The sequence below is a fragment of the Loxodonta africana genome, chromosome 8 (assembly GCF_030014295.1).
Source record: "Loxodonta africana isolate mLoxAfr1 chromosome 8, mLoxAfr1.hap2, whole genome shotgun sequence".
Taxonomy (NCBI): Eukaryota; Metazoa; Chordata; class Mammalia; order Proboscidea; family Elephantidae; genus Loxodonta; species Loxodonta africana.
The window spans coordinates 121,145,878-121,206,753 of record NC_087349.1 but is presented as its reverse complement, the minus strand read 5'-3'; the positions used below and the strand labels follow the sequence as shown (position 1 = coordinate 121,206,753).

Sequence of the window (60,876 nt, the reverse complement as noted above, 5' to 3'; positions counted from 1 at the left end):
TGAAGAACACCAAAGGCACAAGATAACTATGAGCCTAAGAGACAGAAAGGACCACGTAAACCAGAGACTACATCAGCCTGAGACCAGAAGAACTAGATGGTGCCCGGCCACAACCAATGACTGCCCTGACAGGCAACACAACAGAGAACCTCTGAGGGAGCAGGAGAGCAATGGGATGCAGACCCCAAATTCTCGTAAAAAGACCAGACTTAATGGTCAGACTGGGACTAGAAGGATCCCGGAGCTCATGGTCCCAGACCTTCTGTTAGTCCAAGACAGAAACCATTCCAAGGGCCAACTCTTCAGACAGGGATTGGACTGGAATATGGGATGGAAAATGTCACTGGTGAAGAACGGGCTTCTTGGATCAAGTAGACGCATGAGACTGTGTTGGCATCTCCTGTCTGGAGGGGAGATGAGAGGGCAGAGGGGGCCAGAAGCTGCCCGAATGGATACGAGGACAGAGAGTGGAGGGAATGAGCGTGCAGTCTCATTACAGGGAGAGCAATGAGGAGTGTCTAGCAAGGTGTATATAAATTTTTGTATGAGAGACTGACTTGATTTGTAAACTTTAACTTAAAGCACAATAAAAATTAATTAAAAAAAAAAAAAGTCCCCATTATAGCCATCCTCAGGTTGGGTGTCTGGAGCTGGTGCTGTGCTGAGTCATAAAGGAAGAGCAGGGTCCACCAGGGCCGGGAAAGCTGAAGGAAGCTCCTGGCAAGGAGCAGCATGGATGAAGTCATGGAGTGTAGGGAGTGGTTGCCGTGGGTGACAAGTGGAGAGTCAGGAGAACCAGAATCCAGATCATTTTGGGCTCTCTTCTGGCAGTCCTGACTCACAATGTTCATAAAGCCTCATCCTGATGTAATTTTGTTGGAACCTTAGAGGAACTTAGGATAGGTTTATGGCCAAAATCATTTTTTATTACTGACTCGGAAAAAGAGAAGTGATTTTTTCTAATTCACTCTCCTGAGGAACTGGGGATAGCTACCATGTCAAGTACAATTTTACATTGGTAAATATTTCTCTTACCGGCCCTGCTAGGTGCTGTATTTGAATAAATCTAAGATAACATTGATTAGAAGATGGGCCACTGTTTTATAGACCATTAAGAAAGAAAAATGGTTGCAAATTAATTTCAAGGTAAGGTGAATCCTGATTCGACATGTTAAAAAAAATATGCATCTTAGAATTGCTCAAATACAGTAGGTTAGAGACTGATGTAGAGGTGGCAGTTTCCTTGGTGTGAAGATGGTGGCAGACACCACTCGTCTGTGACCAGCTAGCTGGGGCCAGTCCTACGCACCAGCAGGCTTCTCCAGAGCCAACCTTTGTGGGGCACTCACTGTGTCACAAGCACTGGGCAAGCACTTTCCATCCCTAAGCAGATATGAGTAGGGGGAACTAAGGCTTAGAGAAGTTGAGTAACTTCGCTCAAGGGTCATGTAATTCCTTGAAAGAAGTTCAAGATTTAGAACCAAGCAGGGTACCCCACATACTTAAGTGAGCACCATCCTGCCTCCATTTCACTAAGGGCACTTGGGAGAGAGATCTTGCTCCTTGACTCAAATACTCCAGGCTGTGATGGCTAAGGTTGTGTGTCTACTTGGCTGGGCCATGATTTTCAGTGGTTTGACAGTTATATAATGTAGTTTGGCAGTTATGTAATGATGTAGTCATCCTCCATGATGTGATCTGATGTGATCAGCCCATCAGTTGTAAGGGGAGTTTCTTCCGAGGTGTGGCCTGCATCCAATATACATGTATGTGTACATTCTGGGAAAGCTCACTTGCTTGCTGTGGATCCTACATTTGTCTCATCATCATCTGACCTTGAATTCTTGGATTCATCAGCCTCCATAGCCCATGAGCCAGTGGCCTGCCAGCTGACCTGCCAATCTTGGTTTTGTCAGCCCCCCTGCAGCTACGTGAGTCAGGAGATGCCTCTAGCCTGATGCCTGACCCATGGACTCAGGACTTGCCAGCTCTAAAACTGCATGAGCCATTCCCTTGAGATAAGTCTCTCTCTCTCCGTGTGTGTGTGTATACATGTTAGTATACACACACACACACACATAGTGATGGTTAAGGTTGTGTGTCAACTTGGCTGGGCCTTGATTCTCAGTGGTTTGGCAGTCTTAAGATGTTGTGATCACTTCCATGTTCAGATTTGATTATTATGTGATCACCTCCATGATGGGATCTGCTGTGAGTAGCCAATCAGTTGAAAGGGAGTTTTTTTGGGCATGTAGCCTGTATTGAATATAAGTGGATAGTCTGGCAAGACTTGGGGGCTTTTTGCTTGTGCTGGATCCTGCAGCTGGCTCCTGTTTGTCTGACCTCCAGTTCTTGGGATTTGAGCTAGCAGCAGTCTTGCCTCCCAATCTTGGGATTTGTTGATCTTTGCAACCTGTGAGCAAAAGCCCTGCTCTCTGACTTGCTGATCTTGGGTTCACCAGAGCCCCTGCAGCTATGTGACTCAGGAGAAGCCTCTATTCTGGACTCATTGACTTGGGACATTACAGCCTCTATAACTGCATGAGCCATTTCCTTGATATAAATCTCTCTATGCTTTACTGGTTCTGCTTCTTTAGAGAATCCAGCTGAAGGCATACACACACATATATGCTTCACTGGTTCTGCTTCTCTAGAGAACCCAGCTTAGCACATAGGTCCATTTACTCCAAGACTGTATTTACTTGGTTCACGCTTTCATCAAAGCACCTATGGCCTTCTCTTGTGAGCAACCTGCTGCATCTCAGGTTCCCTGCTCCACTCAGGGTGACTCACCCTCAAGCTCAGCTCCAGAGCTTTAGTGCCCAATTGCCCCATGGAAAGTTCTGGGGCCTCTAATGCCCTGAAGACATCTCCAAGTCTAATGTAGGAGGGCCTCTGGCTATGGAATATGGCAAACTGACTTTCAGGATCTTGAGCTTCAGGCTGCACTGCAAGACCTGGGTATTGTGGAAATTTGAATCATAAGAGCAGCAGACTTCAGAGTCTGAATTTCAGCATCAATTCCTGAAAAAAGGCAAAGGAAGCACCCTGGGAGACTCTATGGAAAATTTGCTCAGCCTCTCTCTGGCTTCTACATCCATTAGAGGTGACGGTCTTGCAGGACCACCCAGGCCTTCCCAGGACTCTTCGTAGCTCTTCCAAGCATCCTCCATAGTGCTTTGGCAGTCCTGCTGGAGGCTGTCCAGGTCAAGCTCTCTTTCTCCAAGTCTGTTAAATCTATGGTCTTTAGATTGGTCTGTTTTAAAAAGTTTAAATAGTTTGGGCAAGTATTTGATGCAATTTCATAGTATCTTGGGTCCTGAGAGTATATGGAATAATTTGCCTAATTTCTCAGGAGTTATTAACCTCTTTAAGGTCTGCACTCCTTTGGGAATGTGATGAAAGCTATGAACTCTCCCCATAATGGAATGCATTCACCTAATTTTCAGGGATTCAATGACAGAACTGTATCTTAGACAATGGATAAAAAAAATTCATTGCCATGGAATTTATTCAGGCTCATGGCGATGCCATGTGTGTCAAAGTAGACTGCTCCACAGAGTTTTCAATGGGTGATTTTTTGGAAGTACATTGCCAGGCCTTTCTTCTGGATGGACTCAAACCTCCTATCTTTGGGCTAGCAGCCAGGCACATTAACCATTTGCCTGGCAAGAATCTGAGGTGAGAAGGCCTGGCCCACTGTCCTGAGGCCTCACAAAGGTATCGTTTATACTGGTGAATTTGTCAAGGGACAAGATTTGGTCCCCAGCTTTAGATGAAAAGCTTTTTTTTTTTTTTTTTTTCCTGTACAACAAACACAAAACTCTCTCAGGAAAGGGACTTCACATTAACAAATCTTAACAAAAATGGATACTTCAACATAAACCAGAGTGATAATTTATAAATTTACAAGAAATGTAACTTGGCCAACCAATCATGCCATTGTGGCCATCTCACTTGTAGGGAATGCTCCATAGGCAGCCCCATTATCACCTGAGCCAGAGAGTTTTAGATAGTGCATCCTCTTGGTGGCACCCATCTCTCCCCAAGAGCTAGGCAGGTCAGGCACCAGGAGGCATCGTGACGCTGCAGACATGAGACATTCGCTGGGTTCAGTTCCAAAGTCAGAGGGGGGCAAAAGACCAAGAGTCTGGACTGCCAAGCAATAGACAGATCTGGACAAAGGGCAGAAGTCCAAGAAATTGGGCACAGGGACCAACCACAGCAATGTCAGGGTGTCCTGGGTCTGGGCCTCATTCAGCCTACATTGTGATGGATTGCTTTTGTTGCTGATGGTCTTATAACTGCCACCCAAGCGATTGGGTGGGACTGTGCAAATAAGGTAATTATGGCCCACCAAGGGGATTAGTCAGTTTTGCCACTAGGCTTAAAATGAGCCATCCCAGAGGTGGGGAAGAGAAGATCTCAGCACCAGCAAGGAAGAAGAGCCAGAAGTGGAGTGCGTCTTTTGGGCCTAGGATTCCTGCACTGAGACCCTCTTAGACCCAGGAGACAGAGAGGGAGCTGTGATACCGAAGACAGTAAGACAGCAAGACAGCAAGAAGCAGTGGTAGAGGCAGCAGCACCAGGAGACTGGCAGGAGACCAGCAGGAGACGGCGCAGTGGGCTTCCAGGCCCACAGAGCAAGAAAGCTGAGTGCCCGTGGGCAGGAGACTTGCCGGTGGAGCAGGGTGCCTTTGGGCACTTTGCTGACCCACAGAGCTACAGCTGAGCACCTCTGGGCAGAGGCTCACTGGCAAAGTGGGTAGTTATCAGCAGAGCTGAAAGAGCTTTGTAACATTTGCCCAAGATGCCCCCTTGTCCCACATTGACAAGGGAATGTCCCCAGCCATGCACCTGCCTTTTCCTGGGTGGTTTTATCCTGATGACGCCGGTTGTCATGCATCAACTCAAACAGCACCCAGTTGAAACAAAGTCAAGAGAACAGGCAAGAAGATTTTAGGCTTCAATAACAAGAAAATAATTTGAAGCCAAGCCAGAAGCTGTCTGAGTCAGCCAGTCCCAAGTATTTCCTGCCAAGGACCTTAACTAATTTGAGTGTGGGTCTGGCTGACACAAAGAGTCAAGAAAGCACACCAGACAAGGCAAACCTCACAAAGTAGACAAAGAGAAAGTACTGAAACTTCAGACACTTGAGAAATACAAACATGAATCAGACACGGATCATACCCATAAGAACCCCACAGCTTATAGGGGACAGAAGACAAAGACAGGGGCCCCGTGTTGGACCTGATTAGAGGAAGCTGAGAAACAAGCCTTTGGTGGGGAGGAAGGGGGGGTGGGGGGGCGGGGGCTTGAGTTGGGGGTTGGGAGCTTTGGCTTCCAAATCCAAAAAAATGGAGATGAGGAATGGATTCTATGAAAAGAGTGGGGTAGAGTGCTTATGAATTTGTGGAAGTGGTTTGCTTCCCGCTGAGAGGACAAGAGGTCTCAGGGAGGAGGCAGCATGTTTGCTGGACTTTAAAAATGGTGTCTAGGATGGGGACGTAGGGCATTTTAGCCAAAGGAACAATACAAGCAGAGGCAGGGAGGTGAGAAGTGTGGGACTTCTATGGAGAATACAAGGAGTTCTTTTGACCAGATCAAGGGTCAGCAAACCATGGCCCATGGGCCACATCTGGCCCATACCAGCTTTTTGTGGTCTGCAAGCTTCGAGTGGTTTTAACATTTTTAAATAGTTGACCCCTGGGCTAGATGATGATTATAGAAAGAAATATTGATGCAGGAGCAGCAAGCAGCTCTTGGCTGATGACACCAAGTCACCCTAACATGACAGAGAATTTGTACCAAAGCATGATAACCATGTCCTTTAGCTGGGAGCCAGCCTTGGTATGGTTGTTAGAAGGCTGGAGGCCGAGTGTCTGAGACCTGAGACACGTGGAGGGGCACGGCATGTCTGCCTATGCATGGTTCTGAACACGTGTTTGCATTCTCAGGTACAGAACCTATATCGCTAGCGTCCTATTTACCATCAGATACCCAGACCACATTTTAACTGAATCCTATTAAATCCGTTTCCTGGCACCATGCCTCGTCTGTTACTCCCAGCCTGCCTTTGCTATCTGTGAGAGCGCTGGTTTCCAGAAAGTCCTACTTAAGAGAGAGGAACAGCAGGCATTTTTTAAATGACTTTTAAATGAGGTAGCCACCATGTCAGACACTCTCTACACCTCCTCCCCCCGCCCCCCAACTGTTACCCTGAGTTCAGGCTGAGAGAGGCAGGAGCTGCCCATCATTGCCATTGATGTGCTCATTCACGTCTTTCATTCAACAAACATTTATTATGTGCCTACAATGTGCCAGGCACTGTGCTGGGCGCTGGGGATACAAACTTGGGTAATACACAGCCCCTGCCCTCAAGGAGCTCACAGTCTAGGGGGAGGGGCAGACATGTAAACAGATAAATTACAATATGCTGTGTTGATGTCATCATAGAGGTATAAACATAGTGCTGTGGGGCACACGAGGGAGCAAGCAACTCTTCCTGGGGGAGGAGGTGTCAGGGAAGGCTTCACCGTCAGTCAACACACAGTGCCCAGCCGTGCCTTGCATGCTGCGATGGCACACACCCAACGGGGCAGGTCATGTCACCCAAACTTCTCTGGTGCTAGCAGAGCCACAGCCCGATCCACGTGGAGCCCCTGGGGCTGGTGGAGGAGGGGCCTACTCCTGCGTGCTCAGGATGATGTCCCCCACCTCTCTCCTGGGTGTCCCTGACTGCCAGGCATGGAGGGACTGAAGGCAGCTACTCACCACCCAGGGCTACAGGAAAGAGGTCAGCTGGACAAGAGACCAGCCTCAGAGGAGCCTTCAGGGGGCTCAGAGCCAGAAAACAAATTCCTGCTCTGTGTCTCTCCGCTGCCCCCTCCCCCCAGGTACTTGTTTGTGAGGTTACTTCCTTTTGAAACATTTTTCAGGAGACACCAGGCTCCCAATCTGTTGCTTATCTTCCTTCTCATGCTGGATCAGGCACCAGACACTATCTCAACAGGCCTCGGTCCAGGGCTGGGGTGTCACCGCCTGGGGTGCACCCCCATGTGGAAGCCCACTCCTGTTCACACAGGCCCCACGTAGCAGGTGTTCTGCTGCTCAGCTTCCTTTCTCTCTGAACTCACAGCCTCCTCACCAGCTCAATGAGCTGCTGGATATTTTTGTTTTGGTTGGATAGGCCATTCCTGATGTTTTCTAGCAGGCATCTCTTCAATTCAAAAATGGCTTCGCTGTATCCCAAGCTCACAGGAGCCATGGGGGGCACCCCATGCCACAGGCCAGGAATGTGCCAGACGTGCTGTTTCTCAGGGTCACCAAAGGCCACGTCAGCCAGTGTCCGGATACCATCCCCTCGCACCTCCCCACAGCCCACAGCCAGGCCCCTCTCACTCAGCAGCTCTGGGCACTGCCTCCCATCTTTCAGCTGGGGGCTGGGGGCAGATGTGCCATGAAGGTTCTGGTACACAAACTGATAGCTGGGAGTGTGTCCTGTGGTTTCCAGCCTCAGAAACGCGTGCAGAAGAGCCAGTGGGACGTCCCTCGTTTCTGCTAAGCTGACCACGGTGACGTTGCTCAGTCCCATAATCAGAGTGGCCAAGGAGGCTTCCAGCTCAAACCTCTCCCCTGCTGTGGTCAGGGCCCCACCGATCCAACCCCCCGAGTCTATCACTAGGATGTGGTCACAGCCCAGGTCCTGGCTGAAACCCTCAGCCACTTCCACAAGCTGCATGAAGGCCCCCCGAGGGCTGCTGCTCTTCCCAGTGGCAAATCGCAGCCCAAACATGGTGTTGAGCAGCGTGGACTTGCCCGTGCCTGGTACCCCCAGCACAGACAGAACCACCAGGCGTGACCTTCTCTCCAACCGGGTGTGCAGCTCCTTCAGCAGCCCAGTGACCCAGCGCAGGGGGACGCTCAGGCTGCCCCCGTCGACCAGCTCCAGTGGGAGCCCCCTCAGCAGCAGCTCCAAAGCCAGGCCTGGGAAGTGGGCGAACCGCCGCTGGCCCACCGGCAGCTTCCCCGCCTCCACCAGGCAGCTTTCAGCTTCGTAGAACTGTCCCATTTCCCGCAGAAAGTGTTCCACCCCCAGGGGATCAGGCCAGAGTGGCTCTGTGGCGTCCACGGCCCCACAATGCTTGGACCTCAGGCTGAGAAGAGTCTCTGGAGGAGGCCTCAGCCTCTGCTGGGCCAGGCGAGCCAGGCCCAGCTCCATCCACCTCAGGAAGTACTGCTTCTCACCCGGCGAGGGGCTGCTGATGCCCCTGACAAACTCCTGCACCCCCCAGGTGGGGTCGAGGCTGTTCTGCTGCGCCCGGAGCTCCAGCAACCTACCCCTTAGCTCAGACCTGCACTTCTCGGGAGGGTCTCCAGCCCACTGAAGCTGGCAGAGCTCCTTCTCCACCTGCGCCACCTTCCTCCAAGGCTCTCCTTGCAGCCGCAGCTCCTCCTTTTTGTAGGCCTCGGGATCTCTGATTTTCCTGGTAATTTTCTCCATCTGCTCTTTGGCCTTCTGGCACTCCTCACAGTCCTCGTCCACCCTGAGGCCCAGCTTGCGGGCCGCATTGGCCATGTCCTCCACGGACAACCTCCTGCAGGGGGACCTCATCACGCAGCGCACAATGGACTGCAGCCTCCTCACGAAGCTCTCGCTGTCCGTGCTGCTGACCTTCACCAGAACATGTGAGTAGTCGATTTTCAGCACAGGGATCAACTTGTTCAGGAATCTGAGGTTTGTGTTCCGCTTCCCGCGGTAGGGACTCAGGATGAAATAGTATTTCGTGTTCGACTCCTTCATAGATAACAGCAGTTTGTACTCCTTCTTACTGATGTTGTCAGTCAGTATAAACACGGCGGAGGAGATGTCTGTCAACAGCTTAAACTGCAGCCAGTGAGACCCGATGTCACCTCTCAGGTTTACAAAGGCCACAGGCTCAGGGAAGATGTCCAAGTCCTCCTTGCCACTTGGGAAAAACCAGGAGATTTCAACAAGCCCATCTGCGATCTCCCGCGGACTGGCGCCCAAGTTCAGGTCCCGATGCCAGAAGCAGTCACGCGGCCGGCGGCCTGGGCTGAGAACGGCATTGACAAGCTGAGACTTGGAGTTGCTGCTCACGTCCATGCGCACAAAGGCAAAGGTGGGCATCCTGGGGAGGACCACGTTGTCGTCTTTGAAACTCCCTGGCCCTCTCGGGGGCTGCGACCACCACGTCCTCACTAGGCCCCTTAGGGCCCACAGCAGGAACGTGTGGTGGTGGTTTTCTGAGTCGGGCAACACCAGAGGGAGAGCGAACTGGCAGAGGAACATCTTTAAGACGATGTCCTGCTGCAGGAAGCTGTCTGCGGAGAGCAGAAGGGCACAGAGCAGGTCCAGGGGGTTCACCGGCGTGTCTGGGGTGGGCAGCTCGGAGAAGGAGTAGATGTCAGCCGCGACGTCATCGGCCGTGTCCCAGTAGAGGACCTCCTCCTCCATCTGGCCCTCCTTCTCCCCGGGCCGGGCGTCCGGGGGGGCATCCAGCACCATGGTGGTGTTTCTGGCCTCAGCATTGAGGGCCTGCAGCTTTCTTAGGAAATTCCAAGGCAAGTCTTTGGGTACCTGGGGGGCCCAGTTCTTCATGCTGTCAAAACTGATCTGCAGAGAATCCTGGAGGCTGAGTTTCTGGATCTGGTACGTCTCAAGTCCCAGAAGTGACAGCATTTCTTGAAGGCGGCTTCTCTCCACTGTCAAAAGAAGTGAATACGTAAGTGCCCACACTGTGTCCCCACATCAGGAGCCCAGGATGGAGCTGAGGAAGGAGAGCCCAACACAAGGGAAGGGCTCCCAAGGCCTCAATTCGGGGGAAGGGGGCAGTGGACGAAGGCTGTGCCAGGTCACAGAGCAGGTCACAGCAGGCTGGCCTGAGACCAGGGCAGGTGCTCTGGACCCTGACGCTGGAGGTAAAACAGGTTCAGCCCATGTGCTGAGTCCAACCACAGACACTGTGGCATCAAAAACTGGCAAGAAAAAGGAAATTGTCGGCCACGTTTAAGAACTGGGAGATTTCATGTAAAAAATCTGGACTTCTGGTTCCTCTTGAAAAACTGAACGATCTAACAACACTGAGTGCAAATTTAATTGGCTAGAGTGAGCAGCAGTTTCCCCTTAGACGGGTGTGCAGTCCCATCTCCCAGTCCCCCACCCCCACTCCCTCGTGGATCTTCCTGGGTCCAGCACTGGCTCCCCAGTCCCAGCCCCACACTCTGGGGCCCAGCAGTGGGCTCCCTCAATCTGTCACCAGGAATTTCTGATTCATTCTGTGATTTCCTAGTTAATGTTATGTCTTCTTTGCAAATAAGTTGGAGGATTTTAAAAAGAAAAATGAAAAGGGAGATATTACTAGGCATGCTGTGTGCTGTCAAGTCGATTCCAACCCACAGTGACCCTGTAGGGGAGAGGGGAACTGCCCCATAGGGTTTCCTAGGCTGAAACCTTATGGGAACTGATCATCAAGTCTTTTCTCTCACAGAGCTGCTGATGGATTCAAACCACCGACCTTTTGGTTAGTAGCCAAGCGCCACCAGGGCTCTTTATTACTAGGCACAGATTATCACAAATCAGAGCTAAACAACCATTTTATAAAATCTGAGACCAATAACACAGTTTTGAGTTTTTACTATATTAAAATTTTTGGTGCAGACTGTTAATAAGTCCGCATTTACTTGTGCAGATCTTCAAACAGCACCCAACACAACATGAACTCTTACAGCTGCTAAGTGCCCAGGTGAGTAACGCTTCTTCCAAAGGGCTAGGGCCGCCATTCTCATTTCCTGCCTGTTCCCAGTCCCTCACCAATTTTCACATTGCCTGTAATTAGTAACTTTAAGTGTACGTAAACAAAATAATAAATCCAAGTGCCTCTGAGCCCCAGGCTTTTCTCCAGGTCCTTTCTCAAATAAGGAAGCCGTACTGTACCCTGCTGCCTTAGGTGCTCATAGTAGACCACCAGCATGAGCACAGGTCAATCTAGCCATCTTCTGATATCTACCAAGGAGGTCAGGTGACTGACCCAAGACACACCCTCGGTGACAAACAGGACTCACAGCATGGTAACATGGGTATTGTGTTCCCTGGCAGGGCCTCCGTCTACTACCTAATGTCTCTTTTCTTAGACTCAGCACTCCTCAAGGGGCTCAGCACCCAGGGCAGTGTGGCTACAGTGCCACCCCCAGAGAGGACACGGCACTGATGAACATGGTGCAAAAACCACAGGGCACCGTGTGGCAAACTCACACTGTAGCAGAAATCCTGTACAGATGCTACCCAGGGTTCTGAGTTTTGCCTGAATGAAACCAGGGACATTGTTTTCTTATCCAGGCATGGGACAACTGTCTTTACTTTTCAGTGGCATGGTAGTCAGGGGCAATGGGGAAAAGCCAGAGCAAGCAAAACCTATTTATATAGGCACTCACACCCCATGTGTGACCCTGGCCAAGGTGCTTGGCAGCTCTGGGCCTGGGGCTTCTGATCTGCAAATGTAGCCAGTAGGCCAGATGGCTACAAACTTCACTATGCATTAGAATCACTTTGGGAACTTGTGAACAATAAAAGCCTCCTTGCCTTCACCTGTGAAGATGCTAACCTACAATGTCGTGGTGGAGTCCGGTATTTCTATATTGTTAATGAGCTCCCAGGAATATTATTTGGGCAATACATTATTGTAAATGATGCAGAAAGGGGTAACGCACAAGGGCATCCTCAATCTGAGTGGCCCGCCTTACCTGCCTCCCCAGGTGATTTTGATGCATCCCACCAGTCTAGATAACATTCCCTTCTCAACAGAACAGGAAACTAAAACACAGATGGAAAAATTAGAGAGAGAATGGCATACCTGTCGGAAAGTCATTGTCCTGAGCCTCGTTTGTACCATCTATGGCAAAAGCAGAGAAAAAACAAAATATCAAATAATATGCCTTTGTTTGACAAAAAGAAAGTTGAGCTAAACGCAGAACCCGCCTTCTTTCTTACTAACAAGCAACTTCTCCCAATTGTTCAAAATGGGAAATTTCTTATTTTTTCCACTTTACTCATTCCCTATCTTCCCCCAATCCAATCTGTAGTTAAATCCTGCAGTTTCTACCTCCATAATGAAACTCGCAATCATCTCCCTCCATTTCTCTCCATTCCAAATCTGGAAGAAAACAAAAAACACATATTTAGTTTCATGAGCGAGTTAGAATTTTTCCATCAAAAAAAGGCTATAGTGGTTGATTTTTAAAAAAATTAGTGCTATTATTAGCTTCAATTTTTGTTACATAATTTTTTTCCAACTGAAAATAGGATAAAAAGTAACAACAGCTACACACAAGATAATGATTTGTTCTGGGATATACTCCTTGTAGAATTTACTAAATTTTGTGAAAATAAAATATAGCTATTAATCTTTATAATGTATATAAACCTTATATAATCTTTGATTTTAGAAATATTTAAAATGTATGCTGATGATAAATTCCTCAGCTCAATTTCAACCACTTCTTATCAACATTATTTTTATTCCATCATAGTTTTTGTAATTGCTTAAAGTGGTGCTTATACCAGAGTGTAATACAGTATGCATGGGGTGAGGCAGCAGACTAGGGGAAAGGCTGTGACTTACAAGTAAACTTATTTGTCCAAAATCTCTAATATCATGATATGTCCATCAACATTAATATTTTAAATACAGACTGTCTACAAAAAACCAAACCCATTGCCGTCGAGTCAATTCCAACTCATAGTGACCCTACAGGACAGAGGAGAACAGCCCCATAGGGTTTTGAAGGAGCACTTGGTAGATTCAAACTGCTGACCTTTTGGTTAGCAGCCAAACTCTCAACCACTACGCCATTAGGGTTTCCACAGACTGTATAAAAAGACCTGTTGCTATCGAGCAACCCTATAGGACAGAGTAGAACTGCCACATAGAGTTTCTAAGAAGTGCCTGGTGGATTCGAACTGCTGACTTTTTGGTTAGCAGCTGCAGCGCTTAACCACTACACCACCAGGGTTTCCACAGACTATATAAAACCACCAAAAAACCAAACCCATTGCCATTGAGTTAATTCCAACCCATAGTGACTCTACAGGACAGAGTAGAACTGCCCCATAGAATTTCCAAGGAGTGCCTGGTGGATTTGAACTGGTGACCTTTTAGTGCTATACAAATACTTATACTGGGAGGAGGGAGGAAGACCTTAGAAATTCTATATATTTGCTTGCAAATCCATAATAAAAATGACAGAACAGGTTGGCTGGGGACAGTGGGAGCAAGACTTCTCTGTGTATCTATTTTTACTGTGACTTTTGACTCAAATAAAAAGCATTACCTATTCAAAAATATAAGTTAGATCCTTAGAAGTTTGTAAATCAAGAAAACATTCCAAAAATTTACAGCAATAATGCCTACATTATAAAAAAGAAAGATCTCAAATCATTGGTCTAACTCTACAGCTTGAGGAACTAGAAAGAGAAGAGCAAACTAAACCTAAAGCTACTTGAATAAAAGAAATAATAAAGATCTGAGCAGATATAAATGAAATAGTGAACAGGAAAACAGTACAGAAAATCAACAAAGACAGAAGTTGATTCTTTGTAAAAATCAATAAGATTGACAAACCACTTGCTAGGCTGACAAACACAGTGAAGACACAAATAACCAAAATTAGAGATGAAAGTGGAGACATTACAACTGACCCAATTGAAGTAAAAAGGATCATAACAGAATATTATGTATGAATACCTATACTCCAAAAAAATCAGTAACTTTGATGAAATGGACAAATTCCTAAAGACACATACCAAACAAAAAACCAAAACCAATGCCCAAAAGTAAAGAAGGAATACTCCCTTAACTTTTTCTATAAAGCCAGCATTACTCTGATAACAAAACCAAAGACACCACAAGAAAGCTACAGACCAATATCTCTTATGAATATAGATGCCAAAATTCTCAACAAAATACTAGCAAATAGACTCCAACAGCATATTAAAAGAATCAGACATCATGATCAAGTGGGATTTATTCCAGCATTGCAAGGTTGGTTCAACGTCAGGAAGTCAATCAATGTAATATACCACACTAGCAGAACAAAGGAAAAGAATCATATTTTCATCTCAACCAATAGAGAAAGGACACTCAATAAAATCCAGTACCCTTTCTTGATAAAAACTCTTAACAAGATAGGAATAAAAGGAAAGTTCCTCAACATGACTAAGGGCATTTATGAAAAACTAACAGCCAACATTACGCTCAACAGAGAAAAATTGAGAACTTTCTTCTTGAAAACAGGAAGAACGATGTCTACTCTTACCACTCCTATTCAATATTGTACTGGAAGTCCTAACCAGAGCAGTAAGGCAAGAAAAAGAAATAAAACGTATCCGAATTGGAAAGGAGGAGGTAAAACTATCCTTATTTGCAAACAACATGATCGTATACACAGAAAATTCCAAAGACTCTACAAAAAAGCTTCAAGAACTAACAGGAAAACTTAACAAAGTTGCAGGATATAAGGTCAGCACACAAAAATCAGTTGGGTTTCAATACGCCAGCAATGAGAAATCTGAAAAGCAGATTAAGAAAACAACTTCATTTACTATAGCATCTAAGAGAACGAAATATCTAGGAATAAATTTACCCAGGAATTTGAAAGACTATATAATGAAAATTATAAAACACTGCTGACAAAGATTAAAGAACACCTGAAAACAGGGAAAGGCATTCCATGCTCACAGATTGGAAGACAATATAGTCAAGATGTCAATACTACTGAAAGCAGTTTACAGATACAACAGAATCCCAACCAAAATTTCAACAGCATTCTTTTCAGAAATGGAAAAACTAGCCCTCAATTTTATATAGGAAAACAAGAGATCCTGAATAGCCAAAACAATTTTGAAGAAGAACAAAGTAGGAGGCCTCAAACTTCCTGACTTTAAAACATACTAAACAGCTACAGTAATCAAAACAGCCTGGTACTGGTTTAATAACAGACCCACAGACCAATGGAATAGAAGTGAAAATCCAAAAATAAATCCAATGGAATAGAAGTGAAAATCCAAAAATAAATCCAAACACCTACGGTCAATTGATTTTTGACAAGGGTGTCAAATACATTCAATGGGGAAAGAACAATCCTGTTATCAAATGGTGCTGGCAAAACTGGATTTCCTCATGCAGAAACATGAAACAAGATCCATACCTCATGCCATACACAAAAACAAATTCAAAATGGATCAAGAACCTAAATGTTAAATCTAAAACCATAAAGTTCTTGGAAGAAAATCTAGGAGCAAAGCTTTGGGACCTAATTTCTTTCAGTGATAGATTATCAAATACAACAACGAATACAAGAGCAACAGAAAATAAAATATATAACAGGACTTCATAAAAGTTAAATACTTATGTTCAACAAAAGACTATCAAACAAGTAAAGAGACAGCCAACAGAACAACAAAAAGTCTTTGGGAAGGATATAACCGATAAGGGTCTAATATCTAAAATACATAGAAAACTTCTACAACTTAACAACAAAAAGGAAAATAACTCAGTCAAAAATGGGGCAAAGGACATGAACAGACGCTCCACCAAAGATGATATTCAAATGGCCAACAGACACATGAAAGATGCTCAACGTCATTAGCCGTAAGAGAAATACAAATTAAAACCATGAGATAACATTTCACAACAACTAGGAGGGCCAAGATAAAAACAACAACAAAAATGGAAAATAACAAATGTTGGAGGAGATACGGAGAAACTGGAACCCTTATCCATTGTTGGTGGGTATACAAAATGGTACAGCTGTTGTGGAAAACAGTCTGGTAGTTCCTCAAAAAACTGGAGGGAAAGCTACGATAAACAAAGTAAAAAACCAAATCCATTTCCATCAAGTAAATGATGACTTACAGCGACCCTACAGGACAGGAAAGAACTGCTTCATAGGGTTTCCAGGACTGTAATCTCTACAGAAGCAGACTGCCACATCTTTCTGTCATGGAGTGGCTGGTGGGCTCAAACCATCAACCTCTCAATTAGCAGCCAAGTGCTCAACCAGGACTCCTTAGAGCTGCCACATGACCTAGCAAATTTCATTCCTACATAAAAGAAGTTCTCATCTAATAGACGTGACACAAACAGACATATTCACACCACAAACACATATTCACACCTATGTTCATCGCAGCACTATTCACAATAGCAAAAAGATGGAAACAACCTAAGTGGTGATCAATGGACGAACGTGTAGTAAAATGTTGTACATACATACAATGGAATACTACTCAGCAATAAAGAAAACTGAATTCCTGAAACATCTTGGAACATGGGTGAACCTGGAGAACATTTTGTTGAGCAAAATAAATCAATCACAAAAAGATAAGTATTGTATGATCTCACTTTTATGAAACAACATGAACAGGCAAATGTATAGAAACTAATATTCATTAGTGGTTACCAAGGTTGGGGGGTGGAGGTAAGAGGAGGACTCTCTCTCTAGATAAAACTAGATAGTAGACGCTTATTATTTTTGGTGATGGGAAAGGTAACGCCAAATGAAGGTGAGGTGTAAACAGCTTGATAAAAGTAAATGGTTTCATTAAAAAGTACACAAGAAAAAAGGACCTCTTGGTAAATGCTATGCCATATATAATTTTGAAACAAGAGCAAGAACAAAAATATATGTGTGGGTATATATGTATGTATGTAGGCATACGTGTGTCTAAAAAACCTGTTGCTGTCAAGTCAATTCTGACTCATAGCGACCCTAAAGGAAAGAACAGAACTGCCCCTGTAGGGTTTCGAAGCAGCAGCTGGTGGATTAACTACTGTGCTACCAGGGCTCCTATATGTGTACAGGTATGTATATACGTATGTATATATAGATATATGCATATGTATATACACAGGTATATGCATCTATGTGACTATGCACATACATACATACACATAATAAAACACACAAGGGGCACAGTTACAGACACTTCTTAGACATAACCAAACACCTCGCAGGACTGGATTTCTGGGTTTGGAGGATCAGGACCATAGTATCGTGGGACATCTAGGTCAACTGGCATAACATAGTTCATAAAGGTATGTTCTACATTCTAGTTTGGCGAGTAGTGTCTGGGGTCTCAAAAGCTTGCAAGCAGCCATCTAAGATACAACTATTGGTCTCTACTTCTTTGGAGGAAAAGAGAAAGGAGGAAAGCAAAAACTCAGAGAAGGAACTAGCCTACAGGACAAATAGTCTACATAAACCATGGCCTCATCTATCCTGAGACCAGAAAAACTAGATGGTACCTGGCTACTACTACCACCGTTTTAATCAAGCTGAGATGGACCCTGATAGAATGTGAGCAAAATGTGGAGTAAACCAAAAAACCCATTGCCTTCGAGTTGATTTCGACTCATAGCAACCCTACAGAACAGAATAGAACTGTCCCATAGAGTTTTCAAAGAGTGGCTGGTGAACCTGAACTGTGGAACTTCTGGTTAGTAGCTGAACATTTAACCACTGTACCACCAACAGAATCTCAAATCCCCCCTCCAAAAAAAAGAAGCCCAGACTTACTGCACTAGTTGAGACTTGAAGACTCCCCAAGGCTACTGCCCTGAGATGCTCTTCAAACTGAACCAAAACTAACCCTGGAGGTCACCTTATAGCTAAATAACAAATTGGCTGAAAAAATAATGAATATCACCCATAAGTACTGTGCGCCTTTAAAAAAATCACCTGTATGAGACCGAATGGTCAACAATTACTTTAAAACAAAGATAATATAATGGGGCAAGGAAACTAGATTAATGGAAATGGAGCAGCCAGAACAGAAATAATGAGACTATTCATGCATTGCGAAGACTGTAAATAATGTTATTGAACAATTTGTGTAGAAGTTGTTGAATGGGAACCTAAACTGCTGTGTAAACTTTTACTGAAAACACAATAAAATATCTAAAAAAGAAAAGCCAAAAACCAAACCCACTGCCATCGAGTTGATTCCAACTTACAGCGACACAATAGAGTTTCCAAGGCTGTAAAGCTTTATGGAAGCAGACTGCCACATCTTTCTCCCATAGAGCTGCTGGTAGTTTTGAACTACCGGCCTTTTGGTTAGCAATCACTTTAACCACTGCGCCACCAGGGTTCAAAAAAAGGAAAACATTCAGATATTTACAGATTTAGCAGTTCTCTCATGATTTGGATACAATACAGTACATAAATCTAATATTTCAGTCTTCTTTAATGGTGTCTCAGGGCAGATTTGTGAAGAGTAAGAAGAAGAAAAAGAAAAGCAGGGCTTTGGAAAGCATGGAAATATTAGATAAGAGACAGTATTATCGACATAAATCAAACTACAATACAGAACAAGTAAAAAATTATGCAAAACCATGAAAAGCAATGAGAAGAATTTCTCCAAGGAGTCAAAAATTTCTCATGAAAAGAGAAAAATTTCTTATAGGAAAACAAAACAAGAAGAGAATGGGAAAATTTAAAGATGACAGAGATGGCATCAGGGTGGTTCTGAGAGAGCAGTCTTCATCAGGAACCAAGGAGTAAGCTTTAGACCCAGGGACAACACGGCTTTGCTGGTTTAGCGATGAGGAAGCTTAGATCTGGATTCGAATAGCTGACAAGTGTTTGAGAGCAAGAATGGACAAACTGACAAGAGAGTCATGGCTACCAAGCCAAAGCCTCCAATATACTTCTTGCTGGGGCAGGAACTGGTCTAGAGGTGGAACAGGTGTGGGCTATGGCTAAATGGTGGCACTGGGCTCAAATGGAAAACAAGGGAACAAAGTGAAGCCCAATCCTTTCCACTAAAAAGTCCAGTAAGAACCATTAGGAGCCTGTTAAAAAAAAAAAAAAAACAGGCACATTAAAACCAGTCTGTCCCATCAACTTGAAAGACTTATTTTTCCAATTATTACAGTGTGCAGTACTGATGAGGTCGTGTAGAGCTTTACAACAAATCTTGGAATACTTGGTTTTGGGTAGTAAATGAACATCTAAGATATGATTTCACACCTTGGGGCTGTTAGTATTAACAATGAGCTACTAATATCCACATGCAAAAAAATGAAGCTGAACCCATACCTTACACCATATACATACCAGAACTCAAAATTCATCAATGATTTGCATGTACACCTGCCTACCACTCACTCCCTGCCCTGAACCTGTGGGTGGCAGCAACCACACTCGTACCCACCAGCCACCCACACCCCCCCAGACTTAGCAAGCAGCAGTGACCGAGAGCCCGCATGTACACTTACTCACCGCACACCCCCTGCCCCCATTTGGCAAGCAGAGGTGACTGCGATCCCCACTCACTCACCACACCCATCCCACTACCCAGCGAATACCACCATCCACTCCAGTACCACTGGATTGACAATTGGTGGCCAATGCCAACCCAACCCACTCTCAGCTGCCCCACATGACCAGAGAATAGACACCTGTGCTCATACTCCCAGCCGCCAAACCCCACCCACCCAGAAACAGGTGGAGAGTGCCCAAGGGCTGCCAAACTAGTGACCAGAGTAGCACACACACCTAGATATATCAAAACAAAACATCAGGACTAAACAAACATACAGTAAATAAATACAGTAACACCTGTCTTAGGCTGGGTTCTCTAGAGAAGTAAAACCACTTAGGTGTATATACATATACACAGAGAGAGAGAGAGATTTATATCAAGAAAACAGCCCATGTGGTTGTAGAGCTGGAAAGCCCCAAGTTAGCAGATCACGTGTCAGGATGGAGGCTTCTCCTGACTCACGTAGCTACAGGGGCTGATTAACTCAAGATCAGCAGGATGCTGGTTCAAATCCCAAGAACCAGAGGTCAGATAATCATGAGCCAAATGCAGGATCCAGTGCAGAGCAAAAGCCTGCGAGCTTTGCCAGAAAATCCACATACATTGAATGTAGGCCACACCAACAAGAAACTCCCTGTCACCTGACTGGCTGTTCATAGCAGATTTCATCATTCAGGTGATTACATCATTAATAACTGCCAAACTATATCATAACTATCAAACCACAGAGAATCATGGCCCAGACAAGTTGACACTCAATCTTACCATCACAGTCCACACCTTGTCAACTTAGCACCTGTACACATCTCCTTGAACAATACATAATCTCTAAATAAAGACAATCATAAAGCTTCATACTTGTGCCTAACGTGATACAACTAACATGGGTACAACTGAAAATGCACTAGCCCCATTTACACTTTATAAGGAAAGAAAACAAAAACCTTGGAAGTATACACACAAGGAAGAAATACTCATAACAATTACAGTCCCCGTTTCTGGAACTGGTCACATGGTTGTAGCTGGGATTTAGAACTACCTTCTTCCACCACCCTTTCCGTCTTCCCTTTACCATCAACCAGCACCTCAGCTGGTTGTGGTTCCTTGCCTGGTGGGGTGACCCAAACCATCATTACTGAAGGGTCTGGGCCATTAGTAGTCATGTTGGAATTGGGTTGCTGTAGTTTTCCACTGACTTTAATCCCAGGGCATGGTATCACTAAGAGACATTCTAAGGGATCTCCTGTATTCCAGACATAGTCTTCTTTACCTCCATTATATACTATCAATCTGATTTTGCCTTGATAATCAGGATCAATCACACCAGCCAATACAGTAACTTCATCCCTTGACTTCTGATCCAGAAGCATGAGGGGCGCAAAGAGGCCACATGGCGTTCTTAACTTCCAGTTCAATGGAATCAGTGTTGTGTCTCCTGTTGGGAGCATTCTTCCCTTTGGAACTAAGACCTCTAGATGCACAGAGCATAGGGTAACAGGGACAGGAAGCAAGAATTTTGCGAGTGGGTCACTAATGATAATAGTGACTGGTGCTACTCCCATTTCCACCCCTTGATTCCTGGATCCATGAATTCTAGCTATGGGAGAAACAGCACCATACATTGGATGCTGGTTTAGAGCATATACAGCCTCCTGGAGAACACTGCCCCAACCCTGCAAGATACCGCCACCTAGCTGGCACTGTAATTGTATATTTAGAAAGCCATTTCGTCATTCTATTAAGCTAGTTGCTTCAGGATGGTGGGGAGCATGGTAAGATCAGTGAATTCCAAGAGCACTGGCCCACTGGCACACTTCATTTGCTGTAAAGTGAGTCCTTTCATCTGAGGCAATGCTGTGTGGGATACCATGACAGTGGATAAGACATTCTGTGAGTCCAAGGATGGTCGTTTTGGAAGAAGCACTGTGTGCAGGGAAGGCAAATCCGTATCCAGAGTGTCTATTCCAGTAATAACAAAATGCTGCCCTTTCCATGATGGAAAGCAGTCCAGTGTAATCAACCTACCACCAGGCTGCTGGCTGAGGAACTCAAGGAATGGTGCTGTATAAGGGATTCAGTGCTGGTCTCTGTTGTTAGCAGATTAGGTATTCGGCAGTGGCTACAGCCATGTTGGCCTTGATGAGTGCAAGTTCATGTTGCTGAGCCCATGAATAACCTCCATCCCTGCCACCATGGCTACTTTGTTCATGAACCCGTTGGACAATGACAGAAGTGGCTGGCCAAAGATAATGACTGGTTTCCACAGAACGCATCATCCTATCCACTTGATTGTTAAAATTCTCCTCTGCTGAGGTCACCCTTTGGTAAACATTCACATAAGACACAAATACCTTCACTTCTTTGATCCATTCAGAGAGGTCTATCCACATACCTCTTCCCTATACCTCCTTGTCACCAATTTTCTAATTATGTTCGTTCCAACTCCCTGACCATCCAGCCACACTATTGGCCACAGCCCATGAATCAGTACATAATCACACATTTGGCCATTTCTCCTTCCAATCAAAGTGAACAACCAGGGACACTGCTTGAAGTTCTGCCTGTTGGGAGGATTTCTCTTCACCGTTGTCATTCAGAGAGGTCCCAGAAAAGGACTGACAAACTCAAGATCAGCAAGCTGCTGGCTCACGGGCTGTGGAGGCTGAAAAATCCAAGACTGACAGATAAGGTGGCAGGCTGCTGGCTCAAGTCCCAAGAACCAGAGGTCAGATGATGATGAGTTGAACACAGGATCCAGCACAGAGCCAAAGCCAGCAAGTTTTGTCAGAAAGTTCAGATATATTGGATGCAGGCCATGCCCCCAAGAAACTCCCTTTCAACTGACTGGTTGCTCATAGCAGATCTCATCATGGAGGTGATTACATTATATCAGATCTCATCATGGATGTGATTACATCATTACACAACTGCCAAACTACATCATAACTGTCAAACCACATCGTAACTGCCAAACCACTGGGAATCATTGCCAAGCCAAGTTAACACACAACCTTGACCAACACAACACCTTAATGCTCGGAGACAACAGACAATATCAAATCAAATAAAGAAGCAGGACAAGATGGCTCAACCAAGTGACCAAAATAAAGGGCCAGAAAACATTTCTGAGGAAGAAATGGTAATGGAACTACCTGATAAGGAATTCAGAAGACTTATATCCTCCAAGAGATCAAGAAAGAGATCAAAGAAAACACAGACAAAATCAAGAAAAGCACAAAACTCTAGAATTTAGGAAAAAATACAAGAACAAAATGGCAAAATAGACAATTCGATACCATAAAAAAACAGCCACTAGAAAACCAGAAGATTAACAATACAATCTCAAAAACAGACACGAATGGAAGGACATAGGAGTAGAATTGAATCAATGCAAGACAGAATTAGTGAAACAGAGAATAAATTCCCTAATACTAATTTGTCTTAGGAACACTCAGAAAAAGAATAAGGAAAAATGAAGAAAGCCAAAGAGTTATGTGGAACACTATCAAGAGGAATAATTTACATGCTGGGAATTCCAGAACAGGAGAGACAAAAAAAAAAAAAAATCACAGAGAAAATTTTTGAAGATTTGTTGGCATAAAACTTTTCTAATATCATGAAAGACAAGAAGATATCCATACAAGAAGCTCAACAAGCCCCACACAGGACTCCAAAAGAAAGTCCCCAAGACATATCATAATCAAACTTACCAAACCACAGATAAAGAATCCTGAGAGCGGTGCAGGAAAAACGAACTGTAACCTACAAAGGGGAACCGCTATGACTAAGTTCTGTTTTCTCAACAGAAGCCACGTAGGCAAAAAGGCAACGGGATGACATACACAAAATCCTGAAAAAAAAATTGCCAACCAAGAATTATATATCCAGTAAAACTGTCTCTCAAATATGATGGTGAAACTAGGACATTTCCAGAGAAACAGAAATTAAGGGAATTTGTAGAAAACAGGCAATCTTACAAGAAATATTAAAGGGAGTTCTTCAGACAGAGAAGTAACAAGATCAGACAACAATCTCAGATTAAGACACATGACAACACCACCCGCATACCAACCAAGACAAAGAATTCTCAAAAATAAAATAAAGCTACAAGACTGAAAACAGAGAACCAAAGACGTAATCTGTAGACGACAACAGCTTCAAAACAAAAAGGAGAAATAAATGGGTGAAGTACAGAACTTCCATATGGAGAGGAAGTCAAGAAAATATCAAGCTATAATAGACTGTTTCAAGCTTAGGAAGACAAAGGCAAATTTGAGAGAAACCACAAAAAAATTAATAAACCTACTCACCAAAATAAAAAGAAAATAACAACTCAGTAAATACAAAATCAACAACAATGGAGGAAATGAAAAGAAAATCCATAAAAACTAGAACCCAGTACAGAAAAGTAAGTGGAACAAAGAAATCCATCAACACCACCAAAAAAAAAAAAGAACAAAATGACAGTGATAAATTCATACCTGTCAATAATCGCACTAAACATGAGTTAAATGCACCAATCAAGAGACAGAAAGTAACAGAATGGATTAAAAAAAAAAAAGACCCAACAACATGTTGCGTACAAGAGACATACCTGAGACACAAGGATAAAAATAAACTAAAAATCAAAGGATGGAAAAAGTATTTCAAGCGAACAGGAACCAAAAGAGAGCAGGAATGGCAATATCAATCTCTGATAAAGTAGACTGTAATGCAAAACCCAAAATAAGAGCCGCGAAGGGCACTATGTAAGGGTCAATCCACCAAGAGGACATAACCATAATAAATATTTACGCACCCAACGTTGTTGTTGTTGCTAGTTGCCATTGAGTCGCTCCTGACTCATAGCGACCCTATGCACAACAGAATGAAACACTGCCCGGTCCTGCGCCATCCTTACAATCGTTGTTATGCTTGAGCTGATTGTTGCAGCCACTGTGTCAATCCACCTCTTTGAGGGTCTTCCTCTTTTCTGCTGACCCTGTACTTTGCCAAGCATGATGTCCTTCTCCAGGGACTGATCCCTCCTGACAACATGTCCAAAGTATATAAGATGCAGTCCGCCATTCTTGCTTCTAAGGAGCATTCTGGTTTGTTCCTTCTTTTGGCAGTCCATGGTATATTCAGTATTCTTTGCCAACAGCACAATTCAAAGGCATCAATTCTTCTTCGGTCTTCCTTATTCATCATCCAGCTTTCACGTGCATATGATGCGACTGAAAATACCATGGTTTGGGTCAGGCACACATTAGTCTTCAAAATGACATCTTTGCTCTTCAACCTTTTAAAGAGGTCCTTTGCAGCAGATTTACCCAGTGCAATGCATCTTTTGATTTCTTGACTGCTGCTTCCATGGCTGTTGATTGTGGATCCAAGTAAAATGAAATCCTTGACAACTTCAATCTTTTCTCCATTTATCATGATGTTGCTCATTGGTCCAGTTGTGAGGATTTTTATTTTCTTTATGTTGAGGTGCAATCCATACTGAAGGCTGTGGTCTTTGATCTTCATTAGTAAGTGCTTCAAGTCCTTTTCACTTTCAGCAAGTAAGGCTGTGTCAACTGCATAACGCAGGTTGTTAATTAGTCTTCCTCCAATCCTGATGCCCCGTTCTTCTTCATATAGTCCAGCTTCTCAGATTATTCGTTCAGCATACAGATTAAATAGATATGGCGAAAGAATACAATCCTGACGCATACCTTTCCTGACTTTAAACCAATCAGTATCCCCTTGTTCTGTCCAAACAACTGCCTCTTAATCTATGTAAAGGTTCCTCATGAGCACAATTAACTGTTCTGGAATTCCCATTCTTTGCAATGTTATCCATAATTTGCTATGACCCCCACAGTCGAATGCCTTTGCATAGTCAATAAAACACAGGTAAACATCCTTCTGGTATTCTCTGCTTTCAGCCAGGATCCATCTGACATCAGCAATGATATCCCTGGCTCCACATCCTCTTCTGAAACCGGCCTGAATTTCTGGCAGTTCTCTGTCGATATACTGCTGGAGCCATTTTTGAATGATCTTCAGCAAAATTTTGCTTGTGTGTGATATTAATGATATCATTCCATAATTTCCACATTTGGTTGGATCACCTTTCTTGGGAATAGGCATAAATATGGATCACTTCCAGTCAGCTAGCCAGGAAGCTGTCTTCCATATTTCTTGGCATAGGTGAGTGAGCACCTCCAGCGCTGCATCTGTTTGCTGAAACATCTCAATTGATATTCCATCAATTCCTGGAGCCCTGTTTTTCACCAATGCCTTCAGAGCAGTTTGGACTTCTTCCTTCAGTACCATCGGTTCCTGATCATATGCCACCTCTTGAAATGGTTGAACATCGACTAATTCTTTTGGTATAATGACTCTGTGTATTCCTTCCATCTTCTTTTGATGCTTCCTGCGTCATTTAATATGTTCCCCATAGAATCCTTCACTATCGCAACTCCAGTCTTGAATTTTTTCTTCAGTTCTTTCAGATTGAGAAACGCCAAGTATGTTCCTTCCTTTTGGTTTTCCATCTCCAGCTCTTTGCACATGTCATTATAATACTTTACTTTGTCTTCTCGAGCCACCCTTTGAAATCTTCTGTTCAGTTCTTTTACTTCATTAATTCTTCCTTTTGCTTTAGCTGCTCGACATTTGAGAGCACGTTCCAGAGTCTCTGACATCCATCTTTGTCTTTTCTTTCTTTCCTGTCTTTTCAATGACCTCTTGCTTTCTTCATGTAGAGTTGACCTTAATGATGTGGATGGAGAAAAGCTTTTGGGACCTTCATTTGCTGATGTGGCATGACTCAAAATGAGAAGAAACAGGTGCAAACATCCATTAATAATCAGAACTTGGAATGTACGAACTATGAATCTAGGAAAATTGGAAATCGTCAAAAACGAAATGGAACGCATAAACATCAATATCCTAGGCATTAGTGAGCTGGAATGGACTGGTATTGGTCATTCTGAATTGGACAATCATATAGTCTACTATGCTGGGAATGACAACTTGAAGAGGAATGGCGTTGCATTCATTGTCAAAAAGAACATTTCAAGATCTATCCTGAAGTACAACACTGTCAGTGGTAGGATAATATCCAAACGTGTACAACGAAGATCCATTAATACGACTATTATTCAAATTTACGCACCAACCACTAGGGCCAAAGATGAAGAAATAGAAGATTTTTTATCAGCCGCGGCAGTCTGAAATTGATTGAACATGCAGTCAGGATGCATTGATAATTACTGGTGATTGGAATGCGAAAATTGGAAACAAAGAAGGATCAGTATTTGGAAAATATGGCCTTGGTGACAGAAACAACGCCGGAGATTGACTGATAGAATTTTGCAAGACCAATGACTTCTTCATTGCAAATACCTTCTTTCACCAACATAAACAGCGACTATATACATGGATCTCGCCAGATGGAACAAACGGACATCAAACTGACTACATCTGTGGAAAGAGATGATGGAAAAGCTCAATATCATCAGTCAGAACAAGGCCGGGGGCCAACTGTGGAACAGACCATCAATTACTCATACACAAGTTCAAGCTGAAACTGAAGAAAATCAGAGCAAACCCACGAGAGCCAAAATAGGACTTTGAGTATATCCCACTTTAATTTAGAGACCATCTGAAGAATAGATTAGACGCACTGAACCCTAGTGACTGAAGACCAGACTAGTTGAGGAATGACATCAAGGACATCATACATGAAGAAAGCACTCAATGATAGAGCTCCAAAATTCATAAAACAAACCCTAACACTATTGAAAACAGAAACAGGCAATTCTACAATAACAGTAGATTTTGACACACCACTTTTGAGGAAGGACAGAACAACTAGAAAGAAATTCAACAAAGATACAGAAGATTGAAATATCATAATCAAGCAATTTGACCTCACATACATATACCCAACATTCCACCCAACAGCAGCGCAGTGCATATTCTTCTCCAATACACATGGATTATGCTCCAGAATAGACCGTATTCTACATACAAAGCAAACGCAGATAAATTAAAAAATACTGAAATAATACAAAGCATCTTCTCAGACCATAATACCATAAAATCAGAAATCAGTTAACAGGAAGAACAAGGAAAAAAAAAAATCAAATACATGGAAACTGAATAATACCTCACTTAAAAACCGCTGGGTAATGGAAGAAATTTTTTAAAAACTCTTAGAATGGAACACACAACATACCAAAGCTTTTAGGACATACCAAAAGCAGTGCTCAGAGGTCAATTAATAGCTATAAGTGCACATATCAAAAGAGAAGAGAGGGCAAAAATAAATGCCTAACACTACAACTCAAACAAATACAAAAGGAACAGCAAAGGAAGCCAACAGCTACCAGAAGAAAGAAAATAATAAAGATTAGGGCAGAAATAAATGAATCAGAAAATCAACAGAAAGAATTAACAAAACTAGAAGTTGGTTCTTTGAAAAATGAATAAAATCGATAAAACATTTGACAAATTGACAAAAAAAGACACAAATCACCAAAATAAGAAATGAGATGAGTAACATTACAACAGAACCAAATAAAATAAAAAGGATCATAATGGAATATTATGTAAAATTATTCTCCAACAAATTTGGAAACCTAGAAGAAACAGACAAATTTCTAGAAACACACTACCTGCCCAACTAACACAAACTGACGTAGAAAATCTGAACAGACCCATAACAAAAGAAGAAATTGAAGCAGTCATAAAAAAAAAAAAACTCCCAACAAAAAAAAAAGTCCTGATCTAGATGGCTTCACTGACAGATTCTACCAAACATTCAGAGAATTGTTGACACCAATACTACTCAAACTCTTCCAGAACACAGAAAAGGAGGGAAAACTCCAGAATTCATTTGATGAAGCAAGCATAACCCTGATACCAAAACCAAGGACAGTATTAAAAAAAGAAAATTATAGAGCAATATCCCTCATGAATATAGACATGAAAATTATCAACAAAATTCTAGCCAATAGAATTCAATAGCTTATCAAAAAAATAATACATCATGACCAAGTGCGATTCATACCAGATATGCAAGGATGGTTCAACCTTAGAAAATCAATCAACATAATCCACTACAGAAATAAAACAAAGAACAAGAATCACATGATCATCTCAATCGATGCAGAAAAGGCATTTGATAAAGTCCAACATCCACTCTTGTATATATGTCCTTTGCTGACAGTGAGATCATATAATATTTGTCCTTCTGTGTGTAGCTTATGACATAAACAGACACTCCACCAAAGAAGACATTCAGATGCAAACGAATACCCAGTCTTTCCAGCACCGTTTGTTAGAGACTGTCTCTTCCTCATTTAATGCTCAACATCATCAGTTATTAGAGAAATGCATATCAAAAGCACTATTAGATACCACTTCACAACCACCAGGATGGTGTTTTCTGTATTTAAAAAAACACGGAAAATAACAAGTGTTGGCAACAATGTGGAAAACCTGGAACCCTCATGGTGGGAATGTAAAATGGTGAAGCCTTTGTAGGAAACAGTTTGGTGGTTCCTCAAAAGAATTACCATACGACTGGTACATGCTACCACCTGAATGAACCTTGAAAACATTATGATACGGAAATAAGCCACACACAAAATGACAAATATTATCTGAAATAACTACGATAGGCGAATTCGTAGAGGCAGAAAGTAGATTAGTGGTTTCTAGAGCCTGGGGGTAGAGAAGAATGGAAGCTGTTATTTAATGGGTACAGAGTTTTTGTTTGAAGTGATAAAAATGTTTTGGAAATAGTGGTGATGGTTAAACAACATTGTGAATGTAATTAAAACGGTTTAAATGGCAAGTTTTATTTTATCACAATAAAAAATGATACAAAGGAATATATTCATATCCCCCCCAAAATTTTTTAAAATGAGCCATGAAGTTATCAGAGTCCTTCAGAACAGAGATATGATAAATTCTATAAGGTTATTATGTAAAGCATTAATCAGGCAAAACTTATCTATGCTATGAGCAGTGAAGGCGGTGATCAATCTGGAGGAGGAGATTGAAGTGGTTGAAACGGGCCTTGAGGTGGAGGTTAGGTTCAGCTTTTTGATCTGCATGAGGGTTTACATGGGTAGGTTCATGTCTGTGAAAACTTATCAAGCTATAAACCTGTAATATAGGCACTTTTCTGTACACGTAACTCATTGCAACCTTTTATTTCAAAGGTTGAAGAGATTGTTTTAAGTCTTAAAATAAAACATATCTTGAAGAGAAATCCACATTCCTCAAGAAGAAAATTGTTAAAAAAATAATCGAAGAAGAGATTCTAGGAAGATGGTGGTGTAAACAGACCAACCATCCTAACTCTCCCCCACAAATACAAGGAAATGGTGCTTGGCCTTGAGGGACTCTGAACTGAGGAGCAGAAGACAGCAGCGGGGAGATGCTGATAGGCAAGAATTAACGAATCAACAACAAATCAAACACAGTAAGAAAATTGCTTCTCCCACCATCCCTGCCCCTCTCCCAAGCCACACAGGCTGCCGTTTGCTATGAACTGGGAAAGCCAAGCCACTCCAGTAAAAGAGCTTGCTTCCCTAACCATCACATCTCCAGCCTGTACAAAGAGACAAGACCCCAAGCTTCCGATGTAAAATCACTAAGGCAGGCTTCCCTGGGGAGTCTGTTCAGAGTGTGCCTGCACCTCCCCCACCTGGACACTGTTGGCTGCAAGTCTGCTGCAAATTGCTACAGGGAGCCCTGCAGTGGACTCTTCTCCCATAGTCAACACTCTACCTGCCCCCTGCATACCCATAGCTCAGGCCTCTGTAACCAATAGGACAGACCTCCCTGGAGGACATTTGGGATCTGACTGTCCCCACTTCCAGTCAGTGCTGAGGACTGCTGACTGGGACTGCTGTGTGATAGGAAGCAGATGTCTTTGAGTGAAGACTACACCCACAGCCAACATACTATGGAGGGAGATGCTCTGCTAGCAACAAGGTAGACCTACCTGGGAGTCCATTCAGAGTGTGACAGCCCCTCTCCTACACAGTTATGGCTGCCTGCAAGGCTGCTGCAACTTGCTACAGAAGGCTCCCTCCAGTGGAGCCTACTCCCATAGGAAGCACTCTACCTGCCTCTCTACACATCCCGTACCTCAGGCCCCCAAAACCAACAGGGCAGTTCTCCCTGGAGGTCAGTTTAGGTCTATCTGTCCCCACTTCCGAATGGCACTGAGGACTACTGACTGAGGCTGCTATGTGCTAGGAATCAGGTGTCTTAAGTAAAGGCCGCACTCACAGCCAACAATCCTCCAGGGGGACTCTGATACCAACAAGGCAGACCTCCCAGGAGGTCTAACTGGAGCAAGTCAGTCCCTCCCCTACCCAGTTATGGGCAGCTGCTGGACCGTTGTGAACTGCTACAGAAGGCACCCTACAGTGGGAGCCACTTCCTTAGTCAGTACCCTATCTGCCTCCCTGCACACCCTACACCTGAAGCCTCTGAATCCATCAGGAAAGACATCCCTAAGGGTCAGTTTGGGTCTGTCTGTTTCCCCTTCCAGTCAGTGTTGAGGACTGCTGACTGAGGCTGCTGTGTGCTAGGAAGGAGGTGTCCTGAGTGGAGGCCACATCCACAAACAACAAAGGGGTGCTCTAATATAACAAGGCAGACCTCCCTGGGTCTGTTCGTAGCATGATAGTCCCTCTCCTACCTGGTAACTATCAGGTGCTGGACTGATATGATCTCCTACAGAAGGTTCCCTACAGTAGAGCCAGGAAGTGAGTCACCTAAGAGGGCACTGCTCATCCAACCACCACAGGGATTCTGGGGAATCTGAAACCAACAAGACAGATCTCTTGAAGATTCATCTGGGGATTGCCAGTCCCCCCCGCTCTGAAACAGAAGAATGTCAGCCTATGCTTCCCCTAAATGCCAACTATGATATAAGCAGCACACACACAGGAGAGAAGACAGACTCAGGCAAAACCTGAAGGCAACACCCAGGCCTGAAGATGGCTCGCTAGGTATGGGATTTCCAACTGAAAACGTGGTTGCAGAAACAGAGAAGGAAGGGATTAATAACCATATAAAGGATCTCCCAATAAGATTGTGTTGATTGCTCCTCAAAAACATCAGAGGCCAGAAGGCAATGGAATGATATATTTAAAGTGCTGAAAGAAAAAAAAAACTGTCAACCAAAAATACCATATCCAGCAAAACTGTCCTGTAAGAATGGGGGTTAAACTAAAACACTCCCAGATAAACAGAATCTGAGAGAGTTCATTTCCACCAGACTAGCCTTACAAAAAATACAAATACAATTAGTATACCAAAACTTATGGGACGCAGTGAAAGCATCAGAGAAAAACTTAGAGCTATAAATGCATACATGAAAAAAGAATGATCTTATATCAACAGCCTAAGTCTACAACTTGAGGAATTAGAAAGAGAAGAGCAAACTAAACCTAAATTTTAGGAAGGAAGAAAAGGAAAGGAAATTTAAAAAGAGCAAAAGAAAGGAAATAACAAAGATCAGAGCAGAAATAAAATTGAAAACAGAAAAATACAATCAACAAAACCAGAAGTTGGTTCTATGAAAAGATCAATAAACTGACAAACCTTTACCTAGAATGACAAAGAAGAAAAGAGAAAAGATCCAAATAACCAAAATAAGAAATGAAAGAGGAGACGTTATAGCTGTCGCAACAGTAAAAAAAGAGAATTATGAAAGAATACTAGGAGCAACTGTATGAGAACAAACAGGATAACCTATATAAAATGAACAAATTCTTAGAAGCACATAACCTACCCAAGTTGACTCTAGAGGAAATAGAAAATCTCAACAGACTGACAAGTGAAGAGATTGAATCAGTGATTAAAAAACTCCCTCCCACCCCCCCCAAAAAAGCCCTGGGCCAGATGGCTTCACTGGGGAATATTTAGAGAAAAATTGGTAACAACCCTGTTTAAACTCTTCCAAAAGATAAGAGAAGGAAAGAATACTCCCTAATTCATTGCGTAACGCAAACATAACCCTGATACCAAAACAAGACAAGGACACCACAAGAAAACTACAGTCTACATGCCTTATGAATATAGATGCAAAACTCCTTAACAAAATACTAGCAAGCAGAATCCAAGAGCATATTAAAAGAGTCATACGCCATGACCAAGTGGGATTTATTCTAAGAATGCAGGGATGGCTCAACGTTAGCAAATCAATCAATGTAATATACCACATCAAGAGAACAATGGAAAAGGACCATATGATCATCTCTCTGGATGCAGAAAAAGTATTTGATAAAATCCACAACCTTTCTTGATAAAAAGCATTCAGAAGTTTGGAATAGAAGGGAACTTCCTCAATACGATTCAGAGCCTATATGAAAAGCTGACAGCCAACCTTACACTTGATGGAGAATGATTGAGAGCTTTCCGCTTGAAAACGGGAATGAGACAAGGGTACCTGCTCTCACCACTTCTTTTCAGTATTGTATCAGAAGTCCTAGCCAGAGCAAAAAGGCAAGAAAAAGAAATAAAAGGCATACAAATCAGAAAAGAAAAAGTAAAATTATCTCTATTCGTGGACAACAGGATCCTATATATATATAAAATCCTGAAGAGTCCACAAGATAAAAAGGAATTTAGCAAAGTTGAAAGGTGCAATGTTAACAGACAAAAACCAGCAATGAGAAATCTGAAAGGGAAAGTAAGGAAAAGATTCTATTTACAATAGCATCTAAGAGAACAAAATACCTAAGAATAAATTTAACCGGGGATGTGAAAAATTTACACAGTAAAAATTATAAAACACTGCAGAAAGGGATTAAAGACTTATATATATGGAAAAAAGTTCCATGTTTATGTATTGAAAGATTTAATATTGTTAAAATGTCAATACTACCCAAAGTGATCTATACATTCAAAACAATCCGATCAAAATTCCAACAGCCTTCTTTGCAGAAATGGAAAAACCAATCCTCAAATTATATGGAATGGCAAGAGGCCCTGAATAGTTTAAGCAATACTGAAAGAGAAGAACAAAGTAGGAGGACTCACGTTTCCTGATTTTAAAACACACAACACAGTTACAGTAATCAAAACAGCCTGGTACTGGTGTTAACAAAAGACACACAGATCAATGGAATAGAATAGAGAGTCCAGAAATAAAACCACACATCTATGGTCAACTGATTTTTAACAAGGGTGCTAAGTTCATTAGATGGGGAAAGAAGTGTTTCTTCAATAAATGGTTTGGGGACAACTGGATTTCCACATGCAGAAAAATGAAATATGATCCATACCTCACACCATACACAAAAACAAATTCAAATTCAAAATGGATTAAAGACCTAAACGTGCAAACTAAAACCGCAAAATTCTTAGAACAACAACCAGAGGCAATGCTGTTGGGCCTAGCTTTTAATAACGGATTTTCTAACACAATAACAGAAGCACAAACAGCAGAAGACAAATAAATGGGACCTCATAAAAATTAAAAACTTTTATTAATCAAAAGACTTTGCCAAAAATGTGAAAAGAAAAGTTACTGACTGGGAGAATATCTTTGGAATCCACATATCTAATAAGAACCTAATAACTAAAACATATATAAAATTTTGACAACAACAAAAAGACAACCCAACCATAAGATGGGCAAAGGACATGAACAGACATTTCACCAAAGAGGACATTCAAATGGCCACCAAACACATGAAAAGATACTCAACGTCATTAGCCATTGGAGAGATGTAAATCAAAACCACAATGAGATACCACTTTACTCCTAGCAGGATGGCTAAAATTAAAAAAAAAGAAGAAAATAACAAATGTTGGCAAGAATGTGGGGAAATTGGAACCCTTGCCCATTGCTAGTGGGAATGTAAAATGGTACAGCTGTTGTGAAAAAGAGTGTGGCAGTTCCTCAAAGAACTAAAAATGAACTACCATGTGACCCAGCAATTCCACTCCCAAGTATATACTGAAAAGACTTGAAACCAGAGGCTCAAACAGAGACCTGTACGCCAATGTTCACTGCAGCACTATTCACAATAGACAAAGGTGGAGACAATCTAAATGCCCATCAATAGATGAATGGATAAACAAAATGTGATACATGCATGCAATGGATACTACGCAGCCAGTAAGAGAAATGATGTCTTGATACATGTTACGATATGGATGGAGCCTGAAGACATTATGCAGAGCGAAATAAGTCGACCACAAAAAGATAAATATTACATGACCTCACTGATATAAAAAGACAAGAACAGGCAAAAATGTACAAATACCAAAGTTTATTAGTGGTTACTGGGGTGGGAGAGGAGGGGGAAAAGAAGAGCTATTGCTTGTGGAATGAATACTGACTTTTGGTTTATGATGATGGAAAATCAATTAAGGATAGGGTTGCACAGACGAAAATGTGTTTGCTGTCAATACAACAACAAACAACAATAAAAAGAGATGCTGCTGAGGCTACTTATGTACAACCAAACACCTCATGGGATTCGGTTCCTTGGTTTGGAGGTTTAGGGTCATGGTTTCATTCAACATCTCAGTTAACTGGCCTAATATCATGTTCAGTGTTTCTGTTATACCTCCTTGTTCGTTGCCTAGTCCCTGGGGTCTTAAAAGCCGGCATGTGGCCATTCAAGGTACAACAATTGGTCTCTACTCACTTGGAGCAAAAGGGGAAGAAGAAGAGTTAGGAATAGAAGAGTGAAATGAAATGTGTGGCTAATTGCCTCCATGAACAGCTGCCTCCTTTGTCATGAGACAAGAAGAACTGGATAGTGTCTGGCTACCATTACTGAACATTTTGATCAAAGATTCTATAGAAGAATCCTGATCAAAAGGGGGGAAATGCAGAACAGAATTTAAAAATCTCATGGAATCCATACTTTCTGGAACCATGAAGGCTGGGTGAACCCCTAAAACTGTTGCCCTGAGATAATCTTTAAAACTTAAACCAAAAATATCCCCTGAAGCCTTCTTAAAACCAAACAATACTTTAGTAAAAAATGCCTGCCTTGAGCATTATGTTCTTTTAAGATCTATCTATATAGGATCAAACTGACAACAGCAACTCAAAAGATCAGATAAGAAACTTAGGGGGCCTATAGGATAGAAAATGATACTGGTGAGGAGCGAGCTTCTTGGCTCAAGTAGACACATGAGACTGTGTGGGCAGCTCCTGTCTGGAGGTGAGACAAGAAGGCAGAGGGGGATAGGAACTGGCTGAATGGACACTGGAATACAGGGTGAAGAGAAGGAGTGTGCTGTCTCACTAGAGGGAGAGCAGTTAGGAGTGTGTGTGTGTATATATATATATATACACATATATGAAGATGTTAGTGACCAAAAAAGAAAAAGGAAACTTAGGGGGCAGTGAGTTTATGTTAATGGAGGAGGGACAACTTGGAAAGGACAGTGAGAATGTTTGTACAACTCGAAGAATGAAATCAATGCCACTATTGTACATGTAGAAGTTGTTGAATTGTATGTTCTGCTGTGTATAGGAGCCCTGGTGGCACAGTGAGTAAGCTCTCAGCTGCAAACCAAGAAGTCAGAAGTTCCAACTCAATAGCCACTCCAAGGCAGAAAGATGTGGCAGTCTGCTTCTGTCAAGACTTACAGCCTTGGAAACCCTACAGGGCAGTTCTTCTCTATCATATAGGGTCACTATGAGTCAGAATCAACTCAATGGCAATGGAGGATTCCAGCATAACACCTCAAAAGTGCCCTCATGTAGAAGATAAAGCATACAGTCACCCTAAACTTGGTCCAGGGTGGCAGCTGCCATACGCTCAAACTGAGATATGTTCCGGATAATCCCTTGTTTAAAACTGAGTCCTAGTCTGAATGTGTAACAGACCCTTAAAAGACCCTTAGAATTGAATCTTCTTGCAAAAGGAAAAACAAAAACTTTAAGCTTATTTATTTTTGACATCCATGAACCCAGCCCAGCGTGATGCTAGTACCCAGAATCCCCATGGGACAGAAAGAAACACCTCTGTTTCTGAGCAGGCCCATGTTTCAGCTTTACCTGCAATGGCCAGGGCTGTTCCTCTTTCTGACGCTTTTATTTCCGAGGTCACTTCTCCCAAGTCTGAATGTCTGAAACAATTTCAGAAGAAAATTACAATTAAAATAATGAAATACCACTTTTCATCTATCAAATTGGCTGCATCTGAGCATCACTAGGGCTAGGGGAGCTTTTAAAAATTACAGACCCTGGGTCCCATCCTAAATCCACAAAATCAGAGTCTCAGGGAGCCAGGTCTGGGTATCGCTGCTTTTAAAAGGACTCTGAATGACTCTGATGTGCTGAGAAACACTGGTCTAGAAAAACCAGCACTCTTGTCAACTGGCCAGAAGAAAAACACAGCCTTCCAGAAAGACGTAAAAACGTACACACCCTTTGACCAGCAATTTTACTTCTATCCTAAGGAAATAGTTAAGATATTGTTACAAATATGTTGATGTGAGCTTTATGTATAATAGTGAAAAAACTGGACGCCTTTTAAAATCAAAGTACAATAATAGGGAATTATGATACAGCCTTACTCTGTAGCCATTACAAAATATTCTGTGGATCTTTTTGCAGACATGGAAAGATGTTAATGATATGTTAATTAGAAGGAGGAGTCAGGTTCTAGAACAGTATCTACAGTATATACGGGCAGTGATGGTTCAGTATTTGAATTACCATCTTCCATTCAGGAGTCCCGGAGCCCTGGTGGCGCAGTGGTTAAAAGTTCAGTTGCTAACCAAAAGGCTGGAAGTTCAAATCCACCAGTTTCACCCCGGAAACCCAGTGGGAGCTGTTCTTTGTCCTATAGGGTCGCTATGAGTTGGAATCGACTCGAGAGTGACAGCAACAGCAATGGGTATGCAGGGACCCAGGTTCAATTCTTAGCCAATGCCTTATGCGCAACTGCCACCCTTCTGTCAGTGGAAGCTTGAGTGTTGATACGATGCTAAACGGGTTTCTGCAGAGCTTCCAGACTAAGATGGACTACGAAGAAAGGCTTGGCAATCTACTCCTGAAAATAAGCCAGTAAAAACCCTATGGATCACAAAGGTCTGATCTGTGACTGATCATGGGGATGGTGCAGGACTGGGTAGCGTTTCATTCCATTGTGCATGAGGCTGCCATGAGTCAGGGGCCGATTCAATGGCAGCTAAAAACAACAACATTGTCTTAGTCATCTAGTGCTGCTATAATGGAAATACCACAAGTGGGTGGCTTTTAACAAAGAGAAATTTATTCTCTCATAAGAATTCTCTCACTGCCCGTATATACTGTAGATGCTGCTCTATAACCTGACTCCTCCTGCTAATTAGCATATCATAACATCTTTCCATGTCTGCAAAAAGATCCACAGAATATTTTGTAATGGCTACAGAGTAAGACTGTATCATAATTCCCTATTATTGTACTTTGATTTTAAAAGGCATCCAATTTTTTCACTATTACACATAAAGCTCACATCAACATGTTTGTAACAATACCTTAATTATTTCCTTAGGATAGAAGTAAATTTGGCTACAAGCCCAAATTCAGGGCATCGCAACAAGGGAAGTCTTTCTCTCTCTGTCGGCTCTGGAGGAAGGTCCTTGTCATCAATCTTCTCCTGGTCGAGGAGCTTCTCCACACAGGAACCCCAGGTCCAAAGAACACACTCTGCTCCTGGCACTGCTTTCTTGGTGGTATGAGGTCCCCATGTCTCTCTGCTTGCTTCTCTCTTTTATGTCTCAAAAGAGACTGGCTTAAGACGCAATCTAATCTTGTACATCTCATTGATGTAACTGCTGCTAATCCATCTCATTACATCACAGTGACAGGATTTACAACACATAGGGAAACCACGTCAGATGACAATGGTAGATAATCATATAATACTGGGAATCACGACCTAGCCAAGTTGACAGATATTTTTGGGGGACACAATTCAATCCATGACAAACATGTACAGTATAATTTTATGTATCTCAATGGGTTTTACATATATATAGAGAAAGACCTAGGAAAATTTTCATCAAAGGCAAATAGCGTAGGCAGACTAACCAGCACACAGAGAAAAGGGTGCTTGTGCTAAGGGATATGACATACATAATTTGGCAACAACACCAAAAATAACCAAAAAACCAGTGCACAGTCACATGTATGTGTATAGGCATAATGTGTACAGGTAAGTATAGGTGTGTACGTGTGTGCACAGATAGCAGTATCTACACGCATGTGAACGTACAGATATGTGTGTGTACACACACATATTCATAGAGGATATAGTTACAGATAGTCCCCAGATAGAATCAAACACCTCGTGAGATTGGTTCTCTGAGTTTGAAGACTTAGGTCCTTAGTCTTATGGGACAACTCAGTCAACTGGCATAATATATTTCCCAAAGTTCATGTTCTACATTCTGGTGAGATGAGTAGCATCTGGAGTCTTAAAAGCTTGAAAGCAGCCATCTAAGATATAATTATTGGTCTCTATTCACCTGGAGCAAAAGAGAAAGAAGGAAACCAAAGCCTCTGAGAAGAAACTAGTCTACTGGGCTAACAGCCTACAGGAGCCACAGCCTCATCTATCCTGAGACAAGAAGAAAGGACATACAAATATGAAATGGAGGAACTCAAAAAGAACTCTACGTAGGCAGATTGGAATTGGAGGCATTGGTGTGAACTCCTGATTTCTAAATGCAAGTTTATGTGCACATGTTTATGCATGTGTGTGTATACATATCCGTATGCATGTATGTATGTATATAGCTGTCATGGATTGAATTGTGTCCCCCACAAATATGTGTATAATTTGGCTGGGCCATGATTCCCAGTATTGTGTGATTGTCTACCATCTTGTCATCTGATGTAATTTTCCTGTGTGTTGTAAATCCTATCTCTATGGTGTTGATGAGATGGAATTAGTGGCAGTTAGTTTAATGAGGCAGGATTCTATCTACAAGATTGGATTGTGTCTTGAGCCAATCTGTTTTGAGATATAGAACAGAGAAGCGAGCAGAGAGACATGAGGGACCTCATACGACCAAGAAAGAAGCACCGGGAACAAAGTGCATCCTTTGGACCTGGGGTCCCTGTGCTCAGAAGTTCTTCAATCAGAGGAAGATTGACGAGAAGGACCTTTCTCTAGAGCCAACAGAGAGAGAAAGCCTTCCCCTAGGGCTGATGCCCTGACTTTGGACTTGTACCTACTAGACTGTGAGAGAATAAACTTGTTTGTTGGAGCCATTCACTTGTGGTATTTCTGTTATAGCAGCACTAGATGACTAAGACAATAGCCATGCATATATTTCCTAGCTCTGTTCACGGAAAGAGCCAAGAAGCAAAGACACTACTGCAGCAATGAGCACACCAGGTCTCCTTGGAGAAACGACTGATTCCAGGGCTAGGGCAGGGTAAGTACCAGTTGACCCTGGAGCGTCTGATTTCAGAAAGTGAGGAAGTGCTCAAAAACCAGATGGGGCATGTCAAAGGACACAGAAGCCAGCTGGACAGGGCTCCCGCTGGCCATACCTGGGATAATTTGAGCACCCACACAGTTAAAAAAAAAAAAAAAAATTTTTTTTTTTTTTAAGCAGAGTATTAATTAGAAAGAATGGGAATTCCAGAACACTTAATTGTGCTCATGAGGAACCTTTACATAGATCAAGAGGCAGTTGTTCAGACAGAACAAGAGGATACTGATTGGTTTAAAGTCAGGAAAGGTGTGCGTCAGGGTTGTATTCTTTCACCATACCTATTCAATCTGTATGCTGAGCAAATAATCCAAGAAGCTGGACTGTATGAAGAAGAACGGGGCATCAGGATTGGAGGAAGACTCATTAACAACCTGCATTATGCAGATGACACAACCTTGCTTGCTGAAAGTGAAAAGGACTTGAAGCACTTACTTATGAAGATCAAAGACCACAGCCTTCAGTATGGATTGCACCTCAACATAAAGAAAACAAAAATCCTCACAACTGGACCAATGAGCAACATCATGATAAATGGAGAAAAGACTGAAGTTGTCAAGGATTTTATTTTACTTGGATCCATAATCAACAGCCATGGAAGCAGCAGTCAAGAAATCAAAAGATGCATTGCACTGGATAAATCTGCTGCAAAGGACCTCTTTAAAGTGTTGAAGAGCAAAGATGTCACTTTGAAGACTAAGGTGCACCTGACCCAAGCCTTGGTATTTTCAATCACATCATATGCACGTGAAAGCTGGACGATGACTAAGGAAGACCGAAGAAGAATTGACGCCTTTGAATTGTGCGTGGTGTTGGCGAAGAATATTGAGTATACCATGGACTGCCAAAAGAACAAACAAATCTGTCTTAGAAGAATTACAACCAGAATGCTCCTTAGAAGCAAGAATGGTGAGACTGCATCTTACATACTTTGGACATGCTGTCAGGAGGGACTGGTGCCTGGAGAAAGATATCACGCTTGGCAAAGCACAGGGTCAGCGGAAAAGAGGAAGTCCCTCAATGAGGTGGACTGACACAGTGGCTGCAACAATGAGCTCATGTGTAACAATGATTGTGGGGATGGCGCAGGACTAGGCAGTGTCTCATTCTGTTGTGCATGGGGTTGCTGAGTTGGAGCCAATTCGAAGGCACCTAACAACAACAACATTAATTAGAAAATATTGAAAAAAGGAATTAATGAGTCCAAACAGATAATAAATAGATACATTGATGGGGAGAAGGGAAGGCTCTTGCTGACAACAGAATGCTAAATGTCGAGGCTGTGTTCCAGATGGAATGGTACCACTTCGCAACCTTCATAATAAAGATTGGTTACAGCAAGGAAACACAACTGCTAACTCTCAGAGGAAAGCGCTGATGAGGAACGAGGTATTTGCCCGGTCTTAAAATGTCTTTCCATTGACTGCTTATTAGGTGTTATTCCAAACCAAACCCAACCCACTGCAGTGTGCAAAATGTCTTGGCTGCTAGTGACACTCCCTTTCAGCAGGAAGTGGGAGCTACAGAGGCCAGCTGGACCTTGGGATGCCAGTCATTACAACATTTCCAGTGTAAGAGCCTCATAGCAGGTGAGAACTGTTTTAATCAGCAGCTAGTCTTTGCAACCTGTCTATCATGCTGACCCTGCTGGTATTTGAATACCAGTGGCATAGCTTCCAGCATCACAGCAACATGCAAACCCCCCAAAGTACAAAAAACTGATTGATACGTGGGGGTTTCAGCTGAGCTTCCTGACTAAGACAGACTAGGAAGAAGGACCTGGCAGTCTACTTCTGAAAAAGATTAGCCAGTGAAAACCTTATGAATAGCAGAGGGACACTGTCTGATACAGTGCCAGAAGATGAGCCCCTCAGGTTTGAAGGCACTCAAAAGACGACTGGGGAAGAGCTGTCTCCTCAAAGTAGAGTCGGCCTTAATGATGTGGATGGACTCAAGCTTTTGGGACCTACATTTGCTGATATGGTACGATTCAAAATGAGGAGAACAGCTGCAAACATTCTTTAATAATTGGAATGAAGAATGTATAAAGTATGAATCTAAGAACATTGGAAATGGTCAAAAATGAAATGGAACACGTGAAGATCGATATCCTAGTCATTAGTGAGCTGAAATGGACTGGTATTGGTCTTTCTGAATCAGACAATCATATGGTCTACTATGCCAGAAGTGACAACTTGAAGAGGAATGGCATTGCATTCATCATCAAAAAGAACATTTCGAGATCTATCCTGAAGTACAACGCGTCAGTGATAGGATAGCATCCATACACCTACAAGGAAGGCCAGTTAAGAAGACTATTATTCAAATTCACATACCAACCACTAAGGCCAAAGATGAAGAAATTGAAGATTTTTTACCAACTTATGCAGTCTGAAATTGATTGAACATGCAATCAGGATGGATTGAAAATTACTGGTGACTGGAATGAACGTTGGAAACAAAGAAGGATGATGCCAAAGGTAGCATGATAGAATTTTGCAAGACCAATGACTTCTTCATTGCAAACACCTTTTTTTCAGCAACATAAACGGTGGCTATACACTTTGACCTCACTGGATGGAACACACAGGAATCAAATCGACTACATTTGTGGAAAGAGATGATGGGAAAGTTCAATATCATCAGCTAGAAAAAGGCCATGGGCCGATTGCAGAAAAGATTATCAATTACTCATATGCAAGTTCAAGCTGAAGCTGAAGAAAATTAGAACAAGTCCACAAGAGCCAAAGTACGACCTTGAGTAGTATATCCCACCTGAATTTACAGACCATCTCAAGAATAGATTTAATGCATTGAATACTAAAGACCAAAGACCAGATGACTTATGGAAAGACATCAAGGACATCATACATGAGAAAGCAAGAGATCATTAAAAAACTGGAAAAAAAGGCAAGACTGAAATGGATGTCAGAAGATACTCTGAAACTTGCTCTTGAATGTTGAGAAGCTAAACCCAATGGAAGAAATGATGAAGTAAAAGAGCTGAACAGAAGGTTTCAAAGGGCAACTCGAGAAGACAAAGTAAAGTATTATAATGAAACGTGCAAAGGCCTGGAGTTAGAAAGCAAAAAGGGAAGAACACACTATACATTTCTCAAGCTGAAAGAACTGAAAGAAAAATTCAAGCCTACAGTTTCAATAGTGAAGGATTCTACAGGCAAAATACTAAACAACGCAGGAAACATCAAAAGAAGATGGAAGGAATACACAGAGTCACTCTACCAAAAAGAACTGGTTGACATTAAATCATTTCAGGAGATAGCATATGATCAAGAACCAACGGTACTAAAGGAAGAACTCCAAGCCGCACTGAAGACATTGGCGAAAACCAAGGCCCCAGGAATTGATGGACTACCAATTGAGATGTTTCAACAAACAGATGCAGCGCTGGAAGTGCTCACGCATCTATACCAAGAAATTTGGAAGACAGCTACCTGGCCAACCAACTGGAAGAGATCCATATTTATGCCTATTTCAAAGAAAGGTGATTTAGGAGAATGCGGAAGTTATCAAATAGTATCATAAGTATCACACAAAAGTAAAATTTTGCTGATGATCATTCAAAAGCAGTTGCAGGAGTACACCGACAGGTAACTGCCAGAAATTCAAGCCGGATTCAGAAGAGGACATAGAACCAGGGATATCACTGCTAATGTCAGATGGATCCTGGCTGAAAGCAGAGAATACCAGAAAGATGTTTACCTGTGTTTTATTGACTATGCAAAGGAATTCGACTGTTTGGATCATAATAAATTATGGATAACATTGCAAAGAATGGGAATTCCAGAACACCTAACTGTGCTCATGAGGAACCTGTACACAGATCAAGAGGCAGTCATTCGAACAGAACAAGGGGATACTGCATGGTTTAAAGTCAGGAAAAGTGTGCACCATATGGTTTTGCCATATTTATTCAATCTGTATGCTGAGCAAATAATCCGAGAAGCTGGATTATATGAAGAAGAATGTGGCATCAGGGTTGAAGGAAGACTCATTAACAACCTGCGTTATGCAGATGACACAACCTTGCTTGCCGAAAATGAAGAGCACTTCAATCACTTACTGATGAAGATCAAAGTCTACAGCCTTCAGTATGGATTACACCTCAACATAAAGAAAACAAAAATCCCCACAACTGGACCAATAAGCAACATCACAATAAATGGAGAAAAGACTGAAGTTGTCAAGAACTTCATTTTACTTGGATCCATAAGCAATACCCATGGAAGCAGCAGTCAAGAAAATCAAACAACATATCGCATTGGGCAACTCTGCTCCAAGAGACCTCTTTAAAGTGTTAAAAAGCTAAGATGTCACCATGAAGACTAAGATGCACCTGACCCAAGCCATGGTGTTTTCAATCACCTCATATGCATGCAAAGGCTGGACAATGAATAAGGAAGACCAAAGAAGAATTGATGCCTGTGAATTATGTTTTGTCGAAGAATATTGAATGTACTATTTTTTTTTCATGGACTGCCTAAAGAAAGAACAAACCTGTCTCGGAAGAAATACAGCCAGAATGATCCCAAGAAGCAAGGATGGTGAGACTTCATCTCACATGCTTTGGACATGTTATCAGGATGGATCAGTCCCTTGAGAAGGACATCATGCCTGGAAAAGTACAGGGTCAGTGAAAAAGAGGAAGACCTTCAACAAGATGGATTGACACAGTGGCTACAACAATGGGCTCAAGCATAACAATGATTTTGAGGATGGTGCAGGATGGTGAGGATGGTTCTGTTGTGCACAGGGTTGCTATGAGTTGGCACTGACTCCACAGCGCCCAACGACAACAACATAAAGTCTTTGCAAGAGTTCGATCCCATGTAAGGTACACCATACAATGGGAAACAGTGCTCTAAAACATGGTCCTAATCCTCCAAGAGCTTACACTAACATCACAAACTATAAAACACACGTTGGTGATCCATAAAGTCAGGTTTACCATACCTGCACAGCTCAAAAGATTGCTGTGATGATTCAGAGACATTTACATACATTAAGCAAGTTTACATAAGGCAGTCAATGTTCTCTTGGATTTATCCAGGTACTTATTTCCCACTAAGAACTTTTCACTTTGAGAACTAAGATGTGCCTAACCCAATCCATGGTGTTTTCAATCACCTCATATGCATGCAAAAGCTGGAAAACGAATAAGGAAGTCTGAAGAAAAACTGACACCTTTAAATTATGGTGTTGGCGAAGAATATTGAATGTACCACGGACTGCCAGAAAAACAAACAAATCTGTCTTGGAAGGAGTACAGCCAGAAGCTCCTTAGAAGCAAGGAGGGTGAGACTTCATCTCACATACTTTGGACATGTTATTAGGAGGGACCAGTCCCTGAAGAAGGACATTATGCTCGGTAAATAGACGGTTAGCGAAAAAGAGGAAGACCGTCCATGAGATGGACTGACACAGTGGCTGCAACAATGGGCTCAAGCATAACAACGATCGTGAAGATGGTGCAGGACTGGGCAGTGTTTCTTTCTGTTGTACATAGGGTCACTATGAGTCAGCACCCAACAACAAAAACAAGAATTTTCTACAGAGCCCTGATGGCACAATGGTGAAGTGCTCAGCTGCTAACCAAAAAAGCAGTCCAAGCCCACCAGCTGCTCTGTAGGTAAAAAGACCTGGTGATCTGTGCCCATAAAGATCTCAGCACAGGAAGCCCTATGGGGCAGTTTTGTTCCATCATATAGGGTCATTCCGAATCAGAATTGACTCGACAGCCCATAACAACAACAAGAACTTTTCTAGGAGTCTAAGCTACATCAGTAAATGGAACAAATAACCGCATTCTTGTGGAGCTTACAAGACTAAGGGAGATTGACAATAAACAATGAAAATATTTTTTAAAAATACAGAATATGTTTGAAGATGGAAACCCTGGTGGCGTGGTGGTTAAGTGCTACGGCTGCTAACCAAAGGGTCGGCAGTTCAAATCCGCCAGGCGCTCCTTGGAAACTCTATGGGACAGTTCTACTCTGTTCTACAGGGTCGATGAGTCAGAATCGACTCGACGGCACTGGGTTTTGGGTTTTTTATGTTTGAAGATGTTAAGTGCTATGAAAAAAGAAAAAGCAGATAGGGTAAGTGGGGGTTGGGATAAGGTGAGGGACAGACTGGAGCTCCTCGAGAAGGCAACATGTGAGCAAAGCCTTAGAAGGCGGTGAGGGCACAAACTGTGCAGCTCCCTGGGGGTGCAAGCTCCTGCAGAGGGAACAGGCACAGCTGCTGCACAGACCCAAAGTGGGGGGCACCCTGGGTATCGTGGAGCAGCAGAAACACCAGTGTGGCTAGTGCGATGCAAGTAGATGGTGGGCAGGAAGAAGGCAGCAGATAAGACAGAGCTTTATAAAAAAAAATATATATATAGGCCACAGAAAATCTGGTTTCTACTCTAGAGGAGGTTCTGAGTAGAGGGGGCATGTGTCTTCTGCCATCGGCTACAGGGTTGAGAACACACAAGACAATGACAGCACAGACCTGAGCGGCAGCACCAGAGGTGCACATCATGGGAGTCGGAACATATTTTTGAACGATTTCAATGGACTGAACACAGAGTGTGTAAAAACGAGAGGCATCAAGGATAACTCCAAGTTTTGGGGTTCAACAGAGTTGCTATTGCCTCAGATGGAGAGGGTTATGGGTAAAGAAGGGCTTGAGGAGATCATCAGCCAGGCAGGGTCAGCCCAACAGGGCCAACATAGGGAACTCAGGGTGGTTCCTGGATATGGAGCGGAGAAGCAGGGCTGGCACCCAGACTTGGGGTGCTGGGGCCTATAAAGGCCAACCCTGCACTGAGCACCGGAAAAGCACAAGTCTGCCCTTTCTATAACGACACACACTTTACGACTCCACTTAACACCAAGACTTTAGCCACAGCAAAGGCAGAATCAACTTGCTATTTATCCGTGAAAACAGAGATTATGCAGATATACCTGGAAAATGCAAGAATCAACCAGAAAACTAATACAAACAATGAAAGAATTCAGTAAACTGGGGACATATGAAATTAAAATATAGAACCAATTGCCTTCTATATACAAATAGCAGGTTAAAAAGGTGAAAACAAAACTCCCACTTACAATAGTAACAACAAAATATTTAATAAATATATAATAAATGTGCAAGATCTATAGGAAAAATGCTGAAGAATACAAAAGATGAACAAATGAAAAGGCATATCTTGATTTTGGTAAGGAAGCCTTAAGATAATTTTTAAAGTCAATTCTCTCTAAATTAATCTGTAAATGAGTTTAGGTTAAAAAACAGATAAGCTGATTCTACGGAAAAGTACTTGTATAATAACCATCAAAAAAATTCTGAAAAAGAATAGTAATGAAGCAGGACAAAACCTTCCAGACCACAAAACACATTATAAGCTATAATAATTTAAGCTTGTAGTACCAGTTAATGAATAGACAGAGTTCAGTAAAACAAGAATCCAAAAATAGGCCCAAATGCATCAGAAATGTGGTCTATGATCCAGGTGGCTTTCAGTATCAGATGATTGTTAAATTACAACAATCTAACAAAAATATAAAGGCACATCCCTACTACTCCTTTCATCAAAATGAGTATCAACTGGATTTAAGATTTGAATGCAAAAAACAAAACAAAAAATGTGCTGAAAGAAAACATCAAAGACTTCAAAAAGAATAATCCCAGCAGCCTGCCATCTTACCTGCCTATCTTGGGTTCATCAGCCCCTGCAGATATGTGAGTCAGGAGAAGCATCCAGACTGATACCTGTCCCATGCATGGACTTGGGACTTGCCAGCCTCTACAATCATGCGAAACATTTCCTTGATATAAACCTTTCTCTCTCTCCCTCCCTCTCTCTTTCTATAAATATATACATATATGTATATACGTGTATACACACACACACACACACACACATGTCACTGGTTTTGCTTCTCTAGAGAACACAACTCAGACCTTTGGTACCAGGAGTGGTTCTAGAGAAACAAAATAGTAAGGATGAGTTTTCTAAATTGGTTCTCAAGTCTGGTTAGCCTTAAAGATGTTGATGACTCTGGTTCCAGTAGTAAAGTGGGTCTAGAGAAACAAAATTGTAAGGATGAGTTTTCTAAATTGGTTCTCAAGTCTGGTTAGCCTTAAAGATGTTGATGACTCTGGTTCGAGTAGTAAAGGGGGCACTGCTAATCCATGGTGTGAGGTGGCAAAAGAAATATGGAAAATATCACCACCAATAGATCAAGTGCTGCTGAGAGGCAAGGCTCTGGGTTACTGCATGTTTAATACTTTTCCACAATTTTGTCAGAATGAGACGTATAAGGAAGCTGGTTGGTTGGTCCTACTTTCGCTAGACAAAATGGTGAAAGAAAGAGATGAGCTCAGGGCTTCAGAGTCAAAGCTCAAGTGGTGCATGAATGACTTTGAAGTTGCCACTTGTGACCTGAAAAGACTCTTATTTCTGGTAGTAACAGAGCTAATATTGCCCCCAAAAAACAAACTGAGACTCTTATTGTAAGAGTGGCTGAATTACAACACCAATTAAATTCCCAGCCTTGAATACTGTCTGAAGTGAAAGTGAGGACATTGACTGGCATGAAAAGGAATCCTGAAACTTGGAATGGGGCCATATGGCAGATAATCAGGATGCTGGGGACACTGAGCCCCAAAATACTGCTGAATCACTCCTGCCAACAAAACCATTAGCCCTTCCACTCCCATCTGATGAGATAAACTCAGCTGTATCTGAAGAGCCAATACCCGGTGCTGTAAAGTTGATTCCGACTCATAATGACCCTAAAGGACAGAACAGAACTGCCCCATAGGGTTTCCAAGGAGTGGCTGGTGGATTCGAACTTCCGACCTTTTGGTTTGCAGCTGAGCTCTTAACCACGGTGCCTCCAGGGCTCCATTAACATCATAGGGTTAGGATTTATAACACATAGGATAATCACATCAGATCACAAAATGGTGGACAACCACACAATGCTGGGACTCATAGCCTAGCTAAGTTGATACACATTTTTGGGGGACACAATTCAATCCATAACAATGCTGAAAACCCCCTCCCGATCTCACCAGTGCATGTTTCTGTATATATCCTTTTGTGGTTATATTAAAATTGTTATAGTGAGTATAGCCTTTTCTGTGAGTTCCATGAGTAATTCTGGCAAATTGTTGAACCAACTGGGAGCAGTGAGAACCAGCAGAGGCTGGTACCTATCTGCCTATCTGATGATCAAAAATGACAGTGTCCTAACTTGTGAAGACCTAGCTCTGGGTGGCTACTGGTCAGGAGAAAGTCCATCTAACTTATAAGGTCTGATCTAACTCTGGGTGGTAAGGTCAGAGAAAGTGCCATGTGGGCGGCTGGCGTCAGAGATGGAAAAACGGGAAAAAAGTGGGGATGTGAGTTATCTTCGCATTCTGGTAATCAGTCTTCTGTCATTTTTTTTTTTTAAATAATTTAATTTTTGTTGTTGGGAATATACACAGAAAACAACACCAATTCAAGTTTCTACACAGCCGTATATCAGTGACACAGATTACATTCTCACCCTCCTTTTCTGAGTTGTTCCTCTCCATTAATATAAACTGCCCCTAAGGTTCCTATCTAACCTTTTAGTTGCTGTTGTCAATTTGATCCCATACATAGATCTTAAAAAAGCACAATGCTCAAGGCAGACATTCTTTACTAGTCTTGATTTTTATTAACACAATGTCCAACAAGAAAGGATAGTTTAAGTAAATTACACAACACAATGGAGTATCCTGCAAGCACTTCACTCACATTAAGAAGATAATGTGTGTAAGGACATAGGAGAAAGATCACAATATACTGTAAATGAAAAAAAAAAAGCTGTTTTGAAACAATAAATTAACCTCAGTTTAAAGTATCTCACACACATATGCGCTTAAAAAGATTGGACAGGTGATCAAGATGGCGACCAAAGGGGATGTGAAGCTGGAGTTGGAGACTAAGACCAGTGGCCCAGAGTAGCCTCCCAAGATGTCACATAAGCATGATGGTACAGCAGACCAGGAGTGGGTCACCGACTATGCTGAGGAGAAGGAGGCCCAGAGTTCTAATGTGGAGACGGTGAGGCAATGTCTGTGACTGGAGGCAGGAAGTCCCAGAAGCCAAACAAGAGTGAGAGAAGGAACTGGCAAAAGTCACCATCAAAAAGGCAGATCTGAAGCTGATAACAGAGAGCAGCAGCTGAATGGAGCTTGCAGGAGTACATGTGCAATGTGGTAGAGGCTCTTATTGCCCTAACTAGCTGATCTGGCTTTTTCGGACATAACCACTGGATTAACTTATTGCAATAAAGATGTCTTTGTCAAAAAAAAAAAAAGATTGGACAAATAAATCCATAAACTAAATTCAATCCTTCCGACATGATTTTTCACAGAATTTGGTTGGTAATCTGATTCTAAAGTTCATGTGGAACAATTAATGAGCAAGAACAGCTAGCATAATTCTACAAAAGAATGAGGGGAAACTTGCTTTACCAGATACCAAAAGATTTTATAAAGCAGAAATATTAAATAATGTGATATTCACACAGAAATAAAAACCAACTGATCAGAAGAGATCCAGAAGCAGGTTTGCTTCTGTGGTGTATGGTGCTACATTAAGGAACAAAACCGTGTGCTGCTTTGACATGTGAAGCCAAGAGGACCTTGAATGGCCTAACTGCGAGGTCCCCTCCCTACTCTTCTCCCAAGGACAAGGTCCCCTAGCCAAACAGTCCTCCTCATCAGGGGGACCAGAGTTCCTGCTCATCCCTGAGTAACAGGTGTTAGTTCCCTGCCAGCCTGTGGAATTACTCAAAAACAAGCCAATCACATCCTCCTGTGGAAACCAGGGGTCACATCACCCTCTTGTTACTACAAAAGCTGCCTCCCACAGCCCTTGGTTGTTCACTTTATTCCCAAGGCATCTCTGTGTGGTCCTAAGTGGTGTGTGTCTTGTCTTCCTCCCCTAGACTGTGATCTCATCTTGGCAGCCCGTTGTACACACGCTGGTGATTTAAAAAAGGGGGGGGGGGTGGCATTTAGCACTCAACCACTGTCCCCATGCAAAACCCCTAGCCAGTGCTTCTAGGCTTTGCTCAGCACTGCTGCTTATTAGCATGGCAAAGGGGCTAACCTTACCATCTCCGGCTTGACGGCCCCCAACTAGGCCACAGACAAAATGGCCTGACGAGATGTGGAACCCAACCCAGGGATACTGATTGGCACTCCCAAGAGGAGGAAGTGGCTGCCTACAAGATGGTCCACCAGGCTCTCAAAACTTTTCCCATAACTACCCAGAAGGTCCACACTACAGGTGATCAAGATGGAAACAGAAACTGAAAGCCATGACTTTTCATGGCTAGCAATCCAAAATACGCTGAGGGAATCTGTAGAGAGAGAAAAGGGAGGGGGGGAGAGTACCCATTAGGTGGTGTGCTGAGGTCCACACTCCTGAGGGCAGACAGTTCACCAGAACCCTTAAATACCTCTATTGCTGCTACCTCTGCCTATGCCGCAACAAAGAGAAAAACACGACTCACTCCTACAACATAGTGAGGGCGTTAATACAAACCTGACTTAAGTCTCAGGTTCTTAAACCCAACAAAGCATCCATGGCCATGAGGAAGGTCCCTACCCCTGACAATAATGATTTGAGTCTCTTTGAAGGAAGAAATTTATCAATATGAGCAGGGTAGAAAGAACTGCTCCCTGAAGTATACTCAGTGACCAACCAGACAGACACGAAGAACGAGAACGAAACCAACCAATCTAGATATAGGCAGAGGAAATTTCTAAAAAACAGTAAATTGAAACAGAATAACCAGAATGGAACTACTAAGAAGATTTACAAATTATGAAGAATGTAACCGATGTCACTGAACAATTTGTGTAGAAATTGTTGAATGGGAACCTAAATTGTTGTGTAAACCTTCACTGAAAACACAATAAATTAAAAAAAAAAAAGGAAAGAAACTGAGGCAAAGGTCTGTAATTTAACCCAACCAGAAATTAAAATTTTACTAAAAGAATTCACACAACTAAAAGGGCATTGACTGGCTTTTGCACCTCCACAATTTAGGTTCTGAATTAACTTCAACATCTGCTGAAATGCACCAGTTGGCAAGAGTTCATGGATTTAATACTAAAGCCCAAATTACAGTTATAGCTGGGGATCCCAGTAAATTTAATCATGGTACCCCTTATATTTTTAGGGGAGTTACTGAACATCCAATAGCGAAGATACAGGTATGCCTCACCCTAATCATCAGAACTTTTGTCTTACTAAATGCTCCATACTCACAGTACCCACTGCCCTAAAAATTCCCGCATTGGGGAACACACTGACCCAATGAATAACAAGTTAACATTAAATTAAATCTTTGGCACTTACAATTTAGCATGGCAAAATGGGACCCCATACACCTCCAGATAAAATAAATAATATGGCCCAAAACAAATTAAAACAGGGCCTTCAAGGATTGAAATCCAGAATGTGAGACCTATTAAACTGAAGGGATGATTACCCCCACTGCTTTTCCATTTACAGCACATCTTGGCCTGTTCTTAAACTTGGAAAGACGGCACCCAACAGTGGATTACCACAACCTTCATGCTGTGGTCTTGCGCATTAAGTCCCCCAGACCCGACACCCAACATTATTGAAATTACTGACTCCATCCAATCAGCATCTAGTAAATATTTTGCTGTCACAGACTGGCTAATATGCTCTGTTCAGTGTCTATTCCAACAGCCTCTCAGTCACCACGGCCTTGCCATAACACACAGTCTTTGCAGACAAGATTTTAACTGTATCCAACTGTCTCTAGGAGCACAGGAATGACATTACATGGAAGACATCTCTTTTGAGGAGATTCGTTTGACACACTCATACAAACAACGGAAAGGGTGCTCACAAAAAATGCAGGGCCTGCCATCTCCGTTAAATTCCAGAGAATTATTTGGTAAACGGAGGGTTGCTCCATCCCTGACACTCTCAAGAAACAGCTATTAACCTTCTAGCACCACAATGTTAGTACAAGTTCAACATCTTTTAGGCCTTTTGGCTTCTGGCAGCAACATATTCCTCATTTATAAATTTTACGTAATCTTACTGATGCTGTTACTCGCAGATCAACCTACCCTGAATTGGGACCCCTCTAACAAAAGGCTCTAGAATCTGTCCAAATTACCATAAAACAGGCACTCCCTGTTAGTGCACCTGAGACTCCACTGCGGAGAACTCAGCAATCTCCTCTCATGCCTCCTGGAGGCTCTGGACCACCTATGATAGTCATAAGTTGCCCATCGACTTCTGATGAAAGAAACTGCCATCCTCAGCCCCAAACTTATATGCCAATGGTCTAGAAATTGCTGGCCACATACTGAGCTCTCCTGGAAATAGAGGTACTCACGGGCTCTGAGCCTATGACCCTCCATACCCAGCTCCCCATTTAGCATTGGGTCATGGAAGCAACACCCCATAAGCTCAGCATGGATAATGAGGCCTCCTTGCTATATGATAGAGCCAAACCTGGGCTTTCTGGCATATCCCACCTGCAGGAGGGGATGGCCTCCCCTGTCCTCAGTCTTTTGCCAGATGCCATGGTTCTAGAGGAGGTCAATCCTCTCCCAGATTCCTTGGCGACCTTGGGGAGCCCTTCACGATCAACTGAGTAAACAATGATAAGAATTCGTATACTTCATGGCAGCATCATCACCCTCATCCACGGCAGAGCTCAGTGGGAATGTAGCTGCCTTCCATCCTTTAACCAGGATGTCCTTGATGAACCCAACCCAAGGGTCAGCACAACTGGTCAAACCTGAAGCAGTCACTGGATGCCCTGGTCAACAAACGGTCCCGTGTGTACATTTTTACAAAACCTTAGGCCATGGCCTAAATGTTGCCCCCTTTGGGGTAAAGAACTCTGGGAATCTCTTGCCTCATAGAGACAAAATACAAAAAAGGGTCATACATGTCTCTACATGTACTGAGAACTCAAAATACAAGGCCTGATCAGGACATTCTTCTCCCCTTCTGTGTTCTAGACGTCATAACTTAGGCACTCACTTCACTACTCAAAATACACAATGCTGGGCTCCTAAGTAGACATTCAGTGGAAATTTCAGCTCTCGTTCTATAAAAAAAAAAAAAAATATATATATATATATATATTTTTTTTAATAGGCTGTAGGCAGCTGGTTTAATTGATGGGCCCAGGGGGCTTCTCAAAGAACTCCTATTTAAGTCACAAAATGGCAAAAGGATCCCCTCCTGGGTGTCACTACTGCCACAGACATTTATTGGTCTAAATTCATGCTCTGGGAACACGCACTCCCTGCGCCAACCAGTGCCACACAGGTCGCTCAATTATCTTCACTGACTATAATAAAGGGGACAACCCTAAGTTCATGGTTTTTGATGACCACCTCCCCATGTGGCCCTCTCCCTCCTCATCAAGTGCTACCTTGCTTGATGGAAGGAAGAACTTCTACTCCCTAGAAGTCTCGGTCATCGCCAAGGTTTAAACTGACCTCAGCCATGGTATAAGGCCTATAAAATTAAGGCCTAATATTACACGCTGCTTTGACATTCAGTGAAATTGTCCGTTGAATGGCCCAGCTGCAACTTCCCTTCCCCATGGCTACTGCAGATAAGGTCTCCTAGCCAAACAAGCCTCCTTATCAAGGGACCAAGCGTAGTTCCCGCTTATCCCTGAGTCCTGGATTTCAGTTCCCTGCCAGTCTACAGAATCATCCAAACAAGCCAGTCACATCCTCCCACAGGAACCAGGGGGCACTTCACCCTCTTGATAGTACAAAGCCTGCCGCCCACAAGCCGTGGTTATTCACTTTGTTGCTGAGTGCAGCCCCCGTGTGGCCCTGTATGGTGTGCGGTGTCCTTCTCCCCCAGGCTGTGAGATCAGTGACTAATAAACTGCTGTCAATCTCATCTGAGCTGTGTTGGGTGTTGTGTGTTCGACCACCCCCATAATCTTAGGGTGGGAATCCCTCCCTCACCAACGGGGTGAATCGGAGACAATCCAGGAGGTCTTTGTTCTGACCTGAAAAGAATCTGAAGGCAAATTCTTGAGCAAATAAAGCAAGCTACCCAACAATATGACAGCATTTGTGTTAAAAAAAAAAAGTTTGTCTATGAGAACTTGAAACTATTACAAAAGTGGCTCTTTTGTAGAGAGATGACAAACTAGTCAATAAATGGAATGAGACATGGGGTGGGGGTAGAGGGTAGAACCCCCCTTCATATCATTTGCTGCAATTAATTCCAGAAGGTTTCAAAACTGAATGTAAAAAACCAAACTACAAAGACAAGCAACCAATAGTCAAACAATGAGAAGTCTCTGCAAATCAATAAGAAACATCAACCCAGAGAAAATTAAAAAAAAAAGAGGACATACAAACGGCCAGTAAACATAAAAAGATGCTCAACCCCATCAGTAAGCACGAAAAGGCAGATAAAGACGAGATCTAATTTTTCACCCATCAGGCAGGCCAAATGTTTAGTTTCACGTCATCATGTGTTGGGAAGGGTAGGGACCCTTAAAACCTGAATTGAAGGGTAAAGTGGTACAATTACTTATGAGAATAATTTGGTAGTATCGATTAAAAATGGGGCAGGCCCTCTGACCAAGAAGTCCAAGTGTTTGTATCTACTCTAGAAAAACACTTTCACCTGTCCAGAGGGTGCAGCATTACCTTACAGAGAAAAACCGGAAACATTATTAACTACACAATAGTAAAACCATGTCATAGAATATTATATATCTGAAAATGTAGCTAGATCTGTTCCTCATTCTGACACGGAAAGGATTCCAAGGCATACTGCATACTGCTGAGCAAATAAAGCAAGCTATAGAACAGTATAACATTTACGTCTAAAAAAAAAAATCCACACTCAAAACAGAGGGAAGGACAAACATAAAGTGTAAATGCAAAAGAAAAGGTGTGTAGGGATCCAAAACCAAAACCAAACCTGTTGCCATTGAGTTGATTCGACTCATGGCAACCCCATGTATTGTAGGGTAGAACTGTCCTCCATATGGTTTTCAAGTTTGTGACCTTTAAGTAGATCACCAGACCTTTCTGTTAGTAGTTGACCCCAGAAGCTCATCCCTGAATCACAGACCCTAAATTAAGTGCCTCTGATCAAGACAACAGTTAAAACCACAGAAATGGGTGTGGTCATGCTGAGAGAATATTGAGATTAGCAGCAATTGATTACAGAAGCCAAGGAAACCCAAACATTGAAGGAGTTGGCAGAGGAGGAGCTGAACTGGTCAGGCAGGTAAGGAACAGTCCCAGCAGTTGTAGGAAAGCCAGGCAAGGGCTCCCTGGTCCAGGAGTGACAAGAGAGGGGGCTACACAGAGTGGGAGCTGGTAAACAGTGTCACATACTTCTGAGAGGATCGTGAATAATGGAAGAGCAATTTCAGGAGAGGGCAGGGCTGGAGACCAGATGGTAACAGGTGGATGAGCTGTTGGCACCTGTCCCTCTCCTGCCTCCACTTCCTCCTCCACTCTGCTGTCAGATGAGTTTTCCTCAGGCTCCCATGTGATAGTGTCATTTCCCGACCAGTGAGTGCTCACTGCCCATAAACAAGGTTCCTAGGCAACCTCAGGCCAGCTCCCAGTCTGGTCCCTGCCTCCTCCTCTGGCCTTGTCTCCACTTAGCTCCAAATACACTGGTCAGTGGGTCACCTCTCAAACATATCTTTCCCTCTGAAGTCTACATTCTTGCCATTTCCTTAAGCACAATTACGAAGGTCCTCAAAAATTGTTAGGATTTCCTCTTTCCTCTCCAACTCTCTCATGGAGGTTGCCACACAGAAAAGAACGGGTTTTGGAGACTCACCACTCCCCTCCTACCCTTGCCTGTCCCTTGAAATTTTTTTCTACCGCACCTAGTCTAGTAGGCTTAAGGTTAGCTGCTTAGCTGACCAAGACAGGCCACAGAATCCCAGGAGACTGTCTCCCTGGCTGGACTGGGCCCACCAGCGAAGCCTATACAGTGGACAACCTAGATAGGTCCAGAAACATGGACTGTCCCCAAATGTGTATGTACCATAATAAGAGCATAATTCTCCCCTAAAATGAATTAAAGCATACTGAAAGTTTTGTGACCCTAGCTTTGCAATGGGTGCCACTCAGAAAACTACAGATTACTACAGATTGCTGACTCATGGAGTAACTCACAAATAGTTGAAATTGTAAATATTAAATCTGCACTCATGCTACCTACTACAGAGATATCATTTAGGACCTATCTGGCTCACAGAAGGGCTGCCAGCCCAGCATTAAGTCCACCTCTGACCCATGTCTACAAAGCAATGTATTTGGGTGCCAAAGCCTACATGGCCTGGACTAGCCACAGTTCATCATGATTCTTAAGAAAAGCATCACAGCAGCCTGACACAGGCCCCAACACCATCGCTGCTGCCATTAGGCTCGCCAGCCTCACTCTCTTCTGATAAACAGAGCAGGAATGCAGGGGACATTGAACCCCTGAGTAAATTGGTCTAGACTTCCCAGGGATGGGCCTATTTATTCCATTTATGAGGTCAAAGTACTGGGTACTCTGCTGGACCGGTGTAACATTAAGGCTAAGGGTCCCTTCAAGAATCAGATAAAGGCCACAGACTTTGGTCCCAGGAAAACACACACCACCCCCAACGCTGCATACAATTACAGGGAACACAGAGACCCCAGAAGCCCATTCATGAATCATGGACCCTAGGTTAAGAGCCCCAGACCGAGATGACAGTTAAAGCCATAGAAATGGATATGATCATGCAGAAAGAACGTGTTGTAGCAGAGATTGACTACAGAAACAAGGAAAAGCCAACACTGAACAACCAGGCAAACGAGAATCTGGTCAGGCAGGTAAGGAATAGTCCTAGTAGTTTTAAGAAAGCCAAGCAAGGACTCCCTGGCCCAGGACTGACCATTGCCCTCTAAGCCTAGAGAGACAGCAGGCAGATGGAAACTGCCCAAGGCCTGGCTACAGTCTGGAGGCCTGGCTTCAAATCCCAGCTTGCTCACTAAGGCCCATTTCACTGAGCCCAATCACTGCACCTGTAAAAGAGGCATTACAGTACCCATAGTTTCTACCTCACAGGCCTGATGGTAATATCTGTGAAAGCCCTTTGTGAACTATAAAGATGTACAACTTTAATTGTTCACAGTCACTAGGCCTAAGACCCTCTGAGTGGTGGGCAACAACCAAATGAAGAATTTGCCAACCAAGGCATTGCTTTGGGGGCCTAATTTTCCTCCTCTATAAAATGAAGACATTAGATTAAGTGTCATCCCCAGATTTAAAGGACCACTAACCAAAACAAAAAAGTAATAATAACGGATTTCTGGGGTTTTTATTTTGCCAAGAGAAGATTAGGGGAAAAAAAAAAATTACAAACTATGTGTGTCACCACCATTTCCTAAAAGAAAACGCATTCTTAACACCAAAACAGGGGAAGGGAGGCGATGTTAGGATACGGCAGTCCTGAGGGAAGGCCCAAGGCCACAGTCTGACCAAGGAGACCCTGGGACGCCTTCGGAAGCGCTTGGCAGCAAAGTGTCGGTACGCTCTCAGCCTGACATTCTGTGGCATTCAGGTTACGTCCTAAGGACAGCGAAAACCAAACATAAACTCCACGCGAGCAAGTTTAAAAAACAGAGATGCCAGAAATCTGAGGACCTGTGTATTCGGCGCCCTGGGGTCAAACCGCTCACAGGTCTCCCTCAGCACACTTCCCCGCCCGGCCCGAAGGCCCACACCCGGCTCTGCACCCGGCTCTGCACCCTGCCCCGCACCCCGCCCGGCACTCCGGCACGCGACCCCACCCCACACCCCGCCCCGCATCCCGCACCAGGCCCCACATCCCGCGCCACCTGCCGCACCTGGGCCCGCGGCCCCGCACCCCGGGCCGGGCCGCTCTCCCTCAGCCGCCCTCGGCACAGTGACTGCGCGCACTGCCCCGCGGCCTGGCGCTCCTTCTACGCACACCGCCTCGGCCACGGCAGCGCCCACCGCGTCCGCCCAAGGTCGGCAGGACCCGGCCTCCCGGCCGGAAGGGCTGCAGGCCGGGCCCGGCCGGTCGGGGCGGGTGGGGAGGGAGTCCCTCTGGCCGGGCTGGGTCACAGGCCCGGGCGGGCGCGGTGGGCTCGGGGCCCGGAGACCCCCCCAACCCACTCCTTCGCGGCGCGGACGCAGCGGCTTCGGTCCGGCGCTCCGAGTGCGGCACTCACCCGGGCGACGCCATGAGCGCGGTGAGGTCGCGGCTCCCGCCTCCTCCGCTTCCTCCGCGCGGCGACTCCGCGCCGGGGAGGGGCCTCCGCCCGCCGCCTCGGGCCACCCGTTCTGGGCCACGCTCCAGGCAGAGCGGCAGGGCCGGGGGCGGCCCGCGCCCCGCGCTCCGTGCCCCCGACTTCCCCGCGCCCGCCCCGGTGATCAGAGACACGCCGGGTAGCACAGGCGGGGCCAAACCTTCCCGGGGCCACGAAGCAGCCGCGGGGTCAGGCAAATTCCACCCCTCCCTGAGACTCAGGCTTGATTTCCGTAAGAAAAGCTTTTTGTTTAGCCCTGGAGGGTAATGCATTGTTATTATTATTATTAAGCAACAAAGATAACTTTCCTATTCTTACTTGCTCTGTAGTCTTGGACAAGTTGCTGGCCTCTCTGTGCCTCAGTTACCCCATCTAAAATGTGGGTAAGATCACATTGTGAAGTCCTAAGGGATGTGGGGCATTTTATTATTCTTTGAATTGTGTTATTAAGGAACGATGCGGTTTCATAGCTCCACCTACAGCTGTATATACTTAGGCAAGTACTTCTTGAGACTTAACTCCTGTCTCTGCAAAATGAGACTTCAGGAATAACTAAGCTTTTGTAAGTGAAAGGAGCCCTGGTGGCACAAGTGGTTAAGCGTTTGGCTGCTAGCCAAAAGGTCGGCAGTTTGAATCCACCAGCTGCTCCTTGGAAACCCTATGGGGCAGGTTTACTCTGTCCAATAGGGGGCTATGAATCAGAATCTACTCTACAGCAATGAGTTTTGTAAGTCAAAACACTTAAAATGTTCTGGACAAATGTAAACCATTGTTGATAGCACTTGTTGTTAGAACATTAAATACTAATAATCATTATCTTATTATCATTTATATTAATACTAACCTGAGACTGCAAAGTGGTGACTGAAAGCCTTGGCTCTGGGGCCATAGTTGGTAGTTGCCAAGGAGTTGGCTATAACAACAGAACAAAACATTGCCCAGTCCTGCACTATCCTCACAGTTCTTGATATCTTGAGCCCATTGTTTTACGTGGAAATCCCAGGTTTTGCTTGGCATGACTCGTATTGGCCAATAAACAAGAGACTGAGTTGGGAGAGTGTAAATCCATTGCCACTGAGGCAATTCCAACTCACAGCAACCCTACAGGAGAGAGTAGAACTACCCCATAGAGTTTCCAAGGAACGCCCGGTGGATTCAAACTGCTGACCTTTTGGTTAGCAGCTGTAGCTATCAACCACTAAGCCACCAGGGTTTCCCGGAGAGTGTAAAGGTGACTTTTATTTCATTGCGCAAGAAAGGAATCAGGGCTGCTGCTGCCAAGACTGCTTCATGAGGGCAAGGGAAAAAAGTTAATTTTAAAGGGTTTAGGAGAGGTGGAGCCAAGATGGCAGAATAGACAGACACTTCCGGCAAGCCCTCTTTACAACAAAGACCTGAAACAACAAGTGAAAAGGGTATATTTGTGACAAGCTGGGAGCCCTGAGCATCAAAAGCAAGCTTAGACAAGGAACTGAGGGGAAGGGAAGGAAGAGACCGTTCAGAAGTGGAGAGGAGTTACCGGACCTGAATCACAGGGAGCCCTCAGGCACCATTTCTGGAGTGGCAGCGGCAGCGGCAGCAGCAGATTGGTACTAGCGTTAGGCTGCAGTTTCCTCAGGGAGAAGCAGTCAGCCACACAGCCCACTCACACCTTTGGAACCTGAGGAGAACGGCACTCTCGGCGTGTATTT

The 60,876-nt window shown here is 43.4% G+C and overlaps 1 protein-coding gene and 1 pseudogene across 2 annotated transcripts; one reads left to right on the top strand and one right to left on the bottom strand.

The window, feature by feature from the left end:
• Positions 1-5,387: 5,387 nt before the first annotated feature.
• Positions 5,388-59,172, bottom strand: URGCP (upregulator of cell proliferation). Of its 2 annotated transcripts, none has more exons than XM_064290280.1 (5): positions 59,108-59,172; positions 36,378-36,448; positions 12,123-12,173; positions 11,874-11,912; positions 5,388-9,726 (listed from the first exon to the last, which is right to left on the bottom strand). In XM_064290280.1, the coding sequence occupies exons 1-5, from the start codon at positions 59,119-59,121 to the stop codon at positions 7,133-7,135; spliced, it is 2,769 nt and encodes a 922-aa protein (XP_064146350.1). In that variant the 5' UTR covers positions 59,122-59,172; the 3' UTR covers positions 5,388-7,132. The 2 variants fall into 2 exon arrangements, with proteins under 2 accessions (XP_064146350.1, XP_064146351.1); XM_064290281.1 differs by lacking the exon at positions 59,108-59,172 and adding an exon at positions 58,760-58,831.
• Positions 49,694-50,305, top strand: LOC135232271 (huntingtin-interacting protein K-like; annotated as a pseudogene).
• Positions 59,173-60,876: the final 1,704 nt, after the last annotated feature.

What these genes read in the sequence shown, in the direction of transcription:
- URGCP (XM_064290280.1), bottom strand. An exon ending in TTGCGAGTTTCATTATGGAG is followed by an intron (nt 11,913 to 12,122) that starts GTAGAAACTGCA and finishes CTTTTGCCATAG; the next exon opens with ATGGTACAAACGAGGCTCAG. An exon ending in GGACAATGACTTTCCGACAG is followed by an intron (nt 9,727 to 11,873) that starts GTATGCCATTCT and finishes TTCTTTTGACAG; the next exon opens with TGGAGAGAAGCCGCCTTCAA.